Here is a 72,089-nt window from a genome sequence, read left to right on the forward strand (position 1 = left end):
TCTTAGTAACTAGGGAAACATGTACGGCAGGGATATTCTATATTAATAGTCATTATTAGGTTTCCCCATATTATACTACGAATGATTATAAATAAAGGATTTACATATGTTATGGAACACACCCAACTCAACAAAAGAATTCTTTATGGTATCATAGAGCAAGGATTTCCTTTTCCCACAGTGCAATGTTCATGCAGACTGTTAATGTGTTACTGTTCACAAGTGTTGTTCATGTTGACTGGCTATGTGTACCATTCGCAAAGCTGCTGCAATCCTACATTCACCATCAAGCCCTCATTTGTGAGGAGCAAAAGCCATTGAAGTCAATCTCCCACCGACCATCACTGCACAAGAACTGCAGCAAACTCTAGTGCACACGGCCAATCTTTGAAATGTTCGCCTCACGTGCCATCCTGAAATTACCAAGTGAAGTTTTTCAACGACCCACCCTTTGCCAACCTGCTCGCCATGCTTCCCCTTTTACAAGAAACCACTTTTAGGCTTTGTTTGACACTTTGACTCCATGGCTTCTGCTCCATCCCTTGTGACCTTCACCAAACATACCAATGATCCCATGCGAAAAACTCGGATAGACAGCAAATAACAACACTTGGCCACTATGGACAAGTTATGGTTTCAAGGCTAAAGCATGGCTCATCATTTTACAACTTCAACGTCTGTTACTCCCAATGCAAAGCAACCTCACTGGAAGCAAATTGACGTTTCCATAAATAGCATCTTCTAGTTCTCTCTTGGCCCCAATCTTTAAGCAAAGTACTAGGCTTGTCTTAATTGCTATGATGTATGGACAAAGGTCATGAAAATTTATTCAGATAATGTCATTGTTTCTATGATGTACTCACTGACTTGATGAACATCAAGTTGGAGAACATGAACATGTAGACATATCCCATAATGCCATTGTTTCTATGATGACTCACCGACTTAATGAATATCAAGTTGGAGAGCCTGAACATGTAGCATATCCCCTGAAAGCATGATCGTCTAATTGTAGAGTATTCTACTCCTATGCCCTTCACTACTAATGTAGACACATTCTAAAGACAACACAAATCAAACACATTTGTATCAAGCTTGACTCATATTACATATGCACTCCAACTAGAGGGGAGACTAAAAGACATGATTGGATCTTAGCAATTAGGGAAATTTGTACAGCAGATAATTAGGGATATTCTCCAATATTAGTCATTACTAACTTTGTCTATATTATATTTTAAATAACTATAAATAAAGGGTTAACAAGTGTGATCAAACACACACAATTCAGAACAGCAAAGAAAATCTTTAGAATGAAATCTTCATTTTTATCTGTCAGTAATAGTAGTGTCCATTGATGATATAAAATTTCAAATTTAAAAACACCAAAAGTTTGAATGAAATCTTATTTTATATGATTTGTATCTTTCACTATAAGTAGTATCCATTCACAACCATCTAATATGATCATAAGAATTTAAAATTAGTGATTATCATTGTTATCATATATTTAGAAAATTGATACCAACAAAAAGCCTATGACATAAAACCACGCCGTCATAACCAATTCCATAAAGAAAGAAAAGAAATCATACTTTCCAAAGCACCTTTTGCATAAACGTAGCAGATCCTAACAGGTGACATATATCCACCAAAAGTTCTACTAGGTTCATCCTGAAATGGATAAGACCATCAGGCAAATCAACTACTCTTCCGTCATCATTGTATGTACAATCATCCACCTGTTAAGCACCCAGAGGAGAAGAAAAGGCAATTTTACTCAATACAGGGAAGCAGACAAAGGATAATTAACGAAGAGACCAACAGTTAATTTACACACTTGAATAGATTATGCTCACAAGCAAGGGGAATACTATAGTAAAGATTTGTTTCCACAAGTGGTACGTTCATCTTTTAAATGGGACAAACAATAGATCCAACATTCATAAACATAGACTTTAGATTAGAACACAACCAATGGTTAGGCAAATTTCCTTCACTCTTCTAATTAAAAAACAGAGACAGTTTAAAGATAACTTTTAAAGTGGAAAATCCCATGCTAGAAAATGCAAATAGAACCCATCCCTACCCTGCAAGCCCAAAAGCAAGAACAGAAAAGAGAGCAACGTAGAATCAATCCATGCCCGTATTGAAAACATGCAAATAGCCAGGAATAAACCTGAGAACGCAATAACAGTGAATCAACTAATGTTGAGAAGACAGGAGAAAAAATGTCTTCCATATGTTTTCTACTTTTTGCACCGTCTTCAATGCCAAGTATATAGCTTGCAAGAGTAGACCTGTGACAAGATATGTTGTCCTCATGATAAGTGTGTTACTAAACAACAGCAAAGACAGAATAAAAAATTGAAGTTGAGAAGCTGAGAAAAGCTTCTAGTCTCTGCATATCAGCACATAACATAATACCGCATAGTTTTTAGCATAAATAATCAGTAAGAACAGTCTCATAAATCCTAAACATTGCAAAAATCTCATTATGCTTAATGAAAGTATACTAACAAAAATGTTATAGAAACACTTTCAGACAATCCGACTTGCTTGAAACATACGTCAAGACTTGAGTAACCACTCTTATATTTTACTCCTCTAAGTTGGTCACCTTGACAAATCATCGACTCTGATGCCAACTTGAACTATGTAAGAAAGTAAAGAATTATTTTATTGACATCAATCACACATCAAATCTACTATCATCATTTCTATTTGTAATAACCAAAACCTTTAGAAAAAGGAAACAAAAATATGTTGAAATAAATAGGAAGATTCTATGGATACTTTTTCCTAATTACTTTGGAGATATTGAAAATATTTTTTATCCTAATAGTATGCTATTTACAACAATTAATTAATGAGATCTCTCCTAATTCATGCTACCACATATATGATATGTTATATCTTGAATATAAAAGATATTTTTACATGAATATTCCGAAAGAAAATAAAATGTTATATCATATCTTGGTAATCAATTAGCAACATAAACAACCAAATATTTCACATGCTTAGGAGGATAAATGTCTAAAAAAAAACTATAGCACAAGGATCGGAAAAAAGGGAGCACAAAGATAGAGCAAGATAGAATATCACACACATGAAATCTACAATATTGTTAAACTAAAAAAAAAACAAAAGAGAGAGAAAATTGCACTTGATATCCATAAGGTCTTCTTATATAGCACACTCAAACCCGAATTTACAAGACTCAAACCTACCTCCATAGAATGCAGCATTCAATATCTGTTGGAACAGAAAACCAAATCTGAAACATGTCCTCAAATTAAAAACACAACAACCCTTCCCCATGTCTCAACCTCGAAAATGTAAGCCAATCTTTTCTTATCTCTTTTTTGTGTTCCTCATTCACTTATTCTCCTTTATGTCAAGCTAAGTCAAGTCATTCACCAGCAGCCAAACTGAAACTTCAAAGAAAGAGGGCAGGATGGTACAAACTAAGGGGAAATGAACAGCTCTCACGGTTAATTTTATCAAAATATGACTCATGTCGATATGATTCATTAAACTAGTGTTGGATTTGTATAAATTCATTAGAATATGATTCGTTTCAAACTGGTATTTGAGAAAATAAAGAAAAAAAGATAGTGCTGGCCATAGCCTGAATCACAAGGGATCACCTATGATTTAGGAAAGTGGGTGTCCTACATAAAAAAAAATTTACTGTTCAAGCATGGATAATAACAGCCAATGGATTCAAGGCAACAAAGGTAGACACATGGTAGTGATATCTCTAAAAAATACTAAGTAGCAATTGAAGAACAGATGTTCATTTTAGACTAAGAAAATTTGGACAAACTATAAACCACATGCATCACACCATCATCCAGAATATGGTAGTGTCTTGGAAAATATTAGACCCATTATTAACCAAACCATGGCTTAAATTCCTTCAAGCTTGTCTTCTGCTTCATCCTCATTTATAGCTTCTTCGATTTTGCAACCACTAAAGCACAGGACCGCACTTCTATTTACAAATTTTGCAGGGTAAACAATCAAAACCACTTCTAACAGCACCTACCAAGTGGAACATGATCATTTTGATACTTGTATGTACAACACAATATCTGGTGAAAGTTCTCAACTATTCAGAAAGAAGCTCCTTAAGCTTTTCTATCTCTTCTGATCAATTTTACTTTAAGAGAAACACACTGAAGGAGAAAAGAGATGGTGTCCGAGGGTATAATGGTGATCATGGTGAGGTGAGCAACTCCAGTTAATGGACAGAGCTCAAGAGATATTAGGCGTAACCCAATCCCTAAACAAGGACAGTGAGTGTTCTACCACAAACTAGACAGGATGCATAAGAAAACCTCAAGGATACCTACCTAATGTATTTTTTCCAATAAAAAACTTATAAAGCCTAAGTAAAATAGCATTACCAAAACTGCAGTGTTGAGTCTGCAATCTCCCAATCTTCACTTGAAAAAGCCACGCAGCTGTTAGCATATTGAAACAGGTTAATATCAACACCAACCAAATAATAAAATACACACAAGAAGACTAGAAATACACAAAAACAATAACATTGTAAGAAAGCGTCTTTCCAAGTATGTTAATACAAGATCCCAAATTTTAAATCTTAGTTTCAGTAATTACCAAACACTTGTATTCTGTATATTATTGTATTTAAACAGAGGACATCTTAGATCCACTAACTACACTGCATTAAGAGTTCACATCATATGTAGTAAACCCTAAAATCCTAGATCTCTTCAAAACCAAAGAAGAGCAAATGCCTTAAGCAAGTAAAAGTTTTAAACAGATTGTTGAGATTATACCTCAAGAGGGCATCTGTAAGGGCAAGAGCTTCTGCACTCGCTTCAACAATTAGAGATGGGGCCTAGCATACATTTAACAACATGTCAAGGTAAATTGGCACATGAATTGTTTGGCTAGCACATAACAATGGAAAAATTCAATGAGTGATAATAAGTTAGCAACCATATGTAATTGATTTATTCCTATCTATCAATCATGTAAAATTAGACAAACGATAGCCATCATTAGTATGAGTTTGTTAACAAAGCCATTCAAATGGACAAGTAGAAAGCACATAGAAAAATGTCCGCAGCAAGGATTTTGGAAATCCTAGAGAACTCATACTTACAGCCTGCCCAATTTCTGACAACAAGCAAGCGAGGCCACCAATTACTTTCATGTCTCCCCTAGTAAGAGCTGGAAAAAGAAGTACTTCCTTCAAATACTGTACTCTGCATAACAAAATTTGGGGTACTCCCTGAAGAAAACCCAAACCAAAATCAATGCATCCCCCATATAGAAACACTATGCATGGCAATATAAGGTGAGAAAAATAAATCTAGTTTAACTAAGTAAATTGTCCAAATTCAGCCAAATTTATATAGAAAAGTTTACACACATAAATCCAGAAAAGTTCTAGCCTCATGCAATAATAATAGTAGAAATAAAATCATTGTTTTTGTCAGCAGTCTTTATCACCAATGGCATAAAGAAAGCATAGTGGGAACATAATTCTGAATATACACCTAGCAACACTGAAAGGTGAAGAGAGGCTGGGAAGAGTGATTCAGAAAAACACGAAAGAAAAACAATCTCAACCAGAAGTATTAGCTATGTAAAAGAAAAACCAACTGGTTGCTCAAAGTAAAGTCTTTGGCTCTTACTGTGTTTTCAGTTGTAAGCTAAAATAACAGATAAATACACCACTAATAAAAGGGCCTATAGTCCAACTGCCTCCCTTATATATCTCATGATTTCCTTGATGTTCAACTCAATAAAGAAAGAAAAAGGCAAAAAAGTAGGACTCCACTAAATAAATGAAGTAATTTGTACTTTGAAATTTAAATGTTTGAAGTGTACTTCATGTTTACTATTTCTGTTTTAATTGGTTAAAATCCAATTAACCAATTACAATACTAAATTAATTGATTAAATTAAAACATTCACATAACATTAAAATCATCTTAAAATCGATTATTCCCAACAGTTTATTACCTAGAAATGAACTTTTGGTCCAGGATAAACAATTATAAGTGGTTTTAATTGATTATTCCCGGGACTCAATTTTTTTACTATTTGATTAATCATTGTTTTAATCATGGTTTTTACTATTTGATTATCATATTCCCAGGATAATCGATTACCAAAAATATTAATCAATCAATTCATATTTGATTAAATTTTCTTCGTTTTCTTTTGGGCACATGCAATTTGGTATAATCATTGTTATATTCTTTTCATAATGCCTCAAGGGGGAGAATTTATGCATGTTTGCTAAGAGTTGTGGTCAAAATTTTTGGACTCCTAGTCTTGTCTCTTTGTATTTTTTTTCCTTGTATTTTATGCAGGGGGACATAGAGTAAGGGGGAGCTCTTATAGCACAGGGGAGTTCCTTGTTATGTATTTGTACTGCTGTGAAGTAAGGACTGCAATGAAAGTCATGTTAGCATTAACATTCAAGACTAAATCAAGCATTGAGAATACATGAACATAAAGTTTGGGTTATCATCAAAAAGGAGAGATTAATGAACTTGAAGAGAAGGCTCAAGTCTCAAGTGAAGTTGTTTAGATCACATTGAAAAAGAACATGTTGAAGATTTGTTTAAAGATTTTTTGCTTTCATTAAGTGTTGATTGAATCTTTCACACTAAATATTCACAAGGGTTTTTATTCAGCGCACAGCCTATACTAAAACCAATCAAAAGAAAAATGTTTTCATAAAGTTAAAATATGAGTAAAAGGTTTGAGGGCTTTATTAATAGCATGTGCCATAATTTGAAATAATCGATTAGCAACTTGAAATAATCGATTGAAAGCGACAATATCTATTTTAAATCAGTGTTTCCAAAACTCGATAAATAGAGCTTCTATGGTTGAATTAAGCTTCAACCTCACTTTCTAAGAGTCTTAAAAGAATTTGCTGTAAGAAGCTTCATAACCAACCTTCCATTATACAATTAGCACCCAAAAAACTATAGAACTGGCCTTAAAGATCAGTTTGCTAAACTGCCCAAGCACAAGAAACCTTTGTAAATAACCATCAATTTAACTGTTATGATGGACCTCTTAACCCTAACCAAGAAACAATTCAGGTGCTTGAGTGTTCTGTTTGACTATTATAGGCCAATCACACATCCATCCTGGAATATAGATAGTATGAGAGCATAGCTTTAAACTTAAAAGATAGCCAGTGTATTTACATTTGATAATTTTAAGGACCTAGACCTAAGAACACTAAAATCTAGTAGAAAACTTTAAGTCTAGAACATATTATAAATTCTCAGAGAATGAGAAAGTAAATCAAGAACATACTTGTAGACTAGTAGTATAATGACATCCTTAAAATAATTAAAGACATGTACACTTAAGCCATATGGATGAATACAAATGAAAGATGTTCCAACAAATTGGGTAACCTTACCTCGTGTTTAGTCACAAGTTCAACAAGAACTTCAATGGCTAGATCAAATGATAATGAAACCTACACAGAATGCCATACAAATTAATCTGAGTAGTCATAGATGATCATCTTAAGAATCAAGTGCATGAGAACTGGAATACCTGCAATGAGTTGAACACAAAATTTAGAAGTGGGTGTGCCGGTAATGTTCCAGGAGATATCTCAGAGAAGCAACCTGCTTTAACCTGAACACATGATGACCATATTAGAATAAACTCAGGACAACATAAAGTTTTTTATGAAGCCCAGGAAAGATGAATATTCACTTCAAATAAAACAGAAGAGAAGAGAATCCAAGTAAAAGATGTCTTGTTGATACAACCATGCTTAAAGCAGAGCAACATAAAAGTATGTACACACAGCAAAAATGCAAAAATCGAATTAGTCATCAGTACAATGGCGCACCCAACTCAATAAGCAGCGTAGAATTTTCCTATTCCTTTCGTGTTGTTGCACAGAACCATCAAAATTTATTTCAGACTGCTGCAGCAAGAACTCAAGAACCATAGGTGTATGGGAGAGAAGCTGTAAAACAGACATAAAAGAGTGCAGAAGTCAGAGTAAAAGAGAGAGGACGCACACCAAAAAACATGTCATATATGAATGTATCAAAGCAAAAGTTTCAAAACCTCTTGGGTATAGTGGCTTTTGTGTAATGAACTAATTTTTGAGTCGATACGCTGGTTGTCAACAACTTCCTCCGGCAGCACAGTGAGCATCTCAAGGACAGCAATATTGCCATCATCTTGACTTTGCAGATTCTGTAGACTGTAAAACAGCTGCTCAATTGGGTTTCCATATGCAGCAACTTGAAGTACAAGTGCAGAGAGTGCAAGACAGATCTGTGTCAAAAGCTGTCACGGTAATAACAAAGAACAAGTTGAAATCAAATTATTTTTAACACGAAGGAAGACAGCTGCATTTCTATACAGCACCTCCCAGAAAAGATTATATGCAGAAAAAATAACAGAAAGGAAAAACAATGCACCTGAGGTGGACCAGTACTGAATCTTTTGACAGCAAGAAGAAGAGCATTTAACAAAGCATCTTTAACTCCTAATTGCAGTAGATAACCTTCATTTTGAATCTGTAATTTGAACCATGTAACATTCATCACCAACTAATCTTAAAGCATCAGTCATGAAGATTTTTTGATTTATATTTTTCTCTTGCCTCTTCATAGGTTTAAACAAAAAAAAAAGTCCAGAGCTGGAAGAAATCAAAATCAACCTTCAGACATAAGTTATTGCCAACAAGTTGTCATTCACTGCTCACAATGACTCACAAAAATAAAAACTTGATACTAAGTAGAAAACTACAGTTAAACTTCAAGCTAAAGAAAATCAAGATTCAATATAACACTGCAACTGTGACACACACTAAGAAATTAGTATAACATAATAACATGTACTTGTGTACTTGTCATCGCTTCGATTACCTAACTGAATCACTCGAGTTCATAATACACAATAAACACACAACACAACATTAATTAAGTAAAAGCGGAGACCTTAATTACGAAATCCATAAACATAAAACAAATTGGAGACTTTAGAGATAGAAAGACAGAGAAAGAGAGAAGAAGATTTGAGAGAGAGAACCTTGCGTTTGAGAATCTGCGCCGCAAAGAACTCGACCTCGAAATTAGAGGCAAAGGGGAGGTGGCGATCGGCTGTGAGGATGGCCGTGGCGACGTCCCAGGCTGCGTGGGTCTGCTGGAACTGAACGAGCCACTGATTGGCTGCGACCCGATTGCAGGATTGGGTATCGTGGTTGAGCACGTGGACCGCCTCTGCCACCTTCATTGCCAGTTCCATGATGTCCTTCGTCTTTTAATTTTAGTTTGCTTAGAAAATTGAGGGAATAAGGAAAGAGAAAATGATTTTAGAAAATTAGAAAAAGGAAATTGGGAAAAAAGAGGAACAGATGGAAGAGAATCAGGGTGATGATGAGGATGCGACGCCTGGGACAACTGCAACAGATTCAGTTAACCGTTGTTTCCCTTTCATCGGACGGCTACGGGCTATGAGTGAGTGACAGAGCAGTGAGAGACGGTTGAGGGTTTGGCTCTGCTCCTCTGCATCCCACCATACGCAACTCTTCTATTTTATAGATTCTTTTCCTCATTCCCCCACTCACTTGCATCCAATTTCCACTACCCTCTCTCTCTTCTTTATGTATAATTCTAGAGTAAAAATAATAATAAATATGGAAATTTTAACATTAACACCATGCATGTAACTGCTTTTTAAATATTTGTGATAGTTCATAACAATTTATATGTTATCTATTTGGAAAATAATGTCCTTTATAATTTTTTGGTTAAATTTTATTGTAATTCATGTAATTTTAAAATAGTAAACATTCATTTTTATTCTTAAAAGATGATAGGTAGGTCTCCTTACAAAATTTGTAATATTTTTGTTATATAGTTTTATTACTTGAACACTTGGATCATTTTGATAGGATATATTACAAAATAATAGTGCCATGTGCTCCTATGTTCAAACTTGTTCAGATACTAGGTTAACATCTAATTGATTAGATTGTACGTTGTCTTTTAGAAACAATAAAAAAAACAATATAATTGATTATCTTTATATATAATTTATTAAATATACAAAATCATTTTTATATAAATTATTTTCATTGTTTTCTTGAAGATAATAATAATAATTACACTTGATTAAAAAAACATTTTATACAATGTTTTTTTTCATGAAACTCTCCAACAAAACCTTGAAAGAAACTGCAATCAATCTTTTTTGTGAAAATTTCACACTGAAGACACTTTGGTGATATATTGGGTTTTTTAATTGCTCTAAATGTTATGGAATGTTTTTTTATTTATTTTATGTGATCTCTTTTCAAACACTTTGGTGATTTTTTCTACACCTAAGCTTGTTGTTTCTTTGCAATATGGTTTTTCAAGTGTGATTTGTATCTCTAGATTGATTTTCAAGAATTTCAGTTTATATATTGAGTGACTTATTATTTCACATCTGAAGTGTGATTGAAATCAATGTGATTAGGGAACCCTGAGATGATTGTAATTGCATTAAGATAGGAAATATTCAAACCAGAATAACATTTTTGTGTCTTTATGCTCATATTTATATCTTAATTTGTAGTCTTAAAGCAGTCTTAATTTTATTTTTTGAACTTAAATCTTCTAAACCAATTTGTTCAGTCAATATTTTTAAAAATCTATTTTGTGAAAATTTTTAAAACGTCATTCACCCCATTCTCATTGTCTGTATAACCTTTTATTTTTCAAGATATTCTTATAATCACTTCTGACGTTACTTTTATCATTTTTCTTTTGAAAGTAGCACAATCCCTCTTTTATATTACTCATATAACATATTGAGCTTTTAATTTACGTGCTAGCACGGTTTTTAAAAAGGGTCAGATTTTGATTTTTGAGATCCGAATTCTGACTTTTATTTTTACATAAATTAGTTTTAAAATCAGTAAAAATTCGATTTTAAAAAAATCGAAATTCTGACTGAAATTTTGTTTTTAGCTTTCATTTCTTTTAAAAGTAGAAGAGAAAAATAAGAAAAAGTTGATTTTTTTATTTGTTTAGTTTTAATTATTTATAAGAGAAGAAAAAAAAATTAAATATAAGAATTGTAATAAGTTAATTTAGTAATTATTAATGTAGTAATTGATATTATATTAATTGATGTAATTTTTTAAAACGATTAAATATTGAAAAATATATAATTATATTTCTAGATAAATTAAGTTTATTATTATTTGATATGCAATATACATTATTAAGAAATGTATAAATTATTAAAAATTGTATTTTGAAAATAAAGAAATAAATAATTAATTGAAAATTTGTTGTTAAAGGAAAAAAGGATTTAATTGAAATTATTGGCTTAAATATGTATTGTATAGTTTTTTTGTTGTTGTATAAATGGTAGAATTCAATTATTTTTAAAAATAAAATAAAAATTAATAATTTGACGTCAATTATGTCAACTATTTGGGTACATCCAGATTTAGTCATCCATTTATGTAATTTGTTAGTTTCATTTTAATTTGAATTATATCAACTATATTAAGTGTAATGACTTTCATTCAATAAATATATTTTTTATTAACTTATACTTTTTCAATTTCATTACTACATATTCTTTAAAACTGCAAATATATTACAAAAAAGATAAACCAAACACAAACAAATTAATAAAAAGTATATCTTTTTTTTCAATTAATTACTTAAAAGGAAAATAAATATAAAACATCTTTTCTTATACATTTTCGATTCTTAATTTTTATTCTCATATCCTATTGTATGATAAATCAAAATAATAATAATTATTTTAAAAAAATAGTTATTTAAAACTTCACACAATAAATTTTAACTACAAATCATCAATGCCTAATTTATAAACCTTTAACAATAAAATAATAATCAAATTAATTTATTTCACAATGTAATTATGCATTTTACAATATTACTAAATTAACTTAGTATAACTTTTATATATAATATTTTCTTTTTCTTTTTTTCCTTATATTATTGAAAAAACGAAGAATTAAAAAAAAAAATCTAGCTCATAATTCGATTTCCCAAAAACCAAATTCCGACTGGTTTAAAAGACAATTTATGCAAAAATGAAAGTTAGATTTCGACTCCCTGAAAACAGAATTCTGACATATTTTAAAAATCATGCTAATCATATGAATAAAAGGTATAATGTGTTGTACGGGGAATTAAAAAGTGGAATCGTGCTATTTGGGAAAAAATCTACATTTATCTCCACCCAAGATAAAGATTACAAATATTGTTTAATACTAAATCACTTATGACTTTCATGACCACTCTTGTGATGTGTATATTAGAATGTGGAAGGATATATGAACTTCAAAAGGTGGGTTAGGAGAAGCAAACTCCGAGGGAAGACAAGTGTTAGAGCAAAAATACAACATCTATTTTTATTAAGCACACAAATATAATAAAGACTAAAAAACATGAAGCAACTGCATATGTGATATACATTCATGTGCATCTTCTGAAAGAGGATATAGAACTATGTCAAGTTCCAATTCTAAGTTGATTGGAGATCAAACAAATGATAAGTACAAACTAAGATTTCAAGTTGAGAACACATGAAGTCTGAAGATGCAAATAATGTCTTCACCATTTATCATTAAGAGATTTTTTAAGACTTTGGCAAGCATATCAAGTCGCGCAAGTAGTAACCGGTAAGATCGGGATATCATTTCCTAAGAGACTTGTGTATACTAAAATAATTGTGCAATTAATAACTAATTTAAACTAAAGAATGAATCCATATTTTGAGTTTCATGTAAGAAAGTAAATTTGTGTATAAAAAAATAAAAGGTGAACTTTGGCGGTTAAAACGCTTAGACGGTGGAAAAGATAAGAATTGATATGGAATGGTATTATTGGGGATTAGATTTCACCGACCTCACTCCCATGCATGTAAAATAAAGCACACCCTTTCCATTAATATACTAATGTCAACTCACAAGTCTACTCAAACTCTAATCCCTTAATAGAATGGACCTATGTTTCCTTATTAAGAGTCAATCCCTTGAACTCTTAACAAACAAACCTACTTTATGAACTAGGATTTAAGACAACCAATGGGTCAAGCTCCATTCCTAGACACAAGCTCCATTAGGCATCTTGTTTCATTTCTAGGTTTCAAAAGATATTTTTCAATACCTAATGAACCAACTATCATGCAATAGGTGATCAAACCAAGCAAGCATTAAGTAAGGAAACAAGAAGACTAGCAATTAGTGAAAGAGGCGTATATATAATCAAAACATTTGCATCTACACAAAAGTTTCGTGACTACATCTAACCCTAACAAAAATGGGTTTATCTCTCCATTGTCATGGAGAGCCCAAACTTACAAAATGGAAGATAGAAGAAGATGAAGATTGTCAACACCCAATTTCGTCCGGGTGAATAAATTTATTTTCGAAATAAATAAAAAAAATAAAAAAAGGGTTTTTTAGTTAAGGGAAAATAAAAAAAATGTGAAACAAAATTTTCTTCAAAAAGATTTTCAAACATCAACTTTAGAAAAAAAAAAGAAAAAAGAGAGAAAAAAAAGAAGAAAAAAAAGGAGAAAGAGCCCAATTTGTTATTAATTTTCATGAGCCCAATAACTCAAATATTTTCTACCTTTGTTCCTGATAGAAAAATTAATTATTATATAATAATAATTAGAAGCAATATCTCTATATCTCTCTTCAAATGGTAAGAATCAATATTATTAATTGGGATTAATTTTATGCTCTGATTTGTTATTGATGATGATTGATTTTGTGCCCTGATTTGCTGCGATTTGATACTCATAATTCGCTACTATCATGACCAATTCCTTCCTTATATTGTTCGTTACAATTAAGGCTGAGATTGCAAGGTGTGAGTATAAATACACACTCTGTCATATGGTAAGGGGGACTGAAATAAAAAAGAGGATTCTTTACACTTCTCTAATTCTTTCCCATCATCACTCCCACATACACATCTCCTCTCTCATCTCTCTTTAAAAAAAAACATATTAAAGGAGGTAAAAAAAAAAAAAGAGAAGCAGATTCTCTACACTCCCTCTTTCTCTCTCATTGCCACTCACACAAACGCATCTCATTCTTATCTCTCTTGAAAAAAATACAAAAATATTATAAAAGGAGGCCAGAAAAAAGAAAAAGCAAAAGGTACGTCATTGTTAGTTTCTTTTTCTTTTGATTTTTTTTTTAATTTTCATTATTTTGTTTAAATCATAGAAAAAAATTCCTATTTCTTTGGTGTCTGCTTGACTGCTCGCGTTGCATGATACCCATTTTAGACTTTCATTCTTTTTCTTTTTTCTAAAAAATATATAATATATACCAATCTAAGAATAAAAAAATAGTTTTCTTTGTTTACTTTATAATATCTATTTGGTTGCTCTCGTCGCAGTGACATCCACATCCATTTTTAAATAACTTTAAAAAAAATATATGAAAAATTATAAAAGATTAAAAATATAAAAAAAATATTTTTATTGTCGGTCCGGTCGTTCGCGTCGCATGACACCAATAATAAAATAATACGAAAAATTTGAATGAAAAGTTTTCAAAATTATTAAAAAAAATTAAATCATTTTTCAAATATTTTTCCAAATAGCTTTTTTCAAAAAGAACTATGTAACCCTGATTCTCCATTCACATGGAGATACGTAGGAGCGAGGATTAATCCTCGTTGAGCCCAAAAAAATCAAAAAAAATAGTTTTGTTGTCTTTTGTACATTCTCTTATTAATATTTTTGGGGAAAATTAAATATTTTGAAGAAACCACATAACTTTTGCACATTTAATTAAAGGTATCGTCTTAGGATGGACATTGTGGGGTGCTAATACCTTCCCTCCACGTAACCGACTCCTGGACCCAAAATCTGGTTTTTCGTAGAGCTTGTTTTTTTTTATGGTTTTCCATAGTTTCCTATAATAGCTATGGTGGCGACTCCAAACTCTGTTTTTACAAAAAAAAATTTTGGTTCGTCGTCCCGTAGCGATTTCGGTTGCGACAGATGGCGACTCCACTGGGGATGCTAGAGAGTTAGACCATTTATTTGGATGTGCAAAGTTTATGTGGTTTTTCTTCATATTTTTTCTTTCTCATTTTTTTTTGTATGTGTTTTTTTATTTTTTATATTTAGAATAATTGTATGTGTATATTCTTCTTTATTTTTGTATTCAGAATAATTGTCAGGTGGGGGCCTGGGTATACATTGTATTCTCCATTCACACACACACATTTTATTCATTACATGAGTGGGGCCCTATACCCAGGTCTGAGTTGCTTAGAATTAGAGGGGATTGTGTAGCAATGTCACAGTGGATGTATTTCCCAAGTGGTCATTGTGAGAACCCCAATTAGAGTTTGTTTGCTTTATTGGTACTCCTACTTCTTGTTGTTTACCAACTGTCGTGGGAAATGCCATGAAGTGGGCCATAGCTCTAGTGACCTTCATATTTAGGTATTAGGGAACTATCCTTGTGAGCACATATACTTTCTCTTATAACTTTAAGCATCAAACCCATGTTAAATAGAGACACTAGAGAGAGACTATTTGCGTCCTTTACCCTCACCTTTCCTTGTATATAATAATAAATGCATCACAATCACACCATTATTAGCCATAAACATACATTTCATTAGCCATTAGCATATCATGTGAATAAGTGCCCCTGTGAGGCACAACAAACATCCATTGCATCCCATTTTGTGGTCATTCATGATACGTTATCCAAAGATTCAAACACATAGCATGCATCAACATAAATTTAAAAAAAAAACAAAAAAATTTACACTACAATAAGTTCAAATTGTTTCCCACTTCTCTTATCACCAAATTCTTGGAATCTTTCTTGTGAAAAATGATGAAAAATAATAAAACATTCTTTGGTCAAATCAGTCTATTGAATAAAGAAATAAAATTTTGTTTGTTGTCATGTCTTTTGAAGCATCATATAGTTTTGCATACATGAAATTGCTCAAATCTATCTTCCTTTCCATCTCTCTTCCACCATAAACCTTGTTTTCTTTTCCATGGAGAATTATCATAAAGGGGACACATATCTTAAAAAGGATTATCATAAATTCTCTGAACACACAGAAAAACAAAAGGAAGAAAAGTTCGCTAGACTAACAACTTTGAAGGACAGTCTAGGCAAAAAATAAGGCAAAAAAAAGTGAAAAAAAAGAACAAAACAAGGGACATCCTGTTACATGAACTAAATTATTTTCCTCTGAATTAATTTTTTTTTTTGAGAAAAACAACCATGATTTGAAATGATGTGTGGACATGTTTCTTTATCAAAAAAAAAAGTGATTATCCTTTGCTATCCAATTTGAGTCTTCCAAAAAATTTCTTTCAAATTACCCTAAACAAGGATCACCCTCCCATTGAGGGTTGACATAATGTTTGCATTTGTTTCATCCGACTTGTAGTTCACGAATACAAAAATATATATATAAAAAAAAAGAAATGACATGGTTATATAGAAAAAAAAGAAGCAAAAGTTTAAAGAATGAGAATAAAATGTCAAAATATAGAAAGAAAAAAAAAAGGTCAACGAAATGAAGTCAAATAAATATTGAATGAAACATTATTCAAAGATCCTTGTTTAAAACAACCCTCACATCACTTGTTTGAGCCTTTACTATCATTCACTTCCATACCCCTGACCTTAGCCACGATACAAGTCTAATAAAGTCCACACAAATCAAAGATTGATTGTTATCTTTCGAAGGTTTTAATTTAGAGGAAATTTTTTATTTGCTAACAGGTTTGTTCTAAAAAAAATTTATAAAAAAAAAAGATTGAAAAAGTGTGTTCAGAGATTTGCTTTTAAACACTGGGGCAGATTATTTTTGGGTGACATATTTTCAAAGCTTCAGTAAGACAATTAAGCTAAATTTGGGTTGTCCTCTTTCAATTCATTTCTTCATGAAACTCCATCTTTGCTCCTATAGTATCCTCCGCTCTAAGCCTAAACCTTGACCAACCTTAACATAATCCATCTTTATCAATCCCAAACCCAAACTGGGGCAGTCACTTTGTTTGTGATTCATATATTCCCATCATTCATTTTGAATTGGGGCATTTATTTATATTGAAGATTGTGATCACATTAGGGGCAACTTGTGAAGACCCTATAATTTTTCCACCTCCTCAACTGGGAAAAACCAAACACGCTTTTGCACCATAAGACCATCCTAGGCTCTCATACTAGGGGCAAATTTTTGAAGTCCCCATCATTTTCTTCATACCATCAGTAACTAGGGAAAGCCCAAACACATTTTGTGCCCCAAGACCAATTCAAATTGGGGCAACTCCCTAGTTAATCTTCATCACCTCATCCAAACCTTTTCAAGCCCTTGTCAATTTCATGCATGTAATTCAAATAGTGCTTAAAAGAAATGATTAGAAAAATGTTTGTTAGTAAATTGATTAGACCAAAGAAATGATTTTAAAAAAAGTATAAAAAAAATCAAAGTAGAATAATTCCATGAATTCGAAATAACAATGAAATGGGGAACAATTCGAATGTTTTTTAAAAAAAATGCAAAAAAAAATTCATACATAAGGTAATTCATACATCATACCAAGCCATGCATACATGCGTCATTCATCTTTTTGAATAAAATAGTTTACACCTTTCCAATCAAAACCCTCTTCACTCATATGAATGGTTATTGAATTCTTGCGTTTTAGAAGGAAGATAATTAAAAAAAATACACAATTTGGCTTCTATGATGTTTCTCAAATTTTGGTCCTTTTCATTTATATGAATGACCAATATACCCTAAGCCCAATTTCCATTGGCCTCTGAGTCCAATTCCCACACTAGTTCCTAAGCCCAGATTTCACACTAACCTCAAGCCCAGTTTCCACACTGGCCCCCCAAGCTCAATTTCCACTGGCCCCCATGTCCAATTCCCACACTAGTTTCTAAGCCCAGATTTCACACTAACCTCAAGCCCAATTTCCACGCTAGCCCCCAAGCCCAGTTTCCACATTGGCCCCTTAATCCAGTTTTGTCTGGCCTCACAGTTTTTTTTCTTCTAGCCTCTAAGCCTAGTTTTCTTTGCTCTCAAATTAAAATAAAGGAAAATGAAAAAAAGAAAATTCCACCCATGCATCCACGCATGCATCATCATATAGGTTCAAAAAGAAAATCATAACATGTCATGCATCATCAAATCATCCATCATACTCCACAAAATCATCGAAAATCATTTCAAAAAAAAGTCAACAATGATAGTTTTTTGTTTAAGTCTAAAAAACGTTAGGCATTCACTTAGTGTTTGTCGACAGTTCAAAAGCAAAATTCAGGTTCTCCCTTTCTTACATCAAGACCCTCTGCGAAGCAATGGTCATTGATTTCTTATTTCACATCGAGGCCCTTTGTGAGGCAATGGTCATCGATCTCTTTACATCAAAACCCTCTGCGAGGCAATGGTCATTGATTTCTTATGTCACATCGAGGCCCTCTGCGAGGCAATGGTCATCGATCTCTTTACATCAAGACCCTCTGCAAAGTAATGGTCATTAATTTCTTATGTCACATCGAGGCCCTCTGCGAGGCAATGGTCATCGATCTCTTTACATCAAGACCCTCTGCGAGACAATGGTCATTGATTTCTTATGTCACATCAAGGTCATCTGCGAGGCAATGGTCATTTTTTTTTCAGATCGGGACCCTCTACATGGTAATGGTCATCGAATCCTTTAGATATAGACCCTCTCCTCGGAATTGGTCTAATCTTTTTTTCAAAAAGTCAAAGTACAAAAAGAATATGGTTTGTCAAATCGTGACCCTCTACATGGTAATGGTCACAAAATCTTTTGGATATAGACCCTCTCCTCGGGATTGGTCTAATCTTTTCTCAAAAAATATAAAAAAAAGAAGAAAATTTTCAAATTGAGGCCCTCTACATGGTAATGGTTACCAAATCTTTTAAATAAACCCTTTCAATGGGATTGGTCTAATTCGGTTTTTTCAAAAAGTAAAAAAAAATAAAACAAAAAGAATTAGTGTGTCAAACCGAGACCCTCTACTTGGTAGGGTCAAATTTGTCTTCAAATTTGTCTTCTTTTGAAACCCGAATAAAATTAGTGTTTTTATCTTTACTTATCTTTTATTACGATAATATGAAAAAGTCAAATTTTCAAATTATCTAATAAAATCTAAGTAAAGAGGGGCAGCTGTCAACACCCAATTTCGTCCGCGTGAATAAATTTATTTTCGAAAAAAATAAAATAAAAAAATAAAAAAAGGGTTTTTTAGTTAATGGAAAATAAAAAAAAGTGTGAAACAAAACTTTTTTCAAAAAGATTTTCAAACATCAACTTTAGGAAAAAAAAAAGAGAAAAAAAAAGAGAAAAAAAAAGAAGAAAAAAAAGGAGGAAAAGCCTAATTTGTTATTAATTTTCATGAGCCCAATAACTCAAATATTTTCTACCTTTGTTCCTGATAGAAAAATTAATTATAATATAATAATAATAATTAGAAGCAATATCTCTTCAAATGGTAAGAATCAATATTATTAATTGGGATTCATTTTGTGCTTGCTCTGATTTGTTATTGATGATGATTGATTTTGTGGCCTGATTTGCTACGATTTGATACTCATAATTTGCTATTATCATGACCAATTCCTTCCTTATATTGTTCGTTACAATTAAGGCTGAGATTGCAAGATGTGAGTATAAATACACACTCTGTCATATGGTAAGGGGGACTGAAATAAAAAAGAGGATTCTTTACACTTCTCTAATTCTTTCCCATCATCACTCCCACATACACATCTCCCCTCTCATCTCTCTTAAAAAAATAAAACATATTAAAGGAGGTAAAAAAAAGAGATAAGAAGATTCTCTACACTCCCTCTTTCTCTATCATTGCCACTCACACAAACACATCTCATTCTTATCTCTCTTGAAAAAAATACAAAAATATTATAAAAGGAGGCCAGAAAAAAGAAAAAGCAAAAGGTACGTCATTGTTAGTTTCTTTTTCTTTTGATTTAATTTTCTTTTTAATTTTCATTATTTTGTTTAAATCATAGAAAAAAATTCCTATTTCTTTGGTGTATGCTCGACTGCTCACGTTGCATGATCCCCATTTTAGACTTTCGTTCTTTTTCTTTTTTCTAAAAAATATATAATATATACCAATCTAAGAATAAAAAAATAGTTTTCTTTGTTTACTTTATAATATCTATTTGGTTGCTCTCGTCGCAGTGACTTCCACATCCATTTTTAAGTAACTTTAAAAAAATATATGAAAAATTATAAAAGATTAAAAAGATAAAAAAAAATATTTTTATTGTCGGTCCGGCCGTTCGCGTCGCATGACACCAATAATAAAATAATACGAAAAATTTGAATGAAAAGTTTTCAAAATTATTAAAAAAAATTAAATCATTTTTCAAATATTTTTCCAAATAGCTTTTTTCAAAAAGAACTACGTAACCCTGATTCTTCATTCACATGGAGATACGTAGGAGCGAGGATTAATCCTCGTCGGGCCCAAAAAATCAAAAAAAATAGTTTTGTTGTTTTTTGTACATTCTCTTATTAATATTTTTGGGGAAAATTAAATATTTTAAAGAAATCACATAACTTTTGCACATTTAATTAAAGGTACCGTCTTAGGACGAACGTTGTGGGGTGCTAATACCTTCCCTACACGTAACCGACTCCCGAACCCAAAATTTGGTTTTTCGCAGAGCTTGTTTTTTTTTATGGTTTTCCATAGTTTCCTATAATAACTATGGTGGCGACTCCAAACTCTGTTTTTACAATTTTTTTTTTGCTTCGTCGTCCCGTAGCGATTTCGGTTGCGACAAAGATAGAAGGAGGAGGAAGGGATCATTCCCACAAGCTCTAGCACACCTCCAAGCTCTCAAAGAGTGAAAAATCGCATCCCAAACTGCCAAAGACGATTGCCCCTCGAGAATCTAGAAGAAATAGGTTTAATTTTTGCCACATCAACACATGTGCCGCTTAGCGTCATCCCTGCACCGCTCAGTGTCCAAAAAATGTGTGCCAATCAACGCTCAGCATTGGCTTCTGGTGCTCAACGCCCAAAAATGCGAGAAGAATAGCGCTCAGCCTTGAATTATGGCGTTCAACTCTGGAAAATGCGAGAGGAATGTGGCTTAACCTTGAATTCTGCCGCTCAACCTTGAACTACTATGTTCATATCTTCAATTTTGGCTTTTTTTTTTCTTTCTTCTCTGGTTGACAACTTCTTTGGCTTGAGACAAAAGTTTTCTATCATTAAATTGGTCACAAAAATGGGGATTAGTAGTATAATTAGATCTATGTAACCCATATTGTATTTATTCACAAACAGAAAGTAAAAGTGAGGATTAAGTGGGTAAAAAGCTCAAGAGGAGTTGATTTTGTTAGCAAAAGATAGCCAAGATAATGGTAAAAAACTACATTATCAGATTTGCCCAAATTCAAACACACATTCAAATATCTCTTAGGATTTAAGCTAAAGTTGAAATGTTCATCAACTTTATCTGACAAAAGCATGTAAACCCTGGCCAAGTTATCTGCCCAGTACGATATGTCCTTTTATCACTCAAAGAAGTATAAGGCCATGTAGCCCGGGAGATAAGTATTGTCACCTATAAAAGAAGTTGCATGAAGAAGAAATGAAAAATTAATGCTACATGGAGCATATTAAATGCCTCTCTAAATTGTGACTTATTGATCACTCAAACCTCTACATTTGTATAAGCCAAGAGTGGCTTGTCAAAAGAATAATTAGTTGAGCCAAAAAGGGCTTGGGAAAAGAATGCTTCAATGGGACAAGCCACTCCTAGTATATTAATAAGGAAGGTTGGACTAATGAACAACAATGAAAGTCTTCAAACTAGAACATGCATAAGATGTTAACTTTACAAGCCTTGTAGTTGTGAGAAAGAATATTGTTGTGTTCATTAGCGAACTAAGATAGTGCTTAACCTTGTAAACTTCGCAAGACACAACCCTTTTATACTGAACAAACCTTGTGATCTTTTGAATATGATGTGAATCCATAAAGGTGGATTCATTTTACGGAACTATCTAGGTTGGAATGCCAATAAGCAAGAAATTTGGAAAATTTTGTAAAACGAGAAATGGAAATAAATAAGAAGATGATGTGGAAATTGAGAGATGTCACATTTCCAAGGATGGAAGATAAGCCTAAGAGTTTAAACACACAAAGGGATGGATGACTTTTGATAAAACTCAGGGGTTCTTAAATCACTCAAGAACGTAGGAGAATCACTCTCACTAAGATAAAAAAGATAAACTCTAATATTTCTAAATAAAACCCAACTTGTCTTCATTGATAAAAAATGATTCAACTTATATAGAAGCTTAAGCCATCAATTACAAAACACCCATTAATTACAATTACTTCCCACTTAAGCTAATATTGATCTTACTACTTAATGATTGATTATAACTGAAATTGTGGTAACCCAAAAGTCACCCAAAAGCATTCAGTTTTGCATCCTCTTGGTTTACCAAAGGTTGAAGACTAAGTTGTCAATTAAGCCTTTATTACAACTTGAAATAAAACCAAACTAAAGCTCATTAATTGATTAACCCAAAACATAATTTGGTAAATCAATTTTACAAAAAAGGATTGGGTCATTCATTTAAACAAGCTAATTACTTACAAACTACAACAAAGTGACACGTTATTCGTCCTCCATTTGGGCCATGATGCAATTCACATCAAAATACAACCCAAACAATTTCTTTATCTTAGCCAAGAGCTTGTTGTTAAAGAGTACTTGTGTTTGCAACTTGTTATTAAACAAGACTTATATGGGTTATCCAGGAGTGTTATGAGCCAAAAGAGTACTTGTTTATATCTTGTAACAATAGTTGCATAGAGGAACTTAATCAATTGATTAAGAATTGAATGTAACTTGTGCTATAAGATGAACTGGTATAAACATATCTTGAGTAATTTCTTCCTTTTCTAACCTTGGTATATTATATGTTATAGCTATTGGTCTAACTTAAGAAGGTGAACTTTCAAACTTCAATTTTGAAAATATTTGTCATTTTGTCTTACAAGTATAAACTCATCGTCTAATTATTCAAATGATACTTGCAAAAAACTGCAAAAAGTTTTTAAAACACAATTCAACCATCTCTTCTTGAGTTTTACATGTTTTCATAGTCTGCATGTTTATTTTTTGATAAGCAAAATCTTGATTAGGCAAGGCAAAATTATAAGATGTTATCATTTGTCAAACGAAGCACTAACATCTTGCATGATCTTCTTTGGACATAAAACACTTGTCTTGCAGATAAAGCATATTCATGCTTTATACTTTGTTATGAAAATCATTTAAAAAAACCAAGGTTGTTGGAATTTACTTTAACATGTTGCAACCATTTTCATTTTTGTAAAAGCTTGACAACTCTCTTAAAAGCTTTGAATGCATATCTTTTAGACACAATGAGCAATGCCTAGGTATATCAATAAAAATCAAATACTATCACTAAAGCATAATAGTTTCCACCTAGACTTATAGTCCTTGAAGGAAAAAATATCCATGTGCAAAAGTTCCAATGGTTTAGAGGCTAAAACAACATTTTTCTAACTAAAAGAGACCTTGGTTTGTTTTCCTCTTTGACATTCTTGACAAATTTGAATTTTGGTAGACCAAATACTAATTCGTTAGAGATAAGTTTGCCTAAATGATTCATATTAATATATGTAGCCTTATGATGCCAAAATCATGAATTTTCTTTTAGCATGTCTATAAGAACAAAAATTTTCCTTTTACTTTACTGTTCATTCTGATTTCTAGATTTTTCATATGCCCCTTAAGATCTACTTTACTAAGATTACGATTGAATTCATTGGGAAATGAATTTGGGTTGACTAACCCTAATTATACTTAATTTTTAATGACATCTTACATAATATATGTTTTTGGACTTCACATTGGATGACCTACTCCTGCATTAGACATTTACTCCTTAATTGGACTATCTATTCGTGCATTAAACATACACTATCTAATTTGATTATGGAAACGTTGACAACCAGTGGCGATAATGGTCCTTCATCTATAGTATTTAACTTTTTATATAATCTTAGCAACTTTATGTAGAAAATGTTTGACTGACTTCAAAAGATGGGGGAGGGATAGGGGGATGGGGTAAATTGAAATCACTGCCAAATTTTATTTTCACAAAATGATTTTTCAAAATTAATCTTCACAGTTTCCATTTTGACCAAGCAAATGATATAAAGTGCAAACATATCACTTTATTTAGTTAGTTGAAATTTGATTTTAGTTTATTGATAATATGACAAAATAACAATCTTAATGAACAATCTTACGAATAGATCATTATTTGGTTAAATTGTTAAAAGTTACATACAATTTTAGTCACATAGAAAGTCTTTTGATGTAAAAGCTAAGATCAATTATGATAAGTTCTAAAAGCTTCAAAATAGAATAAAAATTAAAGAAAGACAGGCAAGAACACAAGCAAGATTTATACTGGTTCACCCTTTAAGAGCTACATCTGGTCTACTTTACAACCTGAGAAAACTGTTCCACTAAACATCAAGATAGTACAAAGTTACAATATATACACGACACAATTTCACAACACTTTTTCAACTTTATAAGAACATGCAAAACCCTATTGCATACCTATGGAATTTTATCGTAAAAAACTAAGAACTTAATAAGATAAAGCTAAAGAACAACAATTTAAGACCCAAAAAATTTATATAAAGAATAATTAATAAAGTACAAGTAATGGTGGGTTAGGAATATCCTAAGAGAATTTCTTGACAAATCCTAGACAATGAATAATACTAGCTCAAGAGGTTAGGAGTACTTGGTCATGTTGAGAGGATTTGGGTTTGAATCTTGTGTGTGCCTTAGTTTGATATTTTAATTATGTTTTATTTTACAAATATATTGTGAATGCGGAAGTATGACTTAACATGGTATGTATGCGTAAATTACCATGAATTACATGGTAGCTTGATGGTTATGCATATGCTTGGTGGGTGGAAGGATGTGAGTTCAAACCTTAGTTATTCTTTTTCATGTTCTAACATTTTTGCTAAAGGGAGGCAAAACCTAAAAACTGGGGGGCAAAACCTAGAAACTCTAGAGATCCCTTGAGAAACTAGAAGGGTAGCTTGGAAGCAGCTGATGTGCAGTAACTACACAGTAATGGCCACTAACCAATAATTTTAATTAATTTCGTTTTATTAACTTTTTATTTATTTTTGGGCTGGAAATTATGAGAGGGGGTGAGAAAATAGAGAGTCCTTAAGTGTGGCAACAAGGAGAGTAAGGGAGAACTAAGAAAAACCGTGATCCAGAGAGAAAAGTTGAGTGTTGAGAGGGAGTTGGAGTGGAGGCAAGGCGTGGAGCCTTTGGGAACAAGGAAGAATCCATTAGGAATTGCGTTGGAGCAAGGAAACCAAGTAAGGGGAGCTATCCGTACTTGTTTTAATGTTGATCGAACTGTTTTGCATGATTTTCATGGTCTAAGTGTTTGATTCCCATTCAATTGACACTATTTTTCGTAAAATATAGGTTTTTCTACCCAAAAACCGCCTGGTAGCTAAGAAAGCCCGACAAGTGACACAACCATTACTTCATGGTTTTCTGGGTTCTATGATGATCCGTCTGGTGGCAGTGAAGAACCACTAGGCGATATGCATTAAATAACATAGTTTTATATGTTTTTGGTGTTTTCGTGATGTGTTGGGTGTTTTGCACTTATGTGAACTTGATAATATGTTTCTTGGTATAATCAGATGATAATATATGCTTTTGATGGTAAATTGATGAATTGGGGTTTGTGTGCAAATAAGGGATCAATATAGGTTTGGGTTTGATTGTGAATTATAATGTGCAGAAGTTGGAAATTGATTGTTGTAAGATTGGGTTGAATGGATGGAAATTTGAATGCATGCTAGATGTGTGATTTTTGTGATTGAATTGAAACCGGAACCTTAATTAAGGGTTGGGCATATTACAATATTCAGCAGGTGCAGGGAAACTAGAAATTCCAGAATCTTGATGCACCGCCTAGTGGTGGCTATGAGCCGTCAGGCGATGAAGGGTGGCCAACACTCTAATTTAGGTTGGCTTAGTGGGAAAATGAAATTAGGGGTTATTGAATATGGTTCTGATTCGAGTATTTACCTGGTTGTATGATGTATAGGCATTCAATTAGTGGTATTGATGCATGAGTTAAAGTTATATATTTAATATGGAACTTGTATTTGTTTGAGTCATAGGTTGGAAAAGAGTAGAATGAGCATTGTTGATACTAATAAACTGATTTTATGTCTTAATAGTCTAGAAGTGACAAATTGAAGGCATTTCACTTATATATATGAGGTACTAAATAAATAAAATAATTGTTAAGATATTTATGTATGTGTTGGTTGTTATAGGGTTTTATGAATTGTGAAATGAGGTATGATGTATATGGATGCAAGAGTAGTATTGATTTTGTGATGGTGAGATTGTAAGCCTGATGGTACTGTTGGACTTAAGATCACTTATTTCTATATATGCTTAACTATTTTCAAGTGATTCATTATTTTTAAGTTGGAATGCTTGAGTGCTTATGTTTCATTGGTCATAAGGAATTGTGACGATGGATTATGTGGCATGTGAATTGTAATAATATGATTTTGGTATTCTGGTTGTATGATTGATATGCTTGGGTGTGCTAGGAAACATGTTGTTGTGCCTAAACCAATAGAAAACTGATTTACTAGTGGGGCGCTTGGCGAAGGAGGTTCGTATGTTCCGTACTCACACTTGAGGCTATTATGAGCGGGAAGGTTCATAGTAGGTGTTCACACATGTTGGACTACGAGTGGGCAGATTCGTAGAGTTGGACTACGGGCGAGGAGGTCCGTAGAGTTGGACCACGAGCGGGTAGGTTTGTGGAAGCATGATAATTCCTAAGGACTAAGGTTGTGAATGGATCTTTCTCATATAGGTTATGAGATTGGGGTGAAACGTTATAAAGGAGTCGATGAACTAAAATTGGCTAAGATAGATTGGGTGAGGGTTAATTCTTATTATTTATTTATTGTGTTATTTTCCTTTCTCAACTCACTCTTTTTGTTTGTATTTGACGATGATCGTGTGACTTGTCATGCAAGAGTAGATGTGAATCCAGGTGAGGACATTGATGCCTAGAGACAGAGTGGGGGTAGATTGTGGAAGATTACTTTATGTTTTATTTCCAAACATTTTGTAATAAGTCTTATGATGTTTTTCTTTATTATGGATTTGTAACAAGGAGGATTTAGTATATTTGAACTTTATCGATATAAGTTTTAAATTTTGCGTGCTTTGGAACTTTATATATTATTTTAATTCTTAGAAAATTATATGATAGTTACTTTATCTAGTAATATTCACTTGGGGTATTACAACACAACTTGAAAATTGATTCCCTAGACCAATACAAATCCTTTGCCAAAAGCAAATCTACGTTAATTTGTCCAAAATCTTCTCAAGAACTGTTTGATTCTTTTTTATTTACGTAATACAACTCTCATTTCAGCTCGCATATGTTTTTAAAATGAATTTTTGAAAAGTTATCTTTCCATGTGAGCTGAAAGAATATTATATAAATATATTCTCTAATACATTCAACTGAATTAAAGTAACAACCAATAAGTTAATTTTACTTATTTAGTGAAATCAATTGATTGATAATTATTTTAATTTATTAAAATGTTCATAGTATATATCCTAGAAGCTAAAAACTTTTCAATTTATTAAAAACTAATTTTAAAAGACTAAAATATTGACCATAAATCAATCCTTAAATTAAACAAAGTGAAAGTATAGAATCAATCAATTAAAATATTCTTATAGAACATTTTAGAGTATCAAATATTATTAATTGAAAAAACTATCTGTCTCAGGAGTTTATATATATTTAAATCAAAATATCTGAGAATAAAAAAATTATAGTATAATCAAGCAGTTGAAAAAGGTTTTTACTAATTAATCAAAATGTGATTTGTCTCATACAGTCATTTTTACTAGTTAATTATTAGTTGCATTTTAATCGTTTGAAATCATTTGAAATAGCTCTTTTAGTGATTTCAATCTATCCATTCACGTTTCAATAGGTAAACAAAATGTGAAAACATTTTCTAATGAAGGTTCTAGTATTTTAACAAGTTGAAATCATATATGTCAATCGATTAATATATTTAATCATATGCTCTAATAATACCTTCTAAATAGTTTTTTGACCGACACTTTAAGTGTAATTATAATTTATGTGATTTACACTACCTTTATATATTAATAAGTTGTTTAAATATAGTATGATTACACACATCATTATATATTTATTATTTAATATTTTTAAAATTATTTAAATACAATGATCTTAAAAATAATTATAAAAATATGTGATTGGACGTTTCATCTTATATTTTGTATCTTATTATTTAAGAATAATTCTAATAAATGAAATTTAAAACCTCGTATATTGTTATTTTAATAAATAAATTTTAAAATATTTTATCTAAATATATTGCTTAGTATCTAGAAACCATATAAATATAACAAACTTAGAAAATAAATTATTTAAAATATATGTATGACTACATATTCATCTTATATACAATACTTAATAATTTAAAAGTAATTCATGTATCTAAAATTTAAATTAAATATTTACTTTTCTACAATATTATAGTTTACACACAATAGTGGTTTGAGTTACAAGTCTCTCCTACTATCTTATCTTATATTGTAGATATATTAACATGAATTATATAAAATATAAAACTTCATTAATATACCAAAAAATATAAAAAAATTAAAAATATCAATTCTTACAAATAGTTTTACATATAATTACGTAACTCTGGTTTTTCATTAATAAAAATATGTAACAATAAGATCAATTCTTACAAGATCAAATAAAATGTTTTCACAATATTTTTAGAAAAACTAATTAGTTAAAAATAATTTAATATTTTATATATTTTTATTTAGTTTTAGGAAAAAAAATTAAATATAAAAGAGTTAATATTAAATTTATACATTTAATTAAAAATAATAGTCCACGCAGCTTAGTCGTCATCCACATTTTTCTTGAAGACAACAAACTCTTTTGCAACCTTCTTCTTAGCCTCATCAGTCAACTCTCTCTGTAACAAATTAGCTACCCTCCAACCCATAACCATTGATTGTGCTTGAAACTCCAACAAAGCCTTTATAGAAGTACCCAACTTTGTCGCCTCCACAAGCTCCAACTCATGCTCACTCAGATTAATGTCTACACCTTTCCTCATGCAGACATCTAGGCCTCAAGATTCTCGATCTCTGAGGCAACAAAGCAAGAGTATGACGTGCCACCCTTAGCAAGAAACTCGAGTCTTCTTGTCTTTGCCCTTCGCCTTCTACTTAGATGGGGAAATTCTCTTCGCGACACTTTTAAGACAATGGGTATCCACAACGAGATGAGTCAGATTTGGTACACTAGTCTGCCCCTCTTTTGAGTGGCATCAACCATCTGTTTCCTCAGTCTGACGAAGATGTCCTCCTCAACACCCATTTTGGAAGCATTTTGGGCCATATAGCCTAGAAAGCTATCACTGACAAGAAGCCCGATCATTATAAATCATCCACTCCCAAAAGCTACCTTGATTCCAGCAAAACCTGACAACCACTACAAGAAAAAATATTTTTAACGGAGGTTTATTTTTACATTACTCAGGGTTAAAACCTCTACTAAGTTCTTTACCCGGGGTTTCGATTTCACCCGCTAAACCATCCCTGGAGAATGTGTTAGCTAGGGTTTTTACGAACCATAGGAAGCACCAATCAATAACGGAGGTTTTTTATCCTCTTGTATTTAACATAGGTTTTAAAACCTCAGTTAAGTTTTGTGGGTTTAAAAACCCCGGTTAATTATCATGAATTTTGAAACCTCCGTAAAATATTGTAGATTTTGAAACCTCCATAAAATACTATGGGTTTTAGAACCTCCATAAAATAACATAAGTTTCAGAACTCCCATAAAATACCATGGGTTTCAAAACTCCCTAAAATACCCTGAGCTTCAAAACCTCCATAAAATACTATAGGTTTCAAAACCTCCGTAAAGTACCATAGATTTTTAAATTATTATTATTATATTTTTTTTCTCATTTATCATTTATGTATTCATATATATTTTTTCAATCACAATTATTTACATTTATTCTATTTTTTTAATCTATATTTAATGAAATTATACATAAATAGATATAAACTCATCAAATTGACAAATTATTTATAGATGACTAAATGTAGATCAAAGTATAACAAATATACGAATTCAAATTCAAATTCAAGTACAATATTAGTCAGCAAAAACTATCATGAAGTATTGCATTGGTTCTCAAAACATAAAATGATTCAATTAACTTCCACATTATATTATATTCTTCAACTATCACATATGATTTTCCTCATGTCCAGAACTTGTTGTATTAGTTGGCACACTTCCTTGATCAAAAACCTACAATATAAATGTGAATCATAATTACAAATGTAAACTCTGAAAAATAAAAGAAGTTATGCAGTCTTAAACATTACCGGTGCAGGATTGAACATAGTCAACTCAGGAGGCAATTGACCTTGATAATTTTGAGAAAAGAAGTTCATGATTGCATCAAGTCTTTTGTCACGTTCTTCATTTCGTTTATTATGTTCATCCAATTGTGACTTTAATGCAGTGACCTATATTAGAACACAATCTATTATTAAAATCGTAAAAAACACATAAACATTATAAAACACTCAATCTATCAACAAAAAATATACTACATTTCTTACTCCTACTTATAGAAAACAATCCAAAGCAACACACCAACAACATTAATAGTGTCCAATAATATTCAACACAACAAAATTTACAACCTTGGCATGACAATCCAAAGCAAACAACATCATATTGCTACACATGATAATCCAAATCAATAACCTGATTTTGCAATTCTGAATAAGAAGGACACGATGAGGATGTCCCAAAATGAAAATTCCTAGTATATCCAAACACACGAGAAGGGCAAGGTCCCAATCCCATTCCTCGGACACGACCACAATGTTCTTTACTTCCTAGAACATGAGCTAGTGAATCTTCAATTGATATATCTTGTGAAAGGGAAGATGTATTTGTCTCATATGCTTTATTTTTTTTAATGCATAGACAAGTATTATAAATGCAATCCACCAAATGATCAATCTATCTACATAGATTCATGATTTGAGAGTAACAAAAAAATCTAAGATGTAGTTACCTTCTCCTTTACTCGAGAGTTCGAGTGTTTAGATACCATCTTGGTTTGAATACCATCGGATTCCAAAGCAGATGTGGTTCCATTGTTTGTAGCATAAAGATTTTTCATTTGAGTTGTGAACCTATGCTGTCGATTGGATGACTGGTCATATTTCCCTTCACAAATATTCAAAAGCAATCAACAAGAACTGTTAGTTATGTTGAGAATCTTGAATCAGCAGCACTACAAGGGCCTTTTCTCTTATTAGTCTCTAAATATGTCAATATTGTGGCTCTAGTCACTTCTTTTTTTTAATTTAGACTCACGCATCTATCAATTTAGTTTAGCTTAGTTAGATTACCATAATAGAGTAACTAGTATAAGTTTTTAAAAATAGATGACCCATCAGTACCCTCTACCAAAAATTGAGTAGAGAAATGTAAAACATTTTTCATCACTGCCAAATAACCAGCTAATTTTCTCTTTGGGGTCACAAGAACACAAGGAATTGAAACAACCACCTGAAAATTGAAATTAGGCATGATATCAGCAACAGAGTTTCAGACTACCTTTTAGTACCAAGAGACCATATTCCATCCTACCACATACCTCACTAGCTTCTGTTTTAGGAGAAGAAGAAATATCTTTTCGTTCTTGCACAATATCCTTTCTGTCACTAACATCTTTAGGTAAGTCTAAGGATTGGCAGTCTGAATGATCACCGGGAGTTTGTGTCTTCTATCCACTTATATCAGTATTGGTTTCATTTGTGTTAAATTTTGAATGGATGATGCCTCTTTTAGTCTATTTTCTGTTCCTAAATATCTGAAATGAGGGAAAAAATCTTATAGAAAGTCATTACTTTATTTTCCAGTAATAAACCCGAGAATTCGTTTATCTTTGTTGTTTGATTGCATCAGCTGATGCACTAAATGCTGCAAGGCTTGAAGCTAGTTTGAGACTGTAGGGAGAAACTGATAATGAACAGAAATGGCCAGATTTAACTACAATGGTGTGTGGGTTGTTTCTAGCACTTTCTTTCTTGAAATATATATATATATATATATATATATATATATATATATATATATATATATATATATATATATATATATCACCCTTTGGAATTGTTGGCAGTTGTTTCTGTTGTCATTGGCTTCCCTAAGGTTCTATTTAGGGCCATTGCATCCATTAAGGCTCTGACTCTTAATATCAACATTCTGGTTTTATTGGCAGGTACTTTGGTTTGAATTCTAATTTATTGATTCCTCACTCAAAAATAGGCTTTACTATAGTAGTTTACTTTCCGAAGAAAATAACATCACTTGTTAGTAAACATGTCCTGTTTCTTATGTTTCATTTTTATATCTTGCAGTGTGTAGTACTGCTACTTTACAAGATTTTTGGGAGGCTGGTGTCATCATCATCTTATTCTCCATTGCTCAATGGCTTGAGACAAGAGCAATTCACAAGGTTTGGGACATCATTTCCCCTTTTCTCCCTAAATGTTTGCTGCATTTTCTTAATTAAGTAACTCTTCCTACTTGATTAATGCCAAATTGTGTGCCTTTAATGTGCTTATTTGTATTCTCTAGCTTCCTTCCTTGAGGGATAAATGTAAATTTGATTTTTTAATGTTTTTACAATTTTGACAATGACTAATCATTGTTGAGTATTCGCCAAGAAACGTGCAGTACCAAGTTACATAGGAGTGATTTCTTAAAGCATTTTAAGGATTTGTTAGAGGGATAAGAGAATTCCAAGTTTATCATCTTACTTTGCTCTTAACCGAAGGTGACTACAACTGGGTTCTTGTTTCTCTATACTCTTATTATGAGATAGTGAAGAATTTATGTTTTCTTCTCTCTCACACACATTAATCACTGTCAAGTTGCTCAACACACACCTAGTACTAGAAGAAAACATTGCTATTCAATATATTATGATGAGTTTCATAAGTTTAAGCTCAAATGTATAAAGTGGTAGAGAAACAAGGTACATGAACTTCACCATTGTCTCTATATTTGTTTTCAACTGTACTGCAGATATCTCTGGTACCTTAATATTATGAATAAATTAATATTATAAGCTTTTAAACTATTTGAGAATTGCAAACTTTGCTCATATAATAAATAACGCAAACCTGAAAAGAAGAATAATTGCAAGTTTTGCACATAAATAAGATAATGCAGGTGTTCAAGAAGAAAGAGAAAAGTTGTGTAATATAGAGCACATTGTATGGGTGTGAATTACGAGAGATGAAAATAAAGTTTGAATAGAGAGTTTAGGAGAAAAAGTGCTACTAGAGTTCTGTGTTGTATTGGGCCAGTTTACTCAATAACCAACAACTTGTATCAAATTCTATAAATAATATTGGAGAACACCCACTCCCCTAAAAGAGGAGAGAAAAAAATATCAGAGAAATAGACGTAAGTATTTGACAATATATTTTCAGACGTACTGTTGTCGGAACTCTATCCATTTGTATTAAATTTTGAATGGATGATGCCTCTTTTACTGAATCAATTGGCAGTGTGTTATTCATGAAACCAGTGGACCTCACTAACAGGTTTATCATACTTAAAGATTGGTGAGTATGTCACCAAAGTGAAAGGAGTAAGTGAGCAATTTGATAAATTCTACACCTATTGCAGCTAAACAGGGTTTGTTACATGATCAAATAATGCTACTATGCTCTATCAAAAGAAATAAACTATCCAATGCAATCTAGAATCAGAAATCAATCCACCTCTTGTAAATAGTTCCATGTAGTGGTCTCACAGAAAAGGCAAACACATTTACGAGTTTTGAGAAGCACTCACGGTGTCATATACAAGCGTGGATGACTCTTGACAAACAACGACCTCTACTCGCTCTTGATTATACGGTGCAACTTCGTCATCGCCACAAGATCCTGTGCAGCCACGACCTTTAGATTGTTCCTCTCTAGATTTTGAAACCCTAGCTATCCTCTCTAGGCTCATCGTCTTTGTCTTGTTCCTTACCAACATCGGCTCCATCCTCGTGTCTGCTCTCATGCTCCGTGTCGTTGTCGATTGCCTCCACGGTGCTTTTTGCGTGCTTGAGGATCTATTCCTCGACGAGCAGGACGCGTCTCAAACCATCTGATTCCTCTCCTTCCTCCACAGCCTCGCCATTCTCGTCGCTGGCATTCTAGGCGTCTCCATGACTGCTAGGTGATTAACGATTGTGTCGTGAAGTGTGATGAGGTGCAGAGAGTAGGGTGAGCTGCGATTTGGGTGAAATTTTTGATTTCGCGTTGAGGTTAAGAGAAGAAAAATTAGGTGGAATGTTTTTAACAATTAGGTGGAATAAAAATAAAAGACAAATAGAGAATAACACAACATTAAAATTCAATATTTTAATATTTTATTTATTTTAAAATCTTTCATACGTTTACATACGGATTTTACATATAAAAAGGTCGATAATTATTAGTTTATTATTATATACGAAAAAGATTCGTATGTAATGCGAGTTTACTTATAAATATAAATCTGTATATAAATCTGTATGTAAAATCAGTATGTAAAGTTTAATTTATATATGGATTATAATCCGTATGTAATTATCTATAGATAATCTTTTATTTTTTTTAGTGGGAGTTTGAAAGAAATCTAGAATATTTTCTAGAGATTTAAAACTAAATCTTTGTAATTTAGCAAAGATTTTAAAAACTTATACTACTTTTTAGAGGTTTAACATTAAACCTTTGTAATTTAAGGGAGGTTTTAAAATCTATACTATTTTGTAGAGGTTTAAAGTTAAACCTTTGTAATTTAACGGAGGTTTTGAAAACCTACACTATTTTATAGAGGTTTAACACTAAACCTTTGGAATTTAACGAAGATTATAAAAACCTCAGTTAAGTTAATCCATTGCTAGGTTATATTAACCTTCACTAAATAACCCCCGTTAAATGTAATTTTTTTTTGTAGTGAACCACCTCCTTTTGTCCTATTAATCAAGACCTTTCATCTTCACAGACACATTAAACCTCTTCATCGCTTAAGCTCCTTGAGGCTAGGGATACCTAAAGGGCCATACTGCCAAAGAAATACAAATTTTCTTTGCAAAAGCTTTAAATGTTGACATTCGAGTATCTTTGACCTCCCTATCAAGTATTCAATATATAACACGTTAAGACTAAGGGGCTAGTATGTTGTAGAAGGTCAGGATATCATTATGGAGTTGGCGGAGTTCAAAGCCTAACCTAATACATGTTGGTCCTCTATGACGACATGTTCTCAACCCACATCCCTATACCAAGTCGAGATCACTATCACTCAAAATAGTTAAGCTGAAGGTTAATTACACTAATCTAATCATTAGGTAACTAAGTGACTTGGACCAAAGTCCAATCCGGTAAGGCTCATGAAGTGTAGTATATAAGGCACATTTTACGAAGTACATTAATTATGTATTCATTAACATTTCTCTTTATCATAATATTATGAGATTGTCATAATAATAATAATAATATAGTAATAATAAAATAAATAATAGTAATAATATTCTATTTGTCTTTTACAATTATAAGTTAATTGGACATCAAACAAACGATAAGTACAAACTAAGACTTCAAGTTGAGAACACATGAAGTCTGAAGATGCGGATAATGTCTTTACCATTTATCATCAAGAGATTTGCCCAAATTCAAAGACACATTGAAATATCTCTTAGGATTAAAGTTGAAATGTTCATAAACTTTATCTACTCAGTACGATGTGTCCTTTTATCACTCAAAGAAGTATAAGGCCATGTAGTCCAAGGGATAAGTATTATCACCTATAAAAGAAGTTGCATGAAGAAGAAATGAGAAATTAATGCTACATGGAGCACATTAAATACCTCTCTAAATTGTGACCTATTGATCACTCAAATATTTGCATTTGTATAAGCCAATATTGTCTTGTCAAAAGAATAATTAGTTGAGCCAAAAAGGGCTTGGGAAAACAAGGCTTCAATGGGGCCAACTAAGGTTGTTTAGGAGGCAAAAGTATTTTTCTAAGCCACTCCTAGCTTAGCACGAGTATTTTTTTTTTCCAAGTGACTCCTAGTTTTTTAATAGGGAAGGTTGGACTAATGAACGACGACAAAAATCTTCAAACAAGAACATGCATAAGATGTTAACTTTGCAAGTGATGTAGTTGTGAGAAGGAATATTATTGTGTTCATTAGCGAACTAAGAGAGTCCTTTCATGGATGAAAATGGGACGCAAATAGTGTCTCATTTCTGGTTGAAGTTTTTTTATGGCAGCTAATTGCAGTGATTCTTGTAGTGTATGTATGACTACACACATCATTATATATTTATTATTTATTACTTTTAAAATTATTTAAATACAATGATCTTAAAAAGTAATTATAAAAATATGTGATCGGCGAGTCATATTATTTTAAAAAATTCTAATAAATGAACTTTGAAAACCCGTCTTATTATTATTTTAATAAATAAATTTTAAAATATTTTATCTAAACATATTGTTTATTGTTTATAAACCATTTTAATATAACAATCTTAGAAAATAAATTATTTAAAATATACGTATGACTACATAGTCATCTTATATGCAATACTTAATAATTTAAAAATAATTCATGTATAATAAAATTTTAATTAAATATTTACTTCTCAACAATATTATAGTTTACACTATAATGGTTTGAGTTACGAGGCTATCTTATGTTGTGGATATATAACGTGAATTATATAAAATATAAAACTTCGTTAATTAATATTCCAAAAAATAAAAAATAAATTAAAAATATCAATTCTTACAAATAATTTTACATATAATTACGTAACTTTGGTTTTTGATTAATAAAAGTATGTAAGAATAAGGTATGTTCAGAGATCAAATAAAATGTTTTCATATATTTTTAGAAAATTAAATTAGTTAAAAATAATTAATATTTTATATATTTTTGTTTAGTTTTAGGAAAAAAATTAAATATGAGAGTTTATATCAAATATATAGTCCTAAAACGAATGTCTTTAGTGAAAATTTAATATATATGCAAATTTAATTTCAAATGCTATAATTTTAATTTTCATCAAAGTGACTCTTTATCTTTTACACATAAACTGAACTTTTATCATCCCGTCATTCTAGTTATTGATGAACACATACTTCTTCATATAGTTTCTTTGTAACTAAAAATGGGAAAAAGTGTAAGCAAATACTAAAAAAAAAAAGAATGAGACTCATAATTATGGTTCACCGGATAAAAGAAATGGACAATTTTTTCAAATAGAACATAATATAATAATGATTTTCCACTAAAATCTCTTCTCATAATATTATGAGACTTTCATAATCATGATAATATAATATTAATAAAAAAATAAACAGTAGTAATAATATTCTAAAATAAATATTTAAAAAATATATTTAATTTTATTTTACTTTATCCCAATTTAATATATAACTTTCATTGTTATTCTATTTGATTTGCTTTGAAACTAATTGTCCATTTTTTCGGCTTCTACCTTTCTCCTTTCTACGTACCAACTACCAAATGCACAGAATCTATTGATTTTCTGCCATAATTATCCCTTGACATTGTGTAAAATCTGAACCTGCGGTGAGTTCAATGCTCATAAAAGCGCGTTATGGTAGATGTGCATGGTGTGCACGTTGCATGCTTCCGCAAAGATGATGCCCACTACGTGTTTGTGTATATATAAGGTGAAGGCCAAAACCACAACACACATACTCACTGCATAACAACATTAATTACACACTTTGGTTCAGTTTTTCAAACATGGGAACCTCTGGCCAAAAATCTGCATCACCTCTCTCAGATCTGAAGGTGACAATCCACGAAACTTCAACCATTTTTCCATCCAAACAAACGGAGAAGAAGTGCTTGTTCCTATCAAACATCGACAAGGTAGTAAACTTTGACGTGGAGACGCTTCACTTCTTCGCAGCAAACAAAGCTTTTTCACTCCAAAAGGTGGCTGAGAAGTTGAAGAAGGCCCTGGAGGATGTTCTTGTTCACTATTCCTTCTTAGCCGGAAGGTTGAGACAGAATGCTGAAACCAAAAGATTAGAGATAGATTGCAACGCAAAAGGTGCTGCGTTTGTGGTGGCTTCATGTAAGCACAAGTTAAGTGAGCTTGGAGACTTGGCTTATCCCAATCCAGCTTTTGCAAAATTGGTTCACAAGAGTAAGGATAAGGATCTTCCACTCGCTGTGCAGGTAAAATTGTTTCCATTTTTGCAAATTTACGTTTCACATCATCATTAAGCATTACATTTCAAGCATGAGTACAACGTTAAAAATGTAATTAATGAATTCATTACGTTACATTAACTTTACAGCTAACATCCTTTGACTGTGGTGGCTTCGCAATGGGCTTCACAACAAGCCACGCAGCCTTTGACGGACTTAGCTTCAAAACCTTCTTGGACAACCTTGCTGCACTGGCTGCTAATAAGCCCATGCCTGTGATGCCCTGCCACGACAGGCACCTCCTGGCCGCACGATCCCCGCCACGTGTAACCTTCGCGCACCCCGAGTTGGCCGAGCTCGATTACTCACCCATAGCATCCACTGAGTCCAATGTCTTTGATGCTTCCAAAGGTCCTAAGTCCAATTTCTTTGATGTTTCCAAAGGTCCTGAGTCCAACGTCTTTGATGCTTCCAAAGGTACTGAGTCCAATGTCTTTGATGCTTCCAAAGGTACTAAGTCCAACGTCTTTGATGCTTCCAAAGGTACTAAGTCCAACGTCTTTGATGTTTCCAAAGGTACTGGGTCCAACGTCTTTGATGATTCCAAAGGTACTGAGTCCAACGTCTTTGATGCTTCCAAAGGTACTAAGTCCAACGTCTTTGATGTTTCCAAAGGTCCTGAGTCCAACGTCTTTGATGCTTCCAAAGGTACTGAGTCCAACGTCTTTGATGCTTCCAAAGGTACTAAGTCTAACGTCTTAGATGTTTCCAAAGGTCCTGAGTCCAACGTCTTTGATGCTTCCAAAGGTACTAAGTCCAACGTCTTAGATGTTTCCAAAGGTCCTGAGTCCAACGTCTTTGATGCTTCCAAAGGTACTGAGTCCAACGTCTTTGATGCTTCCAAAGGTACCGAGTCCAATGTCTTTGATGCTTCCAAAGGTACTAAGTCCAACGTCTTTGATGATTCCAAAGAAAAATTGGACTTTAGGGTTTTCAAACTAACCCCCGAAGACATTGTGAGCCTTAAGGAGAAAGCAAAGGGAAGCACCAACGACAGCAACACCGGGTTTAACGCTATCACCGCCCATATATGGCGGTGCAAGGCCTTATCAGCACCGTATGACCCAACGAGATCATCGACCGTACTATTCCCCGTGGACATACGCTCCAAATTGAACCCTCCGTTGCCGGAAGGCTTTGCAGGAAATGCTGTGTTAACGGCGTTTGCCACGGCGAAGTACGAGGAGTTGGAGAAGGGTGAGTTTTCAAGGTTAGTGGAGATGGTGAAGGAGGGTGCAGAGAGAATGAATGATGAGTATGTGAGGTCTGTTATAGACCGTGGAGAGCTGTGTGATGGGTTTCCACGTGGGGATGTTTTGGTGTCTTCGTGGCAAAGATTAGGGTTTGAAAAGGTGGAGTATCCGTGGGGGAAGCCCAAATATTGTTGCCCTGTGGTGCATCAACGAAAGGAAATTATTCATTTGTTTCCTCCCTTTGTCGCAGGCGGTGATGATGGGATCAACCTTATAGTGGCTCTTCCTCCCAAGAAATTGGAAAAATTCGAGAACCTCTTTCACACGTTCTTGCGTTCAGTTTGATCCATGTTTTCTTCATATGGTCATCAACATGTTTAATTTTATATATATATATATATATATATATATATATATATATATATATATATATATATATATATGTATATGTGTGGTGTAATAAGTGGTGACCGAAATATTCCAATATATGGATACTTTAATTGTAAGTGGTGATTTTCAGGTGATATGGTGTTTGTTCGATCATTTCTTTGTTTCATAAGAATAGATCGAATTTCACTTGCAACTTGGGTCCCATGTTAATTCCATGTACTTTAAATATACAAAATAAAAGGGTTTTCTTCTTCATTGCTTTAGATATCAATATTTGTTAGAAATTAAATACAAAAAGAATGCAAAAAGACTGCTTTATTATATGTGATAACATTAAATCTTAATCGTGATATGGAGCAGCTTTTTAAAATCTCTAGGATTTGTGATGTTCTCGTCCTATGTATACAACGAATTCTCTCTATTCACACCGATTGATGATAGTCCTTTTCTACTTTAAGAAGATTTCAGTAATGTACTATTTGTTCTTAAACGTAACAAGAGAATGTTATGAACCCGATAAATTATTTATTTGGTGGGAAAATATTTTTTATAGTGAAACCTTGATGCTAAATAAGACCTAAGTAATTTATTTTTACCTAGTATCAATATCATTTGCAATTTGAAGTAGATTCTACATGGAAACACGATGAAAAACTATATGAATCAATCCTACATCGAGAAACTTCTCACATAGCGTATTTGGTAAAACAAGTTATATGAATAGAAAACAATTAGGTATATGTTAGCAATTTATCAATCTCATTACACCTCCACAATTCTTGTTGTTATTGTTGTGTTGCACTTACTGGGTCATGCAAGTGCTTGATATTTATGACTGCTCTAGAGATCTTGCCATGATACAAGCTACCCCACACAATACTCATATAGGCGATTTTATCAAGTGCATGTCACAAATCATATACCATCCTAAGGGATATGAAAATTATTACAAACTTTGTCAGCTAAAATTCTTATACCACATAGAATTTTAATTATAAAATTTACCCTTTCAATAATGCAATGTGTAACACTTTCACATACCATTGAAATGGACAAATTTGATTTAAAATCAATTATAGTGCTAGTAGATATAACCATTGACTTGTTTTTACCTATATGAACATTGTTAATGGGATCTCCAGTCCCAATTCCATCATTGTATTAAAGTAGATGAACTTCAACAATCGATAAGGTTTTGATGATAAAAAACACTTTACCAAATACTAGTGTAAAAAGAACATTTAACTTCGCCTAATAAGCTTTGATTTCAAGAAAAACGAAGCTTTTACATTTTTGAAATTATTGGCAAACTATAGGCAATGGTTTAAGGATAACTGAAACCTATACATTGATCACATGAGTATAGGCTTCAATTCTATACTCATGCTATCAAGGTATAAACGTTGCCTAAAGTTTGTCAATATTTTCAAAAATTCGACTGCATTTTTAAAAGGGTTTACCTGAGTGTAAAAGTATAAGTTTCGATTCTAGGTTAAACCAAGGCCTATATCAATTAACATATAATGAGTATCACCAACTGAAGCCTATTCTTGAAGTATAGGTTTCGATTAAGAACCAAAGCCTAAACCCCTCTTTTTTTTTTTACTTTGCCTGAATATACTTCAATTGTAGAACTGAAGTATAGCATCGAAAAAAACTGAAGCCAAAGACCTTCGTTGCACTAGCCAGACGAGTAAGTCTCTAGTTAGTAATAAAGTTGTGATTAGGCAAATATAAGAGAATGCCTAATAAAGATAATAAGATTAAGGAATTGATCAAAGTGGTATGAAGATCAAAATGTATGATATGTATTATTACTTACATGTGCTTAAATGATTAACATTCATATGTTGTGTGTGTCAATGAAAGAAAAAAGTTTGGTAAATGCAAAGGCCAAGTCTTAGCATTAAACGAGTCTAAGTATTAGATGAGTCAAGTTGTTAGACGAGTTCAACAGTAGCAATCACCAAATAAAGCATTAGATGACACAAGTCTCTAGATAACCTAAGTCATTGTGTTAGACAACTAAGGTGTTAGAAGACTAAGGCATTAGAAGACAAAGGGTTAGACGAACCAAAACAACTTTAGCCATTAGACAACCAAGGTGTTAGGCGACCCAAAGGGTTACACGACCCAGGCAGCTTAAGTCATTAGATGACCAAAGCACACCAACAAGTGGTATATAAGTTTGGTAACTGAGGGAACTCCTTAATAGGGAGAGAGATTGTTGATCCAACAAATTCAATAGATGGAAGCAACCAACAACCAATTGCCCTCCACTCTTTAAAGATGAGAAGTATGAACTATGGAAATTGAGAATGATGACATATTTGTAAGTAGAGAATATGGACTTGCTATATATCGTAAAAGTTATTCCCTCTTTGCTAGATGACAAAAGATAATTGTTAACATAAGTATATTAGATATTGTAAAAAATATGCATATCAGTTAAATGCAAAATTGAACAACCGTCTAATTTGTACCCTTTCTACATAATTAATTGTTGAAGTACATGCAATGTGTTCTGTTAAAGAAATGTGTGATACTTTAGTGCTAGCTCATGAGAGATCCTGTAACATCCCGACAGGATATTAGGAATTTAATAATAAATAAAGAAATAATAAACATTTTCATTTAATAATACCTCATTTCCCAAAACGCGGGAAATTTAAATTTTATTAAGCTCCAAGGATAAAAGCAAAATCCATAGTTTATAAAACTGAATTAATAAACAAAATGTCTCATAAGAGTTTACAATTTATCTCCAAAACGTAATAATTAAAAAGACTCTCATGCTATCCCCGCTTCGTGGCTAAGTCTCACCAGCACCACCTGCATCAACATCAGCTACTCACGTGCATCGCGCACACGATCATCGCCAAACACACGCAGATGGGGTGAGCTTAACAGATTAAACATATAAAAGAGCATACACATATATAACACACAAATATATGTAGACAACACATTCGTCCCACATGAATTCCAACCCATCTAATTCATTCCACCTGGCCATAACCAGTTTATTTGTGTTCTACTTCTTCTAGTGATTACCCCAAGGTGACTTGCTGCCATACCTATCAGCCATAACCGATAGAGCACATGCGGGAAACCATTGCTATGGATCATACACCGTAACGCCAGGTGGAGTTCCCAAATACGAACATAGTTCGTAACGTCCCAAGACTACCAAACTCGTCAGTTATTCACTGAGGAGGGCAATCTATCTGGACCCATTCGTATTGGCCACAACCAGCACATTCACACCGACAACACTCGCCAACCCGAGCTCAACTCAAGGGTTCCTCGTGTTTATTCGCCATCCCAAGCTCAACTCGAGGGATACCATTCCGAGCTCAACTCGAGGGATGCCATTCCGAGCTCAACTCGAGGAATGCTACGTGCTTAACCCCTATCCCGAGCTCAACTCAAGGGATATGTTCCGAGCTCAACTTAAGGAACCCAACAATCCCACCTTTGAATCATCACCAAAAGCCTTGTAGATCACGCCTGCAGAATCCAAGAACTAGGACTTATAGCAACCAATTCGCCTAGCGGGGGACACGTACTGCTAGGCGCTACCAGCTTCCAGACCGCCTGGCGGGGGACACGTACTGCCAAGCGCCAAGCGCCTCTGAACCATCAATTTCTGCAGCCACTGCCTGGCAGGACAGTCCACACCGCCAAGCGCATCGGACCCAATAGACCTCTAATCATGCAAATACTGCCTGGCAGAACATCCTTCACCGCCAGACGCCTCACGTCTTACAGAGCTCCTTGAAGTAGAGCTATCACCTGACGGACTTAACACTATCGCCAAGCGCCATACTAGTTCCTGCGTTGTACTAGTTTAAAGTTGGCCAGACTTGCTTCCATCCTTCATTTCCTACTTCCTAACTCTCGCTAAGTTATTACCACTTAGGTACATCACTCCTCAAGTGACTAATTCCTGATCCCAACTTCCATTTCCATTTGAGTATGACATCCCAATATACAAGAAAACAAATTCCTCTAGTGTTAATCTTGCTCATACTTACCATGTCACAATTCACTGATTCCAATTACCAACTTTGTCTCTAACTTCCCACTTATAGTTGCCTAAAACCTGCCAACAATTACTCTCGCCTCAACTCAATCCTCTAGTTAATACACTTCTATTTCACCAATTAACATTCTCAATTCTATGCACTTGCCTATCTGGACAACAAAATACCTCACAACCTCACTGTCTCGTGCAACCACACAAAGTCAATACTGCTACGAAGGCGCCTGGCGGCGAGTCCCGTGCCGCCAAGCAGCACATGGATTTCTGGGCAATTTCCCAGTTTTGCAGCCCCTACGGATGATCCCCCATACCAATTGGATGCTCTCTTATCTCTATCACAATTAATTCCCTCCAAGAACCTGATGCTAGTGCCACCATTCATCACTTAGTCTAAATTCAACAAAAATTGTTTTAGTATAATTAACTTTATCAAGCTTAAGTGTACCAGACCTTCAATATCCAAACCCTAAGAATTCAATTATACTGTTCCATCAGATTATACCGTCCATTTCACTAAAAATCAATAAAATACACGTTAGATCATCCCTTAACAACTACCACTTGGTTTTTCCCTGATCAAACTCATTTCAGAACACCCAAAATCGTTAAAATCGAACCAAAATGGTTCGTGTCGCCTGGCGAAAATTCATCACCGCCAAGCAGTTCAAACAGGAACCCAAAACTGGTGCACATATTACACGTCGCCTAGCGGTCGGTAATGTACCGCCAGGCAGTTCTTCTTCCAGAACCCGAAACCAGCACAAAATAAACGTCTCGCCTGGCAGTTTCTCGAAAAATTCCAAAAACGCAGAATTTCATCCATTAAACACAGTACATGCACCCAATACATCATATATCACATAGTATTAACAACACGAATAAAACGGCGGAGTCCAGCTCCCCTAACCTGAAAATTCCTTTGCTTAAGATATGGAGCTTGAATCCTTTCCTTGATTTCCAATAATCCTTCTAAGTTCTTCCACTGCCCAGCCCCTCAACTGATCACTCACACGCTCTCTACACTCTGATTTTCGTTTTTATTTCTGAGTACACTCATAACTTGCCAAAACCTTTCTCCTTACCTCACATTGGTCTTTTAAAGGTTCCTTTAAGCTAGGTAATTACAAAAAAAAAAAAAAAAACCGAATCCAAGATTTAATGGTAAGGTTTATTATCATTCATTGATCCTTTATGATTCGTTTCTCAGCCACCCTTGGTTGCCCATGCATCTAGGGTTCCCCTTAACCCTTCAAATTCAAGCCAAAAACCCAAATTGGCAAAAATAAAGTTTAATTTGAGTTCTCCAAGACTTGAACCCACAACCATGCAAATGCCAAATCAATGCCAAACCATCATGCCAATTCATATTTCATGCAAATTAATACAATTCAATCATTATGTCATCAGTCAACATGTTCAATCAATCCAAGACTTGAACCCACAACCATGCAAATGCCAAATCAATGCCAAACCATCATGCCAATTCATATTTCATGCAAATTAATACAATTCAATCATTATGTCATCAGTCAACATGTTCAATCAATATATTAAAACAATAACAATTAAATAACACATAATTGGCATACATAGGACTCAAACCCAAGTCCTCTCACTCAATTAAAATACTCGCAACAACTTGAGCTAATACTTTTCTACATCATACAAGTTAGAATTAATTACCATAAATGCTCTCCCTACCCACATTTATTAATTAATTAATTATTTAATTAATTAAATTTTACGGGTCTTACAGATCCAAAGAGGTAAAAAGGAGTAAACTAACCATTTAAGGCATTAATATGAAAATTTTACTATGGATGAAAATGAGTCATTACAATCTATGATTGCACGCTTTCAAACTCTACTTAATAGTATGAGAACCCTTGGAAAAGTATATGATAACTATGATATGAATGATAAAATTTTGTGCACTCTGCCACCAAAGTGGAGAGCTCAAGATACAACCCTGAGGGCTTCCAAAGACCTTTAGAAAATGTCTTTGGAAGAACTTGAAGGAATTCTTATTGTTCATGAGGATATTTTATAAGGTGACGAGAAGAAGTCAAAATGTATAAATCTAACTTTTAACTCATATTTTTCAGTCGTGTTAAAGCCAACAAAACCTAAATTATCACCCTAATCTAGTAGGGAAGATGACCTAGGATCGGATCCAAGGAAATGGTGTGTGATAAGATAGCTTGTACAATTTCATCTTGCTAAAAAGAAAATAACAATAAAAAGGGGAAAATAAATAAAACTATAGAAAATTGTAGAATTTAAAAACTAAATTAAATGCATGAATGAAAATATGCCATGATAAGAATAAACGCAATGCAGAATGCATGATGCATGGATCTTAATGGGATGATGGATTGAATCTAAAAGGGAATGAAAGTGAACCTAGATGAGTAGTATGATGCGGCTGGATGCAGAATTCATGAGCAAAATGATTCTAACATGTAACAGTAAAATACATGAATGAAGAACCAAAAATGTGCAATGACAGATGTAGCTAGTTCCCAATGTAATGAGTGCAATGCTAAATGAAAATATACATGAACCCAATTCGAAGCAATATTTGATCGATGACAATAGAGAATTCATATGGTAGTAGAAAAATGATAAATTGCAGCAGTAATATAAACGAATGCATATATAGTATACAAAATCCTAAATGAGTGCTAATTTATGCGCATGTGCAGAACCTGTCATGATGTAGAATATAGGACAACATCATAATCTCTACATTAATTCATATCAAACCATGGCTTACACAAAATGAGCTCAAATAAAATCATATGCAGTGAAAATATGAAATAAACTATTCCAGCATAACCATAACATGTTTCAGAGCATGAAATAAAGCTAATATAGAACATAATTCACATTTTGCTCATGCCACCATATGTAAGAATAAAATCTCTAGACAAATTTAGGTTCATAATAGCAGCTCAATCACATAAGCTCTCGTCCAAATGTAAGGTAAATATGGCTAAGATAAATGATAGAAGCTATAAATGATGGTCGAACTAAATGAGAAAATGCATGACCTAGATGGAAACATCAAAACAAATTTTGGCATAATAGTGGGTCATGGATGCATGAATGCACAAATATGACAACTAGAAGATGCATATGCACATGCACAAATTAGTGAAGCTTTGCATTTTGACCATCCTATCTTTGATTGACCAAGGGCATCCTTATAATTAAGAAAAAAAATGAACCAAGGGTTAGAAAACAATTCAATAAGGATAAAGGGCTTTCCTAGAATACTAATTTTATTAAAAAGGAAGTCTTTAAAAGAACAAAACTAAATGCATTAAAACTCTATTAAAACTAACCTATTTATCACAATTTTATGAAAGCTAAATTTCTCTAGGCAATTAACAAAAACTAGTTAATTCAAAACAAAGTAATATTTATTTAAACTAAAATGAAAGTTTTAGAAAGGAAAAATAACCAAAAATGGAGTGTTAACACTTACTCTTAGAACCAAGAGAAAAGGCAAGAAAAGTAGACCATTTAGGGTTGTGGAGACATAAGAGAACGACTCAAATGAGTTAGACTCCAAAAGAGACGATGAATTAAACTCATAACAAAGAAATTTTGGAGAAATCTAAAAAAGATTGGCAATGATAAAAGTAGATGAATTAAAAGTAAAGACAAGGAAAAGGTAGTATGCTATGAATGTAAGAAACCAAGTCACTACAAATTAAAGTTTACTAACTTAACAAGCAAGGACAAGGATAAGAAGAACAAAATTCTCATGGCAACACTAAAGGACATGGACTCTTCTGAATCAAAGGGTGAAGAAGCACACATTGGCTTCATGATAAACATGAGTAGTGACACATCAAACGACTCTAATGATGAAGAGATATATTCAACCTAATGAAAGAAACACTTGTCATGGCATTTGGACAGTGGGTGCTCATGACTCATGACAAGAGAAATGTTTATACTCCTAGACCTTCAGCTGAAGAAAGAAGGAAAGTCGTATTTAGAGGAGACCAACATGCAGAATCATAGGAACTAGTCAGGTAAACCTCAAATCCTATTTGTATACTAGTATTGTCTTATTAGTTAATGGGTTGAATCACAATCTATCAAGTATAAGTCAATTATATGTGAATGTTTGTCTTTGATAAAGATAAATATATTATAAATAAGCACGATGGTACACACATGTTTACCACAAAGAGGCAAGGAAACCTGTATAATATTGTGTTATTTTGTGTTTATTAACTATTCAAAGAAAATGAAGGCGTGAATTTGCCATGATTCATGGTCTTTCTTGGGACAGATTTCGAGGGGAGGGCAAGCACAAATTAGCGGGATCAGTCCCTTATCCCATCCTACTTCATGTAAGGAGATTTATGGGTGAAAGATCTTATTTTACAAAACTAACCTCGCTTTAACATCACTTGGTGCAACACATTACCAAGTTGCCTTTGCTTGGAGGGATAGTGTGAGAGCTCTTCATGGCTCATGGTGAAGAACCCAAAAAGGGTGGATTGGGTTGTGCAATGACATGACAATGAATGGAGGTTGAGGGTAACCTAGAATGGACTAGATGAAGGCCACCATGGATGTTTTAGCATTAGGGAATCTATTATATGTTTTTTTGGAACCGATTCTATGTGTTATTGAAGGCGAAGGAATCAATTTTGGGTTTGTTGGGAATGATTCCAGATAGCATGTTGTGTGCGGGAATGGGTTCTCTTGTGCCTGGAATCGATTCCAATGGTTTTTAATTCTAAAAATTGGTTGTTTGTGTTGCAAGAAGTGTTGAAGTGCTTGGAGAGGTTGTAGTGGAGTCCATTTGCAGTGGTTCAGCGACATGGTGGTGGGTTCAACTAGTACATTGGAATGTATGTTATGAGGAAGTTGGTGAAGAGAAGGTTCAACATCAGAACCATGTGTCTATAGAGAGGAGCGAAATGTGGGGTGGTGTCTACATGGATTAGACATTGAATCAATTAAGAGAGGCTAATGTGTTTCTCATATGTGACCAATTTGGATGCTTTTGAAGGGTCTTCGAACAACGTAGGGAATTCTTTTTATGTTTTTGTGTCATGCCTTCCTAGTAGAAGTGAATGGGTGAAATACTCTTGGAAGATTGATTATGAGGAAACAAGGAATAACCTTGTTGTCGGAAGAAAACGAGGGGCTTCACATTTTGTGTTGCTTTAAGCACATATATTGTGCTTGTTATTTTTCATAGTATTATTTGAAATTAATCATAACAATAATCATCAATGATGTTTAAGAACAATAATAATTTTTACAACTAAAAAAACATAACTTTTACCATTATTTTTAATGTAAAAATTGAATACAAAATTTTGATAAACGTTTGGCAAATGAACCAATTGTTTACATAGTAATAAAATATAGTCCTTTAGGATTGACTTGTTGAATACTAGATTCCTAATTTACGTAATTTTGAGCAAATTCGAATCAATAAAATTGCAAGCATAAAATTTTTAATAAAAACTTTAATCAATAGAAGAATTGTTAGAGGATTGATTCCGTACTTTTTCCTATAGAATTCTACTCATTTTCAATCGATGCAAGCAATGTAATCATCCACTTGAGTTTATTGAGAGTTGTTTTACCCTTAATCCCTTAGTAGGTAAAATCTATTCAATGAATTCGATCCCCCAATTCCTTACACTACAAGAAAAAATGATATTACCTACCATCCAAATCCGTAGATAAAACAAATTTACCTGCGGATTACCTACCGACAAAAATCCGTAGGTAATATAGGCGTAACTAATGCTTACCTACGAAAATCTAGATCCGTAGGTAATTACCTACCGATAAATCCGTAGGTAATGTCGTAGGTAATTACCTACCGATATATCTGTAGGACTGATATATCCGTATGTAATTACCTACCGATATATCCCTCGGTAATTACCTACCGATATATCCGGAGGTAACATAAATATTACATGACTTGGAAGACTGTTATAATTATGGTGCTTGATTTAGTCCCACTTCGCTTAGAATAGTGAGATGTGGTTCTCTATTTTACTATATAAGAGACTATGTAAAGCTTTAAGATACACCAGAAATACAAATACTTCCTAGTGTAGTCGTGGACGTAGGCATACACATTGTACGCCGAACCACGTTAAATTCTCTGTGTCTATTTTCTCTCCTTTATTCTTTCCTTTATTGCCTTATTCCTAACAATTGGTATCAGAGCCATTTTTCTTAGTATGCTCTATGGTTGCATCATTGTCTGATCTTCCACATCAGAAAAGATTTGGTTTCTATTTTTTCTTCTTGGGGATCTCAGTTTAGAGAAGTAGTAGGAGTTTTGGTCAAAAGCCGCAGCAGGAGCTTTGGTCAAAGGCAGCAGGAGCTTTGGTCAAAAGCCGCAGTAGGAGCTTTGGTCAAAGGCAGCATGAGCTTTAGTCAAAAGCAGCAGGAGCTTTCGTCAAAGCAGCAAGAGCAATGGCATTGGAAGAAAGGAAGGTAAGGATTGAGAAGTTTGATGGCAGTGACTTCGGGTTCTGGAAGATGCAGATAGAGGACTACCTGTATCAGAAGAAGTTGTATCTACCCTTAACAGGGTAGAAGCCAACTGACATGGAGCAGGCAGAATGGGATTTGTTAGATCGGCAGACACTCGGTGTGATCCGGTTGACATTAGCCAAGAATGTTGCGTTCAACATCATGAACGAGAACACAACCGTAGATTTGATGAAGGCATTGTCAAATATGTATGAGAAGCCATCTGCAGCCAATAAAGTGTATTTGATTCGCAGGCTAGTCAACCTAAAAATGGGTGAAGGTAACTCGATTACTAATCATATTAGTGAATTCAATACAATTATTGCGCAGTTGACATCAGTGCAGATAACATTTGATGATGAGGTGAAAGCATTAATTTTATTATCATCTCTTCCAGAAAGTTGGAGTGCAACTGTTACTACAGTTAGTAATTCTGCAAGTAATACTAAGTTGAAGCTTGATAACATCCGTGACTTGATCTTAAGCGAAGATATTCGCAGGAAAAGTTCAGGGGAATCTTCCAGTTCTAGTTCCGGTTCAACATTGAGTACTGAAACTAGAGGAAGAAGTAGCCAGAAAGGTCGTAATCAAGGCCGAGGCAGATCAAAGTCTAGAGAGAATTCAAAACCAAAATTTCGGAATGATATCACTTGTTGGAATTGTCAGAAAAGGGGTCACTTTACAAATCAATGTAGGGCTCCAAGGAAGAACAACAACAAGAGGCAAGATGATGATCAATCAGCAAATGCAGCAACTGATGAAATTGAAGATGCACTATTATGTAGTCTAGATAGTTCTATTGACTCATGGATTATGGACTCAGGTGCGTCATTTCATACTACACCTTCCTTAGAACTATTATCTAACTATGTTCCAGGAATGTTTGGGAAGGTCTACCTTGCAGATGGAAAATCTCTTGATATTATAGGAAGAGGTGATATCAATATCTGAACCTCTAATGGAAGTGTGTGGACTTTGAACAATGTCAGACATATTCCTGCCTTAAAGAGAAACTTAATATCTATAGGGCAGTTGGATGATGAAGGTCATTACACCACCTTTGGAGATGGACACTGGAAAGTAATGAAAGGTAATCTTGTTGTTGCTCGTGGGAAGAAGCGAGGATCTCTTTACATGATTGCAGATGAGGATATGATATCAGTTGCAGAAGTTGGCAACAGTTCCTCTTTGTGGCATCAGAGGCTTGGGCATATGAGTGAGAAAGGAATGAATCTCATGGTCTCAAAAGGTAAAATACCTAACTTGAAGCATGTTGACGTTGGACCTTGCGAACATTGTATCTTTGGAAAGCAGAAAAAGGTTAGCTTCTCCAAAACAAGTAAGTCGTCTAAAGTTGAAAGACTAGCACTAGTGCATACAGATGTTTGGGGGCCAGCTCCAGTGAAATCTCTTGGAGGTTCACAATATTACGTAACCTTCATTGATGACTCTACAAGAAAGGTATGGGTTTATTTTCTTAAAAATAAATCTGATGTGTTTTCTGTGTTTAAAAGGTGGAAACAAGAGGTTGAGACTCAAACAGGTTTAAAGATTAAATGTTTGAAGTCTGATAATGGTGGAGAATATGACAGTAATCAATTCAAGGAGTTTTCTTCAGAGAATGGGATCAGAATGATCAAGACGGTTCCAGGAACACCAGAACAAAACGGTGTGGCAGAAAGAATGAACAAAACCTTGAATGAAAGAGCAAGATGTATGAGAATCCAGTAAGGATTACCCAAGGTATTTTGGGCATATGTAATAAGCACAACAGCCTATCTCATAAACAGAGGACGATCAGTTCCTTTAGGCTATCAATTACCTGAAGAAGTATGGTCTGGAAATGAGGTAAACCTTTCACATCTGAAAGTTTTTAGTTGTGCTTCATATATTTTGCTGAACTCTAATAGTAGAGATAAATTGGACCCTAAGGCAAAACGATGCAATTTCATTGGCTATGGATCTGACATGTATGGCTACAGGTTTTGGGATGACCAAAACAAGAAAATTATCAGAAGTAGAAATGTTACTTTTAATGAAAACATGTTCTATAAAGACAGAACTGCAGAATTTGCAAATAAAAAGCCAGAGCAGGTATCATTAGAAGAAATTTCAGAAAGTGATGTAGCCAACAAAAGGCAGAATACAGAAGTAGAGCCTGAGTTAGAGCCCGAGTCAGAGTTTGCGTCAGAACCTGAACAGATAGTAGAGTCAGTAACTCCTGAATTACCGACTAGAAGGTCTAGCAGAACAATTGTAGCACCACAAAGGTACTCCCCTTCATTGCATTACTTGTTATTGACTGATGCTGGTGAGTTAGAGCATTTTACTGAGGCTATGCAAAGAGGTGAATCTATTAAGTGGGAGTTAGCAATGGAAGATGAGATAAAGTCTCTTCAGAAGAATAAGACATGGTCTTTATCCAAGCTTCCAGAAGGAAAGAAGGTTTTGCAAAACAGGTGGGTCTATCGGTTAAAAGAAGAACCAGATGGCAGCAAACGATATAAGGCCAGACTCGTAGTGAAAGGGTTCCAGCAGAGACAAGGAATTGACTTCACAGAAATTTTCTCTCCTGTTGTCAAGATGACTACCATCAGAGTTATCTTGAGTATAGTAGCTGCAGAAAATCTTCATCTGGAGCAGTTAGATGTGAAAACTGCATTCCTACATGGAGATCTTGAGGAAGAAATCTTTATGGCACAACCAAAAGGTTTTGAAGTACAAGGCAAAGAGAATCTTGTATGCAAGCTTCATAAAAGTTTGTATGGGTTGAAACAAGCACCACGACAATGGTATAAGAAGTTTAATGAGTTTATGAGAAACTCAGGATTTCATAGATGTGAAGAAGATCATTGTTGTTACGTGAAGAAATATGTTGATAGTTATATCATTCTTGCCTTGTATGTTGATGACATGTTGATTGCTGGTGCTAATATGGCAGAAATTGACAGGTTGAAGAAACAATTGTTAGAAAATTTTGAAATGAAGGATCTTGGTCCAGCCAAGCAAATTCTTGGTATGAGAATTTCCAGGGATAGATCTAAAGGTATTCTAAATTTATCTCAGGAAAAATATATAGAAAAATTACTTAGCAGGTTCAATGTTGGAAATGCTAAAACCAGGAATACACCTTTGGGAACTCACTTAAAGTTCTCAAAAAGGCAATCTTCTCAAACAGAGGAAGAAGAAAATCACATTTCTAAAGTGCCATATGCATCTACAGTAGGGAGCTTGATGTATGCTATGGTTTGCACCAGACCTGATATAGCACATGCAGTGGGAGTTGTGAGCAGATTTCTATCCAATCCCGGAAAGGAGCATTGGGAAGGCGTGAAGTGGATATTGAGATATTTGAAGGGCACTTCAAAGATGCATTTGTCCTTTAAAAGAAGTAATCTCACTTTACAGGGATTTTCTGATGCAGATTTGGGAGGTGATTTGGATGGTAGAAAGAGCACAACAGGTTATATTTTTACGTTGGGTGGCACGGCTATAAGTTGGAAGTCCAAACTTCAAGGAAGAGTCTCCCTTTCAACCACTGAAGCTGAATATATAGCTATCTCAGAAACATCAAAAGAGATGATATGGTTGAAGAATCTTCTAAAAGAATTAGGAAAAAGGCAAGATGAACTTTCATTGTTCAGTGACAGTCAAAGTGCCATTTGTCTTGCTAAAAATCCAATTCTTCACTCCAGATGCAAACACATTGAATTGAAGTATCATTTTATCAGAAACTTGATAAATGATGGAGATTTGATTTTGTTGAAGATTTCAGGTGCAGAGAATCCAGCTAATATGTTGACCAAGACTGTCACAACAACTAAGTTGAGGCTTTGCATTGCCTCGACTAGCCTTCGAGAAAATTGATGATGAAGGCACTACACTAGGTGGTAATGTAAATCAAACCCCAAGTGGGAGAATTGTTAGAATTATGGTGCTTGATTTAGTCCCACATCTCTTAGAATAGTGAGATGTGGTTCTCTATTTTACTATATAAGAGACTCTATGTAAAGCTTTAAGATACACCAGAAATACAAATACTTCCTAGTGTAGTCGTGGACGTAGGCATACACATTGTACGTCGAACCACGTTAAATTCTCTGTGTCTATTTTATCTCCTTTATTCTTTCCTTTATTGCCTTGTTCCTAACAAAGACATGTATGTATTAAAATATTACATAAATAATTGATGTGTAAACCTGTAAAAAAACTTGGAAAAAACTAACATGTATCCGTCTAGATCTTTCGTCAACAAAATCACCGGTACTCTTTCGTACGTGTGTTTGTTGAAAGATTTCATCAACATGAACTTCACGACCAAGCGTTTCTTTCTGCAAACAGAACAAATTATAAAGTAAGCAATGAGTGATATATCATAAATAAGTATGAAAGTATATTAAATATGTCGTACCAAACGAATGGCATGGTCATGCACACTGATAGATCCCCCTGTGTGTAATGTTCCACCTTTTTCTAATGCACGATTTTTCTTAGCTGTATCACATTTTTCTCGATATGTGGGCATGTTCTACTTTTCCAGCAAACCGTTCCAAACAGAAGTTCCAATCCAATCAGGTTTGTTACTTTCTTTTCTAGCTTCTTTAAACATCTCTAAGAGTCTATGAGATGCTCTAGAGTGAAAATTTTTCATAATTCTATCCTCATCTTCAGCCCTCCATGACACAGTTCTCTATGAAGCATAATGATTACGTTAAACATTACAATGAGCAGAAAAAGTAAAACAAGATGAGTATGATAGATTATGACATGTTGTCTACATGGAGGAATAATGAGACTATGAGATTATAAAGGCTTTTATGAGTGATAAAATTTGTCACGCCTGCAATAGTTTTAATAAGATGTTATTGGAATTAAAGAACACAAATGTTACTTACATACACATACGAACCACTAGGGAAACAATCCAAACTAAAATTCTCCAACTATACTTATCTTAATGCAAGTATATTTTAGTTTAAAGGCACTAGTGCAGAAATGGTATATTACAACAAGATATTACAACATTTACACGCAAACCGATGTAGCACAGTGTGCGGTGGCATTTTTGAAAATACTGAGACTATTATTACATCAGTTATAAAGAAAACCGATGTAACATTAATTTTTTTCGAGAAAAGAAATCAAAAAACCAAATTTTAAACACTACTACATCGGTTCTCTCTACTAACCGATGTAGTACCCTGATTACTTTCACCACACCTGCTGCTTTCCCTCTCATTTCTCGTTTTCTTCTTCGCGTGTGCTACTTCTTCCTCTGCTCCGCTCCTCCGCTCCACCACTGTAATGCGAATGCGAACTGCTCCTCTGCCTCTCGCCGTCCAAGCAGTCGTTGCCACCGTCGTTCGTTCAACCACCGCAAACCCTTACCCGCGCAAGCCTTCGTTCGGCCACGTCGCTTCTCTGGTTTGGAACCCTGCTTCCACCGCACGGCCACACCGTTGGAGCTCCATCCGCCGTTAGTCGCCTCCGTAGTCAGACCAATCGCGCCTCCATCCGCCGCTTCTCTAAGGTTGGGGTTTGGTCAGAGCGTCGCGGCCATTGCCGCTGTTGCTGGCCCTCGCGCTGCAGCTCTCCCGCCATCGCAGCACCGCGTCGTCGAGGGGTCTCCGACGTCATTCGTGAAAAACGCCGCTGCCGCGACTGCCACTTGTTGCTGCCACCCTCTCCACGCCGCTGGAGCTCCGTCCGCCGTTAGTCACCTCCCGTAGTCAGACCAGTCGCGCTTCCATCCGCCGCTTCTCCGAGGTTGGGGTTTGGTCAGAGCGTCGCACCCGTTGTCACCGCTTCTCTGAGGTTGGGGTTTGGTCAGAGCGTCGCACCCGTTGCCGTCGCTGCTGGCCCTCGCGCTGCAACTCTCCCTCCACCTCGCCCGTTGCCGCCGTGGCTACCATTTGTTGCTGCCACACTCTGTTGGTTGTTCAGGGTTGTGTAAGTGTTGTTTTACTTGCATTTGGTGGTCTGAAGGTTCAAACACTCTCACACTAGGCAAAAATTTTCATCTGCTATAACGGTTAGATTTTTCAAATTTTATATAATTTTAATTCTTATATTTTTGGTATTAAATTTAAATCTTAATTGAATATCTAATTAAGATTATATTTGTTGATGTGTGCTTATGGTTATTATTGAACGTGTTGGTTGAGTCCGAAGGTGTCTGACCCTCGGCAATGTTTTTAGAAATTAGTTGAAGTATTTTTCAATCAATGATTTAAAGATGTTTTTCAATCATCAAGAAAATCATTTTTATAAACTTCAACTGTTCATTTGGACAGTTGGGGAATATTGAATGCCAGTATAAACAAGCTTTTTATGTTGTGTAGTAATGGATCGAAGTTGGATGCATGCTAGTCGAATCACTGATGTGTATGAGAATGGCGTTGAAGAGTTTCTTCAATTTGCTCAGCGAAATGCAACACTCGTGAATGGAAAATATTACTGCCATTGTGTTAATTGTTTGAATGTTAGACGACAATCAATTGAGTTGATACGAGAACATCTCCTTTGTGACGGTTTCTTAAAGAGTTATAGAACGTGGACCTGGCATGGTGAAGTTGTAAATCTCTCAAGCATACCTCAATCTGAAGAGTCAAATGTATATCATGAAGATCGCATGGAGGATATGATTGATGATATTGGAGAAGACAATTTTAAAAACGCACAAGTGTATGATTCATTGAAAGATGATTCAGAAAAATCTTTATATCCTGGTTGTACAAGATTCACGCGTTTGTTAGCAATATTAAAATTATTTAACATCAAGGCAAGAAATGGGTGGACTGATAGAAGTTTCACTGAATTGCTTGAATTATTGCATGAAATGCTCCCAAAGGGGAATATGTTGCCGACCCGACACTATGAGGCAAAGAAGATACTATGTCCGATGGGTATGGAGTACCAGAAAATACATGCCTGTCCAAATGATTGTATATTATATAGAAAAGAGTTTGAAACATTGACTAAGTGTCCAAGATGCGGGGTTTCACGATTCAAAGTGAAGGATGATGACGTGGATGAAGATAACATGAAGAAGGGTCCTCCTGCAAAAGTGTTATGGTATCTTCCAATCATACCACGATTTAAACGTTTATTTGCCAATGTTAATGATGCAAAAAACCTTGTTTGGCATGCAAATGGAAGAAAGAGTGATGGATTGTTACGACACACAGCTGACTCACCTCAATGGAAGAAAATTGATACTCTCTATCCCCAGTTTGGGAGTGATCCAAGAAATTTGAGGCTTGGTCTTGCAACAGATAGGATGAATCCTTACGGTAATTTAAGTAGCAAGCATAGTTCGTGGCCTGTTTTGTTGATCATTTACAACTTGCCTTATTGGTTGTCTATGAAGAGAAAATACATGATGTTATCCATGATGATATCAGGACCAAAGCAACCAGGAAATGATATTGATGTTTACCTAACTCCATTGATAGAAGATTTGAGATTGTTGTGGGATGAAGGAGTTGAGGTGTTTGATGCACATGGAAATGAGAATTTCAATCTGCGAGCTTTGTTATTTTGCACAATCAATGACTTTCCGACATATGGAAACTTGAGCGGTTATAGTGTGAAGGGACATTATGCTTGTCTGATATGTGAAGAAAACACAAGTTATCATCAACTAAAACATGGCAGGAAGACATGTTACATTGGTCATCGGAAATTTCTAAGACGTAATCACCCATATCGTAGGTTGAAAAAGGCTTTCAATGGATGCCAAGAGGATAAAATTGCACCTCCACCCTTAACTGGAGATGAAGTTTATGAGCGAGTGTGTCAAGTCAATGTCACATTTGGAAAAATACTAAAGAAACCTATCATGAAAAACATATGGAAGAAAAACTCAATATTCTTTCAACTTCCATATTGGGCCAAATTAGATGTCAGGCATTGTATTGATGTAATGCATGTGGAAAATAATGTTTGTGATAGTATAATTGAGACATTGCTTAACATTAAAGGGAAAACAAAGGATGATGTAAATTCTCGTAAAGATCTAGTTGAGATGGGTCTTCGCTTGGAGTTACAACCACAAGCTTATGGTAAAAGGACTTATTTGCCTCCAGCATGTCATACTTTGTCAAAAGTCGAGAAGAAAAGTTTTTGTGCATGCCTCCGCGAAATAAAAGTACGACAAGGATACTCTTCAAATATTAAGAGTCTTGTATCAATGGAAGATTTGAAACTTGTTGGCTTGAAATCTCATGACTGCCATGTTCTAATGCAACAACTTCTCCCAGTGGCTATTCGTGACATCTTACCTAAGAATGTAAGACAAGTCATCACTCGTCTTTGCATATTTTTTAATAGTATTTGTCAGAAAGTAATTGAGCCAAACACATTAAATGACTTGGAAAATGAAGTTGTCATTATCTTATGTCAACTAGAAATGTATTTTCCTCCTTCATTTTTTGACATCATGGTCCACTTAATAGTCCATCTAGTAAGGGAGATTAAAATATGTGGCCCTGTGTTTTTAAGATGGATGTACCCAGTTGAGCAATACATGAAGATATTGAAGGGGTATGTGAAGAATCCTTATCGACCAGAAGCATCTATTATTGAGAGATATATTGCTGAGGAAGCAATTGAGTTTTGTATAGAATATTTGTCAGATGTTGAAGTCATTGGCATTCCAAAGTCAAGACATGAAGGAAGAAATGAAGGTAAAGGCACACGAGGTGTAAAGGTTGTTCGAAAAGATCAACATGAAGTCCTTCAGGAACATTTCTATATATTGAATAATACTGATGATGTTATCCCTTACATTGACTCACATAAAACCTTGTTGAAGTCAATGAATCCTCGGGCAAATGAAAAGTGGTTGTTGATTGAACATAACAAGACTTTTATGAAATGGTTTAAAGAAAAAATTAGACAAGAAGATTGTGATGTTGAGCATTTAAAATGGTTAGCCAGAGGACCGAACTTTGATGTTATAACATGGACCGGATATGACATTAATATGTTGTCTTTTTATACAAAGGCGGAAGATGACAAAAGTACTATGCAAAATAATGGTGTGACCTTTGAAGTAGAATCAATGCACTTTTCTAGTTCAAAAGACAATAATCCTGTTATGGCTTCTATAAGTTACAATGGTATCATTGAAGAAATCTGGGAGGTGGATTATATCAAATTTAGAGTACCTGTATTTAAGTGCAAATGGGTTGACATCAATACAGGAGTACATGTTGATGAGTTGGGATTTACTCTAGTTGATCTTAACAAGGTTTCTTATAAGGAAGATCCTTTTATCATGGCATACCAAGCAAAACAAGTTTTTTACGTTAATGATCCTTCAAATGAGAGATGGTCAATTGTTCTTCAAGGAAAAGTTAAGCATGATGGTCATGATCATGACGAGTCAGCACTGAATCTTATAGATACTCCTTCATTGTTAAGGCGAATACCTCCAATGAATGATGAAGTTGATAATGATGAAGTTCATGCTACACGTAATGATCATAATGAAGGAATATGGGAGAACATTTTAACTCTTCCACAATAGAAGTAGGTTAGGTTTTGAATACAATGTTTAAAATTAATAGTTCCATTTTAACGAATTTTTTTTGAATACAATATTTAAAATTAATTGTTCCATTTTGCAGTTGACATGGCTGAGTCATCAAAGAAGAGTCGAGAAGCTACACGTATGAAACATCTAGCTCTTAAACGATTGACTAAGGGTAAAGTTCATGTTGAAATAGACCCTCACACAGTGTCGAAAAGATTTTGTTAGTTATTTGGGTGTCTTAGCTCGATCAAAGGTGTCCATTTTAGAACCTAACTGGGATCATGTGACACTAACTGGGATCATGTGACAGAAGCAGATAAAAACATGATTTGGCAGGATATTCGTGTAAGTTATTTGCTCAACTTATATATATTAACTCATTAATTATGATTTTGAATATTAATTACTTATGACCAATCTCTTATTTTGTAGTCAAAATTTGAGTTTAAAACTTCCAATTCCTTAAGGAGTAAGATAATGTCATCAGTAGCCTCAAAATGGAGACAATTCAAGACTAATTTGACTAGCTTTTACGTCTTTGGAAAATATAAAGACAAAAGCCCTTGTGAAATGTATGGCATAGATGAGGAGACATGGCAATTGTTTGTTCAGACTCGATTGGATCCTTCTTGGCAGGTATATTTTTTGTTGATGTTAAACTTTGATAAAGTCATAGTGCCATTCACTATTTATGAATATTGTTTCTTTAATAGGTAAAGAGAAAGAAAGCTCAAGCTATCCAACAAAAAAATGCTACTCCTCACAGACTTTCTCGAGAAGGATATGACTTATTGGAAGAGAGAATGATGGAAGAGAAGTTAAAGAAACAAATGGACATAGCTGCTGCTGAAGAAGTTCCTTCTCCTCCATCTCCTCCTAGCCGACATGAGAAATGGAAGATGGCTCGTACAAAACCAGGAGGGCAAATGACATCTGAGAAATCAATGATGATTGCTAAAAGAATTATAAGTTACAATGGAGATGATGTAGCAATTATTTATTGTAATTTGTATTATAAGTGACAATGTATTCTTTGTTACAGGATGAACTTGTAGAACAAAGTTCACAAGGTAATTTTGTCTCTCAAGGTCGTCGTGACATATTGACCACTACTATTGGTACTGAAGAACACCCTGGTCGTGTGCGTACTGCTGGTTTTGGTGTGGGTGTGAGACAATATTTTGGACCATGTCCTCGACCCAACGCTTCTGCGGCACCTATGACTCAAGAGATGATGGAGCAATTTTCTCAGCAAATAAGGAGACAAGTTATTGAAGATTTAAGGCACGAGTGGGAGCAACGATGGGAGTCCCCAATTTACAGGACCCTAGGATTAGACAAAAGTCCCCAATTGTATCTCATGCAAGCCCTGAGCCTGATTATGAGCCCGAGGATGACCCCGAGGATGAGCCTGAGCTCCAGCCCCTATCTCACCAGAATGATAATCCAATTCAGGGGTTGATTGTGGCTTCTTCTGATTTGTATCAAGAACCTTTTCCCATTCCTTGGGATGCAACATTATTTGGCTTTGACAATGGCAATATACCCTTATATGTGAACATGTCAGATTTGTGGGAAATAATACAGGGTAATCAGATGTTGAACATTGCAGTCATTCAACTTTGGATTATGTGAGTGCACTAAATTTAGATTTTGCATTTATCTTATGTTTTTTGTGAAATCAACCTTAGCCTTCTGAAATTGTGTGAATGTAGGTATCTAAATGAATTAATTGTCAATGCGGGGCACAATGATATTTATGGTTTCCTTGAGCCTCAAATTATACAAAAGTTTGGGAAAAGATCAATGCACACTAAAATTCTTATTTACTAGGTCTCATTGGCAATTGATTATTATTTGCCCCATAGACCGTATTGTCGTCTGGTTTTGTTCATTGCACAAGAAGCCAAGCAAAGAAATGAAAACTTTAATACAAAGGTATGTGTTCATTACAAATGTAATGTGTTTTATCATGATTATATTGTAAATTACTAATGACTTTTATTTTAGTGCTATTAATGTAAGTGGTGTCTTGGATGGTAAATCCACTGCATCTTCATCTCATCTGGATTGGATTTATCCTAAGGTATATTTTGCATTGAATCTACATATTATCAACTAAAATGTTTTAGTTCTTCATATATTAATTACATAAATTTCATATATTAGTGCAATAGGCAACGCGGAAGCTTTGAGTGTGGATACTATGTTATGCATTGGATGTGGACTATAGCTCGTGCTACCATTGTTGATTCATGGGCCAATGTAAGAGTTGATTCAATTATTGATGATTAACTTTGCATCCTATGATACACCATAATTAATATATTCTATATTTCAGGTTTTTGATGGAGTCGAGCCATTGGGTAAAGATAAAATTGAAGATATTCGCAAGGAATGGGCAAGATATTTTTTGAGGCTAAAACATTAGTTTTGATAGCCATTAGAAATGTTTTATTTTGGATATGTAAGGTATTTTGTAGCCTTAACATTTAGCCTAATAGTTTTGATAGGATTTAGTAAATGATTGTATCTTAGGAAACGAAAATTTGAATTGTCTGGAATCTGGCTTTTTGTGACTTTTACAGGTTATTGGATAGTTCCCAAAACAAGCTGACTTTTGAAAAAAAACATCTCTCTATTACATCGGTTCCTACCTTAACCGATGTAATATGTTCTGGTTGTGATTTCTCCATTTTAAATCTCTTACCGCGGTTGAAGTTGCACCGAGGTAATATGTTATATATATTACAGCGGGTCGAGCACCCGATGTAATATGTCAAACACTTATTACATCGGGAAATATTACATCGGTGGTAGAACCGATGTAATAAGTCCAAAATAACCGATGTAATAGGCTTTTTCTGCACTAGTGAAGGTTAGAAGAGAAGAATATATATACAAGTAACTTAAGAAGAATTCATATGATTACTTAGAACAATAAGAGAGAAAGTTTCTATTTAAATGATTAAGGTCTAGAGCCTAATAGTGTCACATAGCAGCCACAAACAATCACATAAATAGTTAAGTAATTTGCCTAACTTAGATGAGATATAAAATTGGAAACTAAGATCTTTAATTTTGAGGTAATAAAAAACAGTTGTTACCCATAGCCAATTAATTGTCAAACATAGTCTTTAAATTTTTGTTTTGAAATTAATAGAAGTATGATAGGAAGAGATTTAGGGTCATAGGATTATGTCAAAATGTGATGCACACATAACTACCACTTTGAGTCCTTTGTTTTATCACTGGCAACAAATAATTATTTACACATTTGATATTATAATAAACTCAGAATGGGTCAACCTTCAATAAATATATGAATGTATCCAATAGTACTTTTTACATATCAGCAACAACAAATCCTTTTACATATCCAATATAAAAGGAACTGACACTAAAGAATGGGCTGATTCTAATGTCATCACAACAAACAACCAACAAAATGAAATGGGATTCACACATCATCTCATATTCAAACATCATAAAATGAAAACAAGTCAAAGTAAAGGACTCCTCCAACATGTAGAATGCAACAACAAAACCTAAAACATATTACAACATTGCAACATCAAAAGTTGAAACACATGACACCAAATGCATAAATTTTGTAAACTAACTTTAATGAACACCTTAAATCATTGGATGAAAATAGCTCTTTCTCTCTTAGGGATTGCTCCCCATGTTAACCATGGCTCATCAAATTGTTGCTTAATGGTGGCTGTGATGGCCTTTGATGCAACTTTTGATGGATAAAACCTACATACCAAAAGAAATTCATCACGGTGTTAAAGATGTTGTTAAAGAAATTTTTTTCAATATGCATAACATCAAGATTATGTCTTAACAAATTATCTTTCCAATCCGGCAGATCCCAAAATATGCTTCTTTTGGTCCAATTATGCCACTCCCCATAGCCATGTATTCTTCGAACACCGGTTTCAGTTACTTTAGGATAATTCTTCACTCTATTCCAAACTTCTGTAGGTGTCAGCTTAGGTGGTGGGTCCATGTCAACTTCCCCTTTCTTGAAGGCCTTTTTGTTTCTCCTAAATGCATGATCATTCGGTAAGAACCTACGGTCGGACCCAAACCAAGAATTCTTCCCACCATGATATAATCTAAAAGCCTTTGTATGTTCCATACAATGTGGGCATGCCAATTTACCATGAGTTCCCCAACCAGACAACATACCATAAGCAGGAAAATCATTAATTGTCCACATTAACATGACTCTCATCATAAATTTTTGTTTCCTTGGAATATCGTATGTTAAGACACCAGTCCACAACTTCTTCAAGTCATCTATCAAAGGCTTTAAGAAAACATCAATACCAACCTTTGGATTGAATGGCCCTGGTATAAGACAAGTTAAAAACATGTAAGGTTTGGACATGCACATTTCTGGAGGAAGATTGTATGGGGCCACTATGATTGGCCAACATGAATATGGTGTATTTGATGCTTGCACATATAGGTTAAAACCATCAGAGCATAAACCTAGTCGCACATTGCGTGCCTCAATGGAAAAGTCGGGATATACTCTATCAAAGTGCTTCCATGCCTCGCCATCACATGGATGGTGTAAAACACCATTTCTGCTTCTATTCTCATACTGCCATGTCATTTCTCCAACAGTTTGTGTTGATGCATACATTCTTTGTAACCTTGGAATAATTGGCAAATAGAACATTGCCTTTACAGGAACTTGTTTTTTGTTACTTGCTCTTGTGTTTTGGTGTTGATATCTTGGCTTATGACAAAATTTTCATTCAAGCAATGCACCATCATTCTTGTCGTATTCATTATCATAGAAGAGCATGCATCTATCCACACAACAATCAATCCTCTTAGCATTTAATCCCAACTTCGACACTAACCTTTTAGCATCATAGTAACTTTTAGGCAAACTCGTCTTGATGGGTGTTACATCCAAAAGCATTTTGGAAATAAACTCTAAGCATTGGTCAGGAACATTCCAATTAGACTTGCAAGCTAATAGCCTAACACATATTGATAATTTGGAGTCTGATGCCCCTTCATACAATGGCGTATTTGCATCCAACAAAAGATTATAAAATCTTTGAGTTTCTTCATTTGGAGCTTCTTCCATGTTAATTGAAGTTGCTGGTTGGAATGAATCTTGTTGCCCAAGAGCATCATGCACCATGTCTTTCATTGACGTAAATTGGTCATTTTGTGAATAACAGTGTCCACCATCCCTTCCCAAACCCATGCAAGTATTAACATTATCCAAATCACCTTCTACCATTTGTTCACCATGATCCTCCCAAACCCAATAATTAGGCTTGAAACCATGTTTGTAGAGGTGAACCTTCACAATTCTTTCCTCCAAAATCCTTGTACAGTTGCACTTACTACATGGACATCGAACTCCCCCATCATTGTGATAACAGTCTTGTTGGCAAGCTTTGGAAATGAACTCTTCAACTTCCAATACAAAAGACTCTTTCAAAGCACCTCTTCCTATATGACACCTATCATACATCCATCCACGATTTGATGGAAATTGATCCATGTTCTGTTTATACACCAACGAAAAATCAGCCAATTTTTAAGACCTTGCTCTATAACATACAAGAGGCAAACACTCACCAATTGAACAAGTAACTTCTTATCATTATTTGACAGTTACAATTGCAACTGTCCTATAGGAACATATGCCCTACTATAAGGCTACATACTAATAGGCTTAATAAGGCTTAGTCTGTACAAAATAAAAAAAGACTATTACATCTCAAAATAGTTGCTAGAAATTCAGTTTTTTTTTTTTCATTTTTTCTGAAGTCTGAGAGAGGGGACAACAATCCTTGCTATCAAAACTGATTCAGACTATTGTTGTCCAGTTTTGCTGTAAAAACTGGTTCACTACGTGAACAATTTTCTGATAAACACATTGTTCACTATTTTTAGTTCATTTTCTTGTATTTATTTGTGGTAGTTTTACTAACTTGAAGCATAAGAAAAATATAAAAGATTAATAACATTAGTTATAACATTTTAAATTAATAGATCCAATTATAAAGATTTAATAGGAATTAAAGTGTAGTACTAACACCTAAGAGTTAAAGTGCCCATAGTTTGATATCATGCAGCAATACTAACATACGTATATAGTATAGAGATACATAACAAATATCCAATCACATATACAATACTAACATATGGGGCTACTAGTCAAGTACATACACACATATACAATAAATTTGATCACATAAAGAAATATATACCTCCAAATATTCTAATTATAGTAACATATCCAACCAAGTACAGTTCCAGCAAGAACAACAGAAGCACTAGCTCCAATTTTAAATAACCGAAATTTGGAGACAAAGCACACAATCTAGCAATACTCGTTGGGTTAAGTAACCCTGTTTAATCAGTAAATAAAAAAAACAATTAGGTCAAAGAAGTTGATGGAAATTACTTTTAATATATTCCACAACAAAAAAAAAGTATCACAAAAATACTATTATTGTAGACTTCGGTCTGACACGGTTACATAAAGTAAGACTATCAATGGCCAACCAAAAATTGCTGAGATATTTTTATACAAAATTCATAATTATACGACAAAATTATATAGTTACAACCTTGAATCTTAAGAAACTACAAGGTTTTTACTTTGATTTAGGTGGTGAATAGACTCATTTTCACTAAGAACTGTCTCAAGTTCTTTTAAACTAAGAAATGAAGCACTTGGTATTAGGAAATGGGCATCCCTCTCTTAACGGTTATCCTAACGGTTAAGATTTATTAAGCCACGACTTCAAGTGCCTAATCATCTACTAAGACAAAATGTAGTGCTAGACTGTTGGAACTACCACTTAGTTATTAATTCATGAAAGTCAAAAGAAAAAGAAGGACCAATCGGCATCCTAATTGCATTCTTAATAAGCAAAGGCTGCAGAAAACTTGTGGCAGAGGATGCTTAGTACTAACTCCACTGACAAAACTAACACTAAATTAGATGATAAAACTAACCTCCCTTTATAATATAGTTCAAGTATATAAACCTTTAAGCCACATGTGCTTTAATTAATTACAAAATAATACTTTAAGTGATAAAGGGTGATGGAAAAAAGAAACAAATCACAACATTACAAAGTTATCAAAATATAGTTCACGTATATAAACCTTTAAACCACATGTGCTTTAATTAATTACAAAATAATACTTTAAGTGATAAAGGGTGATGGAAAAAAGAAACAAATCACAACATTACAAAGTTATCAAAAATATAGTTCACGTATATAAACCTTTAAACGACATGTGCTTTAATTAATTATAAAATAATACTTTCAATGATAAAAGGTGATGAAAAATAAAAAAAAAATCATAATGTTACAAAGTTATCAAAAATATAGTTCAAGTATATAAACCTTTAAACCACATGTGCTTTAATTAATTACAAAATAATACTTTCAGTGATAAAGGGTGATGGAAAAAAGAAATAAATTACAACATTACAAAGTTATCAAATCAATCAAGCTGCTTGTGCTTATTTCAACAGTGATGAAAATAAATACTATGCAGAGAATTTGTGCTGAGCAGGGTTCTAAAATATTCTAAAATAGTCAACATGGATTTAATTAGTTTAGTTGTTTGTGATGCAATTATTTATATCATAAACTATAAAAATGTAGCGCTGAGCAGGCACTGCATGTGGTATAGTCTAGACTTACCATTGCAAATTCTACATAAGCAATTCGAGTGAAATGCACCTGGTCCCCTAAAAGCCCAGGTGCGTAACTTGTAAATAAAATGCCAAAGTTAATCAACTATTCTAACATAAATAAGTTCCGACATATATAGCATGAACCAATTATGTTATGGTCTAACCTCACCACAAGCTGATTCAAAAAAATTCTTCACTTTAGCTTGATAAACCTGCACATATTTGAGAAAAATAAATAATGAATTAATAGTTTTAACTCCAATATCCATCTATACATATCCTAGATGGTCGAAAATTATAATTATTCTGATAAACTTGCTAAACACTACTAATTAGGTCAAGAGGTGAGTAACACTTTGAATCTTTCTAACTAATTGGATGGTGAAATGTGTTTGGTTAGCAACCAAGGGTGGGGTCAAACATAATCTATCATGGTTAGCATGAAATGTGCCTGGGTCAAGAAGAAAAAAACTCAGCAGAGGTTAAATAGGTTCTAGAAAAAATATTAGGACAGCTAAAAACTGTTTTGGCCTACTGGAGAAGCAGAGGATTCCCAGAAAATGCATCAATTTCAAGAGATGGATAGTGCAAAGAATAGGGCAACAAAATATAATGGGTCACTCTTCAAAGGAGGGAGACATGGATAAGTACTCTGCCATGGATCAACAAAACCATTAGACTTCATCAACGACTAATGCTTGCTCCACCCCACCTCTACCTAATTCAATAACACTGAAATTTGTGTGCTATAATTCTTTATTTGACTAAAGATAAATATATGAACACAAACTCAAAAGGAATCATGGTCAGACTTAGAAGGTCAATGAAAGTGATTAAATTAAGATTCCTTCAGATAAATAGATTAACAACTTCATTTTTGTTAAGGATTTCATATTTTCAGTGATTGTATATATGTAACATTAACAAAAGATTATTTCTCCAAAAAAAAATATATTTCTATATAACAATTTGGTTGATGAAATATTTCCAAAACAAGCCAATGACATTTTTTAAAAGATAAAAACTTCATACCAGTTTTGTGGTCTTTTATATCAGGTCCAAACTAATTTAATGTGTTTAAATAGAAAAAATATAGCAATAACAACAACCAAAGCCTCAAAACTAACCAAGATAATTGTACTCAAGAATGAGTGTAACCGTAAAGTGAAACAAGAGAAAGGGAAATAAGTGTTTTGAATAGCTGATCGGGAAAAAATGACAGCAAAAATCATGTATAAAATGGAGTGAAAAGTTTATTCAACCAACAGGTTTCATGTCCCACAAAGAGGTATAATGCAACCAATTCGGTGAAAAGTAGACAACTAAAATTTCCAGAAAGAAATTAGCAGAACAAAGACGTGTTAGTCATGCTCAGAATATTGCATAATGGTAGGGAATGGTAATTCTAGCAACCTAGGCACAGAGTTTACTATAAATGATAATAAAGCTATGTGATTATCATAGAAAAGATAATGGGGACAAATGACAATCACAACAAGAACTTCAAAGAAAGTTTAAATTCTGCAATGTAATATTTTGATCTAATTATAAACTAAAAACAAAGACTAATCAAGCTATGAACAAGGCTCATAACTTACTTATCCACAACTGCTGAATAATGTTGCAAGCCTCTCTATAGTAACCTAAACCAAGACAAAAGATTCTTCAAATAATTCTGTTTACCATGATTAGAACAGTACAGTAAACAAACTAGAGCAACAAAAGCCCTATGCCACTATGTGATTGGCTACATCGATTACAAGACTATCTTTACCACATACTGCTCTTTTAATGCTATCTTCTCTTTGAGCCTTTAGTGATCTTCCACTCACCCTCCTTCTCCTTGGTTAAAATTATTTCTTCTCTGCAAGATAATGAAAAAGTTAAATTTTTAGTAAATACAATTTTTCAACGAGATTACTTTGCTCACAAAAACTCGATTGTTCACATCAACTTTAAAACACAACAACATATCACTATCCTCACTGGGTTCACTTCTGATGAACAACTAAGCTTTGACTTGGACTCCAAATTCAAGGACGACTTGGGGCTAGGGCATGCGATTCCCTGCAACCAATCAAAGATAAAAGTTTAACACAAAAATAAACTTTAAAACACAATAATCAATGACCTCTCTCACCCAAGTTCAACCGCGATAAAGAATCGAGATCCTCTTCTTCGATTCACCTCCAATTTAATCGATGACTTCCGTTACGCGAGAAATGTATGAGGCAAACAACAAATCTTTGATGGCGAGCGAGAAATCCTTGATTCAGGGCACACAGGTTCGGGATGCGCGAGCAAACTTCAGTGTTTAGCAATGAAGACTTTCGATTTAAGCTTGTGCGAGTTCGACCTGTGTGTGAAATATTTGAAGGGGCACGAAAAATCCTCAGCTCCGGCCACACGATCTTCAGCTTAGGGTACACGATCTTCAGCTCAAGGCTCACAAAACATTTGGGGAAAAAGGGTCGAAGAAAGGAACTTAGGGCTACGAAGTCTGTGTCCAGATAGAAAAAACGTTAATTAATATTGATTTATCATTTAAGATTTCATTTATGTTGATCAGTAGGTAATATCAGTAGGTAAAAAATAAAATATTTACCTGCTGATATAAATATTATTACATACGGAAATATCCTTCGAAACACTTTCCCGCTTAAACGTGCCAAAGTTATGTACATATCTTACATACGGATCTAGAACCCCAAAATATTACATAGATACATACGGAAAAAAGCGTAGGTAAGTAAAATATTATCTGCTGAAAAATATCGGTAGGTAAATCGGTAGATAGATCTCAAATTACCTACGGATTATAATCCGTATGTAATAATCAGTAGATAATTAACAAATTTCTTGTAGTGTTAGGTCAGTTTACAAAAAATCAAAAAAAATCATGAAAAATCAATAATCTCTCTATTGCAAACTAATTAGATATGCGCAATTTCCCAATTGTGACATAACCTAACCTAGGTCTGTCTTGTTTATAATCGCAAACAATCCCCAATTTCCCAATTGTGAACTTGCTCATAAATTAAACGATAAAAGCACAAATAGAGCACTGAGATGAAGAACATTAACAAAATATCAAATGTAAATAGTAGAACCTATAATCTAAAGTCTTACATCAATCCTCTAACAAAAAGGAAATTAGTTCTGCATAATGAGAAGGAAAAACTAAATACGATAGACCAGCGATTGATGAAAAATATAAGAAGAAAAAGAAATGACTTTTTTCCATGAACTCTCCCCTTTTATCTTTTTCAAGTTCTCTCCTTTGCTGTGGTGATTTTCTCTCTCCTCCAACCGTTTCCCCCCATCTCTCTTCTTTATATTTTCTTTTCCTTTTAAATCTTTGTCAGTCTACGTAATCTTTAGATTTCTCGTTGGAAAATCCACAGGTTGTGGAAAACTCCACAAGCCACCTGTGGAACACAATATTTTGCGCATGATCTTCTAAAGCAAACTCCATAAGTCGTGGAAAGACCCATCAGACACTTGTGGAACAAGCTGTGTTGTAACCTCCAATTTGAAGCAAAAACCACAGGTCATAGAAAAATCCACTAGGCACCTATGGAACAAGCTGTTTTGAAATTCACATTTTTGAAGCCAAATCCACAAGTCGTGGAAGACTCCACCAATCACTTGTGAAACATGCTGTTTTGTGTCTAACTTACTCCCTTCAAACTTATTTACACAAATAATACACCAATCCAAATGTATGATCCAAAACTAGATAATGCATGATGAAATTAGTCCAATAATGCATAAATGAATAAAAATGCCCTAAACTAATGCATGAATATACCTATATATTATCTGCTCATCAAATTCTTCCAAGCTTAGACTTTTGCTTGTCCTCAAGCAAAGATAATGTAATGACACAAAATAGTAAATGCAAACAAAATGATGAGTTATTATCTAATCTCAAATCTAAAGTCACTCAAAAATACTCTAGATACACACATTCCACATTTGTTGGGTCCCCAAGTGCAATTTATTCCATGAGTAGAGGCACAAGACATTAAGGAGGAAAATCTTTGATTTTGTTTTTAAAGTTCTCTTCAAAAAGGATATCT

The 72,089-nt window shown here is 33.9% G+C and overlaps 3 protein-coding genes across 4 annotated transcripts in view; 1 reads left to right on the plus strand and 2 right to left on the minus strand.

The window, feature by feature from the left end:
- Positions 1 to 9,612, minus strand: part of LOC114185182 (transportin MOS14) — a 17,020-nt gene extending 7,408 nt beyond the window's left edge. The window contains exons 1-11 of one of the 2 annotated variants that reach the window (XM_028072768.1): positions 9,076 to 9,612; positions 8,463 to 8,561; positions 8,104 to 8,328; positions 7,880 to 7,999; positions 7,576 to 7,659; positions 7,436 to 7,495; positions 5,144 to 5,272; positions 4,815 to 4,876; positions 4,416 to 4,472; positions 2,180 to 2,300; positions 1,608 to 1,742 (exon numbers count right to left, since the gene is read on the minus strand). In XM_028072768.1, coding sequence (XP_027928569.1) covers positions 1,608 to 1,742; positions 2,180 to 2,300; positions 4,416 to 4,472; positions 4,815 to 4,876; positions 5,144 to 5,272; positions 7,436 to 7,495; positions 7,576 to 7,659; positions 7,880 to 7,999; positions 8,104 to 8,328; positions 8,463 to 8,561; positions 9,076 to 9,291 — 1,308 coding nt within the window. In that variant the 5' untranslated portion in view covers positions 9,292 to 9,612. Of the gene's footprint in view, positions 1 to 1,595; positions 1,743 to 2,179; positions 2,301 to 4,415; positions 4,473 to 4,814; positions 4,877 to 5,143; positions 5,273 to 7,435; positions 7,496 to 7,575; positions 7,660 to 7,879; positions 8,000 to 8,103; positions 8,329 to 8,462; positions 8,562 to 9,075 lie in introns of both variants that reach the window. The other variant, XM_028072761.1, reaches the window with a different exon arrangement.
- A 20,789-nt stretch (positions 9,613 to 30,401) lies between these two features.
- On the minus strand, positions 30,402 to 34,641 carry LOC114180524. Its single transcript, XM_028066839.1, has 4 exons — positions 34,165 to 34,641; positions 31,364 to 31,489; positions 30,660 to 30,803; positions 30,402 to 30,582 (listed from the first exon to the last, which is right to left on the minus strand). Exons 1-4 carry the CDS (start codon positions 34,378 to 34,380, stop codon positions 30,517 to 30,519), a joined length of 552 nt encoding a protein of 183 aa, XP_027922640.1. The 5' UTR covers positions 34,381 to 34,641; the 3' UTR covers positions 30,402 to 30,516.
- A 3,444-nt stretch (positions 34,642 to 38,085) lies between these two features.
- On the plus strand, positions 38,086 to 40,443 carry LOC114180759 (omega-hydroxypalmitate O-feruloyl transferase-like). The gene is made up of 2 exons (XM_028067054.1): positions 38,086 to 38,572; positions 38,695 to 40,443. Exons 1-2 carry the CDS (start codon positions 38,132 to 38,134, stop codon positions 40,141 to 40,143), a joined length of 1,890 nt encoding a protein of 629 aa, XP_027922855.1. The 5' UTR covers positions 38,086 to 38,131; the 3' UTR covers positions 40,144 to 40,443.
- Positions 40,444 to 72,089: the final 31,646 nt, after the last annotated feature.

The sequence above is a fragment of the Vigna unguiculata genome, chromosome 1 (genome assembly GCF_004118075.2).
Source record: "Vigna unguiculata cultivar IT97K-499-35 chromosome 1, ASM411807v1, whole genome shotgun sequence".
In the NCBI taxonomy this organism is placed as follows: domain Eukaryota; kingdom Viridiplantae; phylum Streptophyta; class Magnoliopsida; order Fabales; family Fabaceae; genus Vigna; species Vigna unguiculata.

Coding starts and splice junctions, on each gene's coding strand:
- LOC114180524 (XM_028066839.1), bottom strand. CDS start 34,380: ATGAGAGCAGACACGAGGATGGAGCCGATGTTGGTAAGGAACAAGACA. Junction 31,490..34,164: donor CCACGCTTGTATATGACACC/GTGAGTGCTTCT, acceptor TCCAATCGACAG/CATAGGTTCACAACTCAAAT. Junction 30,583..30,659: donor CTATGTTCAATCCTGCACCG/GTAATGTTTAAG, acceptor TTTATATTGTAG/GTTTTTGATCAAGGAAGTGT.
- LOC114180759 (XM_028067054.1), top strand. CDS start 38,132: ATGGGAACCTCTGGCCAAAAATCTGCATCACCTCTCTCAGATCTGAAG. Junction 38,573..38,694: donor ATCTTCCACTCGCTGTGCAG/GTAAAATTGTTT, acceptor TTAACTTTACAG/CTAACATCCTTTGACTGTGG.